Source organism: Cornus florida, unplaced genomic scaffold, assembly GCF_030987335.1.
Source record: "Cornus florida cultivar Cherokee Brave unplaced genomic scaffold, ASM3098733v1 CherokeeBrave_3.0.0_Hap2_Chr02, whole genome shotgun sequence".
In the NCBI taxonomy this organism is placed as follows: Eukaryota; Viridiplantae; Streptophyta; class Magnoliopsida; order Cornales; family Cornaceae; genus Cornus; species Cornus florida.
The window spans coordinates 333680-405768 of NW_026775572.1; the positions used below are offsets into that span (position 1 = coordinate 333680).

A 72089-nucleotide genomic window follows, 5' to 3' on the forward strand; every position below is an offset into this window, starting at 1 on the left:
ATGGTGCTTTAGAAGGGGCGGATGGTAATGTTTCGACAAATAATGTTGTTCATGGATCCTCCTCTTAAAGTTTTGTGGCTTCTGTCCATGTGGAGGAGCTTGCTCAATGTGTACCATCAGTTTCTCATGACCAAGGGCGAGTGTTGCCTTTGTCCCGATGGGATCAACTTTCTAAAGGCAGTAGGAAAGGTAAAGGTCCAATGGTGTCTCGTAAAGGTCGTTTTTTAGCCTCGTCGGACTCCTCTCATAGCCAGGGCTCCACTCATACGCGTCGCACTAGTAATCCTATGTTGGTTTAGGGGTCTTCTTTGCTTGATGGAAAAAAGCCTAAGGTCTCAGTGGATTCCTTTAAGGAATGTTTGGTTACGGATCAGTTTTCTTTTGAAGCTGCGGGAAATATTCCCCTTGGTGCGTAGACTGGTGATTCTGTTGCCTTGGATTCATTTTCATCGCAGTCTTTTGCAACGCAGCTTGCTTTGTTGTTAGTTGGTGATGTTCAACCTCGGGTTGCCACGTCCCACTGATATGTTGTTTTGTCGGGTCTTGCTTTTTGGTGCTTTTGGTTTTGTGTTTGTGTTGTTCTTCTGTGCTTGTAGATGTCGTAGGGCTTTAAAAAGATATTAATTTTGTATGCATTTTATTTATTAAAATTGAGGATAGTATGATACTTTCATAAAGATACTTAACGGGTTAACTTTGACAGTAATTTAGAGTGATTTCTCAAATAATTTGTAATTTGAACAAATCGGGTTAATTTAAATATTTTATTTGTTTTCAAAGGTTAAACAATAACTTGGTGCAGTGGTTTTTTTTTTTTTTTGGATGATAAAGCGAATACACACACTTTTTTACTCACGCCATGCCAGGGCTCGAACCCCTCCCCTTTTCTTTGAAAATGGAGAGGTTATACCATTGGGCCAAAAACCTTTTTGGTATTTGCGGTGGTTTTCTTACACGCAATATCGCTATAAAATCCAGGGATGTTGCATGCTACTAGGGTTTGAAAAAGAGAAAGAAAAAGCCGAAGTAGATGGAGATAGATAGAAGTTCAATGAAGGTTAATATTAATAGGTTTTGTGTTGTTCATTTGAGCGTTTTTGTGCTGGTTCTCACTACGCTCTGTGAGTTAGGGCTTTGTAGAGAGGAGGGTTTCATAAGGATGAAAACTCTGGGTGTGGGCGGGGTTCACGATTGCAGGGGCAGCCAGAACAGTTTCGAGATCGAAAGCATCGCTCGCTTTGCTGTCCAAGAACACAACAACAAAGAGGTTTTCATCGATTCCTAGTTTGTGGTTTAAACTAGGGATCCCCTTTGTATAGTATTTTTAAATATAATCTATTTCTTGACAAATATAGATTTTATTTTGAAGTTTCTATTTTTTCCCTTTGCGATTCTCAAATTTTAATCTCTTGTGATTAATTTCAAATTTTAGTCTTTTCTATTCGTTTACATTGTCGTCACATGCTATCTTTTTCGATTCCTAGTTTTTTTTTTTTTTTTTTTGTTTAAATTAGGGGGTTTCCCTCTCTATACACACGCATATTTTCCAATAAAATTTATCTCTTAATAAATACTACTTCTTCAATCTCTGGTTCAGTTCAGAACCGGGATATATAGATATGTTAGGTTCTCCTAATTATCATTTTTATTTGTCTTTTGCTTTAAATTTCTACTTTCCCCTTTGTAATTCTCAAGATTAATCTGTAATGATTAATCATTTTATTGTTCTGTGTCCGTTTGCATTTCTCTTTTTCTACAGAATGGCCTTCTTGAGTTTGCGAGAGTGGTGAAAGCTAAAGAACAGGTGATTGCTGGTAAGATGTACCATCTTACACTGGAGGCTATTGATGCTGGTAAAAGAAAGGTTTATGAAGCAAAAGTTTGGGTGAAGCCATGGATGAACTTTAAACAGTTGCAAGAATTCAAGTGGGCTCATGATGCCCCTTCATTCACTCCTTCAGACCTTGGCGGCAAACGAGGTAGTGGACTCTATCTAAATACTGCTTAAATGCTAGTAGTAAATTGGTAAATATATACCGCAAGATATGATATTGAAGTTTCTTTGATAATTTGCATCTTTAATGCATTCCTCCATGTAAATGATTTGCCTAATTGTTTCTTTTCCTAATTTTTATGGGTAAAGTACTTGTATAGGACGTAATAATGTAATATACGTGCATCATGGATATAGGCCAACATAACATGCCTTCCTTTTTTCTGATAAGTAACATGCCTTCCTTTTGGTAAGTACTAACTACTAAGATGGCATTCTAGAAAGAGACGTATTTTTGGTTCCCTTTCAGTTACTTGCTTGTTTGATAGTAGTAATGCAATAATATATTTAAAATATGTGTGCATGTGGGCATGCTTTGTCACATTTTTTTTTTTTTTTCCAGCTTTAAAAAAGAAGCAAATTGGACATTTGGATTTTATCGCACTCGTCTTATGAGTTATATCCTAAATTTGCGGACTGAAAAGTTTTACATTTAGATGCATACTCGGAAGTGATAATCATAGCCAAAGCCAAATGGAGGGTTTAGTTGTCCCCTATGAAATTTCTCAATATCTTAGTGATACGGGTTTGGCTCATCTTTATTACACTCAATTTAAGCATGAAAAAATTACTAGTACAGCCTCACTGTATTTCCATAAGAAAAATAGCTTGAACACAATTCATGGTGGAACATATTTACTATAGTCACTATAATAAGTTCTATGGAGGAAGAGAAGGTGACAGTGATAACATGTAATAAACAAATCTCGAGGCGAGAATAAAGTACCAACTACCATTTGTGGGTCATTTTAGCCACCAATCCTATTCTCCATCCCATAGGGCCAACATCGCCAATCTATGTGAGAGGTCATGATGGTTAGCCTTGCTCAAGGCTTATAAAAGGCTTTTGAACCTTGCTCTTAGCTTATGTAGTGTACAAGCTTTGTCTACGTGCCAAATGAATCATCCTTACCAACCTATGGGCCAACATTGACGATTCGTGTGATGATTGTTTTGGGTGGGGTGGGGGAGGGGGGGCTGTGGGGTTTCTTTTATAGTAACTATATTAATATGAGTGACCCAGATAAACAGTAGAATCCGATAGGTGGAAGCCTAAGCAAACTCGAGAGAGAGAAGATAGCAGTGTAGTAGTGACAAGACACAGAATTTCTGGAGAAAACTTGTCTTTTTCCCTTCGGAAGACTTCCTTTATATAATAATATTGACTATTCTACACAAGGGATGCTTACAACAATCATATCCCAAGATTTTGGGTATCCACAAATAATATTCCTAACTACAAGCAATACGTAAGTCACCTAAATTGGAATGTAATCCCTAATTAGAAGCAATCTTACAACTCATAAAATCATCCAATTTTGGTATGCAGATCACCACTCTGATACCTTTGATACCCCCCTCTCAAATTGATGCTAGTGAATCCACAAGCATCAATTTGTCAACTAAGAACTGGTGAATAGTCTTAGTCAAGGATTTAGTGAAAATATCTGCAGTTTGGAAATATGTTGACACATGAGGAAAAGTACCGTGTGTCAACCTATTAATTTTGGTATGCAATTTGGAAATATGTTGACACAGGTTTGTAGTCTTGGTAGTGATCTAACTCTTCCCATTTACCACGTAGAGTGTGGTAATATGTAGCAAGAGTTTGGTCCTCCTGCTTGAATCTTGAAATCTGCTGTTGGAGTTCATACAGTTTTGCAAAATTACCAACCGAGGAATACGTCTCTTCCACAGCCGTCGATAGCTCTTTAGCTGTTTTCACAAACAGAAACCCTTTGCTGATCTGTGGCTGCATTGATTGCAACAACCACGTCATAACTAGTGCAGTATTTGCACTCCACTCTTTGAGCTCAGGATCGCTCTTGGAGGGATACGTGATAGCCCCTTCGATAATATGGTCGATCATCTTACGACCAGTGATATGCATACGAGCAGATTGAGCCCACTCCATATAGTTCGTCTCATCCAGCCTAATACTCGTAATACAAAGGTCTAGATGGTGATCACTACTATCTCCTAATACTGAAGTCAGAGTAGGAGAAGACCCAGCTTCTTTTGAAGTCACCTTTGAGCCATACATTTTATCAAACAATTTATGGGTATACAATCCTCAGAAACAAAAGCAGCAACAAAATACGTAGAGAACCACCTCTCTAATACACAAATTTAAACTAGAAAGATTACCGTCTTTTGAGATGCATAAAAAAGCGACCACACAAACCCTAGAAAGCAACAAAGTAGGCCATACCAGAATCGCGAATGCCAAAGAAAAAGCCACTGTTGCAGATTCCCGAGTAAGGGGGCGCTACCCCTTGCGAACCCCAGCCAACTCACCACGGAGTTGGATCCGCGGTATGTGTTGATGTGATTAATACTATTTCCTTGCAAACAAATTCCATCTTGGAATCTCTTCAAAACCCTTCACACCCACTAGGGTTTACACAAACTTGCCTTAGGGTTTCAACTACACACCTAGAGCTTTACAAACCATGCTATGATATCATGTTGACTCTAAGATATAATCTGATCAAGAGTAAGTGATAAAGAAGAAAAAGAAAAAGAGAAGAAAGCGGATGAGATAAAAAAGAGAGAGAGAATACTTTCATTCTTCCACCACATTCTATTTATAATAAGAAGTTTCAAAAATTACACATAAGCCTCAACATTATATAAGTAATAACAAATAAGCCCCTGACAACAAACTCACCAATCATGTGATCATTGGCTCCGAAATTCAGAATCCAAGTAGGTTTTCCCGCTTTAACATGAAAAGCAGAAGGAGTACCTGTCGCTATAGTAGTTGTAGGAGTAGAAGTGCCAGCCTTGGTAGATAAAGCTCCGAACTGCTCCTCAAGCTGATCAATCTGGGACTGTAATTGACTGAAGTCTTGAAAAGATGGTCTGGGAGGAGTTGAAGCAGGAGAAACAATATGTGGAGTAGCATACCCACCAATAGTATCGGCTACTGCGGCAGTGCGACTACGGCCAGAAGGACGATTGCGAGAAAATTTATGTTTTAGCTTGGGATGAAGCTTAAAGCAACGATTCTTTACATGACCCGTGACTCCACGATATTGACAAATAAACTTTCCCTTCGAAAGTCTAGAATTAGTAGCAAGAGCCATCTGATCAACTAGAGTCTCTGTTAAAGCCATTGGCTGAGAGATCTGACATCTATGCTTATCATGGTCGACAGTACCTTTTTTATGCCTTTTGAGGATCGTTTTCCATTTTTGAAACAAATTTGGAATTCTTTTATTTATTTTTATTATTATTATTTTTTATCTGGATTTTGGAGCCTTTCATGGTTTTTTTTTTTTGTTTTGTTGAAATCCCTTCTAAAGGGTGTCGTTTGGGCCTCAGAGGAGTTTGTTTGATGGTCGTGTGTTGATTTCTTGCATTTGGGTTGAGTTTTTGGCCAAACAGAGGTTCAGCTGAGGTTTTTTTTTTTCCAGTTTTTGGTGAGTTTGGTGCTGAAATATTCTGTGAAAACTTGTTTGGCTTCTTGGGCTGCAGGCTATTGCTACTGTTTTTGGTAAATTTGGTGCTGAAATCTACTGTTAAACCTTGTTTGCTTCTTTGGCTGCTGATATCTTGTCCTTGGGTTGCTGTGGTGCTATAAAATCTGAAATTAAACCTGTTTGTTTGGTTTGTGCATTGATTCTGGACTTATTATCTGTTCAGCTACTATTTTATATTGATTAATTGGTATCCATGGCTGAGACTAAGCCACAAACCATTAAGGATGATGACGTGCCTAAGTCGATTACCTCACAAAAATTGAATGGAGTTAATAATCTTTCTTGGGCTCATGCAGTTCAAGTCTTTTTGCGTGGCCGAAGGATTTTGAAATACTTGACTGAAAATCCTCCATTTGACACGAAGGAAATTGAAGTTTGGGCGTGTGAGGATACTGTTGTTATGGGATGGCTTTGGCACAGTATGGAACCAGAGATTGCTAGTACAGTTGCATTTTGTGATTCTTCTAAGAAGATTTGGGACTCTATTACGGAGTCATTTTTGCACCAGAGTAATATTTCTTGAGTTTATAAGTTGTATGAGAAGATTTTTGCTACCAGGTAGTCGAGGAAACCACTGTTAGAATACTACAGTATCCTGAACAATTTGTGGGACCAGTTATTGCAACATCGATCGTTTACTACTAATTTGGAACAACAGAAGAGGCACTGGGAGGAGTTTATGATTGCTTCATTGTTATCCGGTTTAGACATAGATCTTCGTGGCTTCAAAGATCAAATTTTCGCTAGTGAGAAGTTACCTACAACTGCTAATGCTTATTCTCGTCCTGTCTATGGGAAAGACACGAGGGGTAAGTTGAAAGGGAGAGCGATCAAGATATAAAAGAGAGAAAGGAGACTGATTATTCAAAACAGCATCAAAAGACTCAAAACTGCATCAACCCAAAACTGTTTTGGAACCTGCATATTGAATAACAAGGTATGCGCAACATCCAACAAATGGTGGTGCTTTTGTTCAGTAACACCATTTTGTTGAGAGATGTGAGCACAACTAGTCTGATGAAGTATACCATGATCATCACAAAAGGAATCCATGATAGATTGTGTATATTCTAAGGCATTGTCAGATCGAAGAATTTTAATGCGTTTACCAAATTGAGTAAAAATTTCATTATAAAATTTAACTATAATATGATGTAATTCAGATATCTCTTTCATTAAAAATAACCATGTCATTCGTGAATAGTCATCAGCAAATCTAACAAAATTACTAAATCCATTTAAACTAGTGGTTCGAGAAGGACCTCAAATGTTCGTATGGACTACATCAAAAGACTCAATTTAACGACCATGACTACGACTAGGAAAAGAACTACGGTGATGTTTGCCCAACTGACAAGCTTCACACTCTAAGACAGACGCATGACTCAATGTAGGAATAGCTAATCGTAAACGATGGGTGACCCAAATGAAAATGCCATTGAAGAGGCGAGATCGTAGCACTCAAAGCTGATGACAAGGTAGAAGGAGGTTCACCAGAATCTAGATAATATAGTCCCTCCTTCTCATGCCTCGAACCAATCATCTTCTTCGTCCTGGGGTCCTGTAAAAATCAAGAGTTAGGGAGAAAAAATTATAGAGCAGTCCAATGCCTTAGTCAATTGACTTATAAAAAGCAGATTAAAAGGAAAATTAGGAACATAAAGACTGGAAGATAACGACAACGACTTGGTAGGGTGAAGGACACCTTTCCCATAGACAGGACGAGAATAAGAAGATGTGCCTTAGTCAATTGACTTATAAAAAGCAGATTAAAAGGAAAATTAGGAACATAAAGACTGGAAGATAACGACAACGACTTGGTAGGGTGAAGGACACCTTTCCCATAGACAGGACGAGAATAAGAAGATAACGACAATTGACTTATTCTTTGTTTTTCAATCCTTTTATGCTGAAATTCAAAATCAGTTTGATACAAAATTACTTGTTCTTAGAACTGATAATGCCCTTGAATATAAACTTAAATGTTTTTCAAAATTTTCTGGGGTTGAGGAGCATTATCCATCAAACATATTGTGTTGATACCCCGCAACAAAATGGAGTTTCTGAACGGAAGAATGGCCCACTCCTAGCTATCGCTCGTTCCTTCATAATTCAAATGCATGTTCCAAAACATTTTTGGACAGATGCAGTTCTGGTTGCTGCTTATCTTGTAAACCGCATGCCTTTTAGGATCCTTTAAGGAAAATCACCCTTCCAAATGATGTTTTCTGACAAAAACCCTTTTTTCCATTTCTCCAAAGGTGTTTGGGTGTGTCTGTTTTGTTCATAATCTAAGTCCGGGACAAGACAAACTTGATCCTCATGCTCACAAATGTATTTTCTTAGGTTATTCTTGTGCTCAAAAGGGATATAAATGTTACAGTCCAACTCTTCATAAACAATTTGTGTGTGCAGATGTAATTTTCTTTGAGGATGTTCCTTATTATTCCCAGGAAGGTAGTCGTCTGGAGGACTTTGTTCTTCAAGAGTTTGTTCTTCCAACTCCAGTTTTTTATTACATCCCACCAGCTCTTTGTGTCTATGCTCGTCACCGAAAAAGAGTAGTTAATTATGTTCCAACGACTGAAGTATTAAATCCAGCCTTGCCACTTCCACCGGTCGCTTCAACGCTTGGAGATTCTTCCATCTCTACGGACTCTAATCTTGATCAACTTATTGCTATTTAGAAAGGTAAACGGTTTTGTACCAATCACCCTATCTCCAATTTTGTATCGTATAATAAATTGTCCTCCTCCTTTCAAGCTTTTTCTTTGTCATTCTCCTCTATTGCTCTTCCTAAGTCCTATAGGGAGGCACTTTCTCATCCAGGGTAGAGGAAAACTGTGGAAGAAGTAATAAACACTTTAAAATTGAATCATACTTAGGACCTTGTTCCTAAGCCTGCTGATCCTCATGTTGTTGGTTGTCGTTGGGTTTTTACTGTTAACATAAGCCTGATGGTACTGTCGACTGTTTCAAAGCTCGACTTGTTGCTAAAGGTTATACTTAGACTTATCGCCTTGATTATACTGAGATGTTCTCTCTTGTGGCCAACCTAAATTTTGTTCGTGTGATAATCTCTCTTGTGGCTACCACTTCATCAACTTGATGTTAAAAATGCCTTTATGTATAGTGACGTTACTGAGACAGTCTATATGACTTAACCACCTGGGTTTGAGTATAAGAGGGAGTGTGTGTGTCATCTCAAGAAGTCTATCTATGGCCTCAAACAGTCCCCTCGTGCATGGTTTGATAAGTTCAGTAAAGCAGTGGTAGCTCATGGTATGACCAGAAGCCAAGTTGACCACTCTTTTTTTTTTTAAGAAAACGAAACGTGGTATTGTGATTCTTGTGGTGTATGTAGATGATATCGTTATCACTGGCAGTGACAAAGATGGGATACAAGTTTTAATCCATCACTTGAGTTATAGCTTCCTTACTAAGGATTTGGGCAAACTTCGGTATTTTCTTGGAATTGATGTGGCTCGGTCAAAGCAAGACATTAATCTTTCTCAGTGGAAGTATACTCTTAATCTCTTACAAGATACTGGATATCTTGGTTTGAAACCTGTAGCTACACCCATGGAGACTAATCTAAAACTTAGGTGGATGATGGTGACCCACTCGATGATCCAGAGATGTATCGGAGACTTGTAGGTAAACTTATTTACCTCACAATCACTCGTCTAGACATCTCCTATGCAGTCAGTGTTGTGAGCCAGTTCATGACTAGTCCTCGAGTACCTCACATGGTGGCAACTGTACGCATCTTAAAGTATCTCAAGGGTGCTCCGGGATGTGGTATGCTTTATCGATCTTCTGGACATCTTCAGCTTGAGGGATACACAGATGCAGATTGGGCCAGTTCTCCTTCTGATCGACGGTCCACCACAGGTTATTGCACCATCATAAGAGGAAATCTAGTAACTTGGAGAGTAAGAAACAGTCAGTTGTGGCTCGTTCCAGTGCTGAAGCAGAGTATCGTGTCATGGCACACAGTGCCTGTGAGCTTACTTGGTTGAAAACTCTTTTACAGGAACTTGGGATTTCAGTCCAGTACCCAATTCCTCTCCATTGTGAATTAGGCAGCTATTCATATTGCTAGCAATCCAGTCTACCATAAGAGGACTAAATACATTGAAGTAGATTGCCATTTCATTCGATCTAAAGTTTAGTCGAATAAGATTGTTACACCTTTTGTTTCTTCCCAAGAACTCTATTGAGATTGTTACACATTGAAGTAGACAACTGGCTGACATCTTCACTAAGGCGCTTCCCAATAACTCTATTGATTCCATATATAGCAAGCTGGGAGTTCTTGACATTTACTCTCAGCTTGAGGGGGAGTGTTGTACAGTATTGTATGAGCTGTCAAGTTGTACAGTATTGTATGAGTTATCACACGTGTACAGTTAGTATTGTATAAGTTGTCACCTACCCCTCGTTACCATATATAGAATTACCATGTATAGGGTTTATTTGTTCTCCACTCACCTACTCCCATAGCTTTTCCTATATAAACACCATTATATTATTGTATTACTCAATAACGTATGTGTTTTCATATTTCTCTTTCTCTCTCTCTCTCTTATAACACCATAAATTGAGAGGCCTATTCGTTAACTTGACGTTAAAAATGCCTTCCTATATGGCGTTCTTTATGAAACAATTTACATGAAGCAACCACCAGGTTTAATGACAAGGATTCTTCTAATCATGTTTGTCGTCTTCACAAATCCATTTATGGGTTGAGAGACAAGCACCAAGAACATGGTTTGATGGCTTTAGTGCTGCACTATTTGAGCTCGGATTTGTTCAAATTAAAACTAATGCGTCTATGTTTCTCAACTATGTAGATCATGATATCACTATTCTTCTTGTCTACGTGGACGATATCCTCATTACTGGTTCCAATAATGCTTTCATCTCAAAACTACATGAGAACTTTAAGAACCTTGAGATTAAAGACTTTGGTTCATTACACGGGATTGAAGTTTATCGTGATTCTCGTGGCATCCAAATGAGTCAAACAAAATATGCTCTCAGCCTTCTAAAGAAAGCCAATTTCCTTATAGCTAAACCATGACTATTGTTGGAGGTAGCGGAAGCACGCGAACATAAAGATCCAATGAAAGCCAACAAAGCAATCACACACAAACACAAGATATACATGGTTCAGCCAAAACCGGCCTACGTCCATGGATGAGAAGAGATTCCACTATGATTCGTAAAGATATTACAACAATAGAGTACCAACACCACCACTCCACGAATTTATTTCCTCGTTACCAGCATCACCGGTGTTTTTCCTACTCTACCAACTCGCATGCTACCTCTACTCATCAACTCCCTCATGCGACTACATCTCTTTCAATCTCATAAGTCTCAACCCAAAGCCTATGTATTTATTTATAGAGTTTCAAACCCAATTCCTTGTTGGACAAGGATTACAATTTCTTATTGGCCAAAACTTGCCAAACAGAATACAACTCTAAAATAGAAACATAATTAGAATAGGAATTTGTGTCTCCAACAATCTCCACCTTGATTCAAATTCTATTCAACCAATCATCGCTTCCACGGCATTGATCAGGACAATTCTTTTGCAACTTCAATCTTGATGATACTCTTGCAAATCTCCGATTGTCCACATTATATGTTGCTCGATAAATCAAACCTCCAAGGCTCCACCTTGACTAGAACTCCGTAGCATGTAACCAAGCCGATTGACTCCACAAGCCCGCTGCAGCACATGTTGAGACTTCTTGTATATTCTGAATCTCCTTCACTTTTTGCTCTGATACCAATTTGTTGGGCAGCGGAAGCGCACGAAAAAGAAAGATTCAAAGAAAGCCAACAAAGCAATCACACACAAACACAAGATATACATGGTTCAGCCAAAACCGGCCTACATCCATGGATGAGAAGAGATTCCACTATGATTCGTAGAGATATTACAACAATAGAGTACCAACACCACCACTCCACGAGTCTATTTTCTCGCTACCAACGTCACCGGTGTTTTTCCTACTCTACCAACCCGCATACTACCTCTACCCATCAACTCCCTCATGAGACTACATCTCTCTCAATCTCATAAGTCTCAACCCAAAGCCGATGTATCTATTTATAGAGTTCCAAACCCAATTCCTTGTTGGACAAGGATTACAATTTCTTATAGGCCAATACTTGCCAAACAAGAAATTACCAAACAGAATACAATTCTAAAATAGAAACATAATTAGAATAGGAATTTGAGGACACAAATTCCAACAACTATCACCCGTTGTTGCTGGTTCCAAATTAACCTTATATGATGCCGGTGGCCTTGTTAATGCCACGTCCTATCGTTGTCTCGTTGGTGCACTGCAATACCTCAACATCACATGCCCAGATCTTACATATGATATGAATCAGGTCTGCCAATTCATGCATCAGCCACGTGAGTCTCACTTAGTTGCCGTCAAAAGGATTCTTCGGTGCATCTAGAACACTCCTCATTTTGGCATGCATCTTGTTAAATATCGTGATGAACCTCTATAGGGATTTTCTGACGCTTATTGGGCTGGTTCTCTGGATGATCGATGTTCTACTACTGGCTTGTGCATTTACTTTGGTCCTAACCTCATCACTTGGGCCACTAAGAAGCAAACCACCGTTTCTAGATCAAGTGCTGAATTAGAATACAGGGCTTAGCACACACAACATCTGATATCCAATGACTTACATACATTCTTCGAGAGTTAAAAATCCCATTACACCATCCTCCAATCCTTCTCTGTGACAATATCAGTGCTACATACTTGGCCTCCAACCCAGTTCTTCATGCCAGAACAAAACTTATCGATATTGACTATCACTTCTTAAGGGAACATGTATTACGTGGCTCTCTAAAAATCGTGTTTGTTCCAAGTGTTGACCAAATAGCAGATTTCATCACCAAAGCTTTATCAGTACCCCGGTTTCAACTTCTAAGAGACAAGTTGTTGGTTCATCCTTGCTCCACCATCATCTTGAAGGGGAGTGTTAAGAGATTAGCTAATGATATATTGGATCAATCAGAAAATGAGATCAAATGGTTATCTAATCTTTGTAACAAACCTATAACAAACAAATAAGTTTGTTGAAAGAATCTCTCTATCTCTTTCTTATTGTTGTAACAACAAACAATTAAGTTTGTTTAAAGAATCTCTCCATCTCTCTTATTGTTGTAACTATAAATATACCATATGACACTATCATTTCAGTGTGTTGAAAATTTCCCAAATTATTATCTTATTTTCTCATCTGATCTCGGTTTTTACTGTGAGGCTTTTTGGGATAAGACCCAAGAACAAAATCGTGCCTACTCAGACCCAAAGTTGACAATATCATACCATGTGGTGGAGTGGGCTGTTACATTTCCTATTAAGGTAATGTTTATATAAAAGCAGTAACCAGAGTATAGACATTCACGAATGATGCCAATAGCAAAGTGTTAAACATGAGATACTGTTAGTATATATGATAGCCACGATTTATGGAATGACCTACCATATTAGCAGATATTTGATAGTCACGAATCATGGCATAGAATATGCTATGATTTGATTTAATTTCCTTTCTTGTAATATGAGCATGTACTCTTTTATCTATAAATACTAGAGCTGTGAATGAGTGATTTATCTCATTCAAGCCTTTACAATATTAAAGTGTTAAAAGATGGGATCTTGTGATTCGAGATCAGAGGGCCTGAGGTAACCCTTACATTATTTTTTCCTTTAGCCAAGCTTGAGCTGCCCTGTATAACTTGCACCTTTAGCACTTTGTCATATGCATGTGTAGGTGGGTACCCCCAGCTGGGTGCCACGATTGACATCATAGAATGGTGCTATTGCCAACTGGGGCTCCTGGAGTTTTCTCTTGTGTTTTATGTTTTACTACCATATAAAATCAGATGGTGTAGTCACAAAATTGCTCCTAATTTAAGCAGTGCACTAGAATTCCTGTTCTTCACTCTTCCCTTTCTATTCCTATTTACTCTCTCTCTCTCTCTCTCTCACACACACACACACACACAATACACAATGGTGGGAGCCTCGACTAGCCCTTTATATTATCCGTCTATCCAAAGGTGAGACAAATTTCTCTCTACTTTTTAGATGCTGCGAGTAGGTAGCTTTCCATACGCTCATTGCAGGTCCTCATTGACTCTTTTGACTCCTAAATTATCCAGACTATTGTTGACAGCATCTTTCATCTAAAAAAAAAAAAAAGAAGTAAAACAAATGCACGACAAATATATTGGCTGAACAAACAATTGTCTTTTTTAGTCCAATTGATTTCTTCCTTATCATGCATCATCCATGTGTGAGTTTATTTCTGTTGTGGCGATTCTTCTTTTGGGAGTACAAAATTGGAGGAATTTTTTTATATGCAAGACAAAAACACAACTGTTTTGTCCTAATTTTGACTTGAATAATTATCCATCCTCTTTGGAATTCAGAGGAAATTTCACTCAAACTAACCCCTGGTAGTCTTGAGGAGTTAATTTCTCTAAAAGAGAACATCATCAATTATTTTTCTTCGGACGCTACACTAGGAAATTCCAGACTAGTAGGAGGGAGGGAGGGACGGAGTTGTTCTCGTCTGTTCATTCAATATTCTGACCAATTCAAGTGGGCAGTTGAATTTACTATTAAGCTCCAGTGTTAATAGGAGGGATGGATGGACAGAGTTTGTCCTTTCGATGTACTATATAGCATAAGGTAAGAATGCCACAGGCTAAAGCGCCAGTGTTACTAACCACATCATGTTTACTAAAATCATCATTATGCAACTTTTTAGTGTATCTTATTTACTTAATAGAGGCAAATCTTTTAGCAACAGAACAACTCTCCTTTTCAACATAAATTTCACTGTCTTCGCATTAGGGTTCTGGATACCTGAATCCGGATACAATGAATGTGTTTAACATTCAGATTTATGCACGGCTGTTCGTGCAGGAGTTTAGGTTCTGACGGTGGTTGGGAATGGGGTTGTCCTACTGTCCAATGCCAAAGTTCCTATTTATCATGTAATTTCCTTGTCACATAAATAATCCTACTCTGGTCAAATATATAACAAATACGAAAAGGAAAATAGATAATTTATGTGGTTTAATTCTTACTTTGAAAGAGAAAAAGGTATTTTTTTTTTTTTGATAAGTAAATTGTATTAAAAGCGTTCAAAAGGGGAACGCGTCCCAAACTATACAAAGACAAAACGGAGCCTATAAACTCAAAGAGCTCATAAAATCAACAATATCCTCAAGAGAGGAGTAGTCTCTCCCCTAACCCCAACAAAACAAATTACAAATGATAGAAAATTTTAACACCCCAATGGAGGATTCCTTTCCCTCAAAAGATCTTCCATTACGCTCTCTCCAAAGGCTCCACCAAATACAAAAAGGGATCACCCTCCAAAAAACTCTAGCCTGAGCCCCCACCCATTGGCCCCTCCACAATCTAACAACTCCCAAGATGACCGAGGCATGACCCAATGAATACCAAACAGGCCAAACATCAAACTCCAACAATCATGAGCCACAGGACAGTGCAACAAAAGATGATCCACCGACTCCCCATTAATCTTGCAAAGACAACACCTATTAACAATGATATGCCTTCGCTTCCTCATTTTGTCCAAAGTCAAAATCTTACTCCAAGCTGCAGTCCACACAAAAAAGGCCACCCTAAGAGGCTCCTTAGACCTCCACACCGTCTTCCATGGGAATGAGGTACCATGAAAACCAGAAAGGCGCACAAAAAAGGACCGGACCTGGAACATCCCCTGAGAAGAAGGCACCCAAATCAAGGAATCTGCCCCAGACCCCTCCACCTCCTGTCCGTAAAGGAGAGCCAAAAACCCAGTGACATCATCCAGCTCCCAATCCTGAAAAGCTCGCCGGAAACGCACATCCCAAGACAACTTTCCACTATCAAGGCGATAGTAGTTAGCAACCATAGCATGTTTGTCAACAGCAATCCTGAAAAGCCTGGGAAACAATAGGGCCAAAGGCCTATCATCACACCATGGATCCTCCCAAAACTGGACAGTTCTTCCATCCCGAACTCTGAATCTAATATGTTTGGAAAAGGCATCCCACCCCTTACCAATGGCCCTCCACATCCCCACTCCGCTAACAGACCTAACTGGTCTAACTGACCACCCTCCTCTCTCCTCCCCAAAGTGACATGAGATAACCCTTCTCCATAATCTATGTCTTTCCTTACCAAATCTCCAAAGCCACTTACCAAGAAGAGCACAATTGAAAAGGGCCAATCTCTTAATTCCAAGCCCTCCCAACCAAATAGGCCTGCAAACCTGTTCCCATTTGACAAGATGATACTTGAACTCTTCTCCGCAACCCCCCCAATGGAAATTACATTGGAGCATTTCTAGTCTTCCAACAATAGAGGCTGGAATACGAAAAAGCGAAAGAAAGTACGTTGGAAGGCTTGACAAAGTGCTCTTCACTAACGTAACTTTACCGCCCTTTGACAGATATTGTTTTTTCCAACCCGCTAATCTTCTCTCGACCCGCTCAATCACCGGGTTCCAACTTCCCACCCTCCTAGCCGAGTCCCCCAGCGGCAAACCCAAGTACGAGATGGGAAAGTGTTGTGTCCCACACTCTAGTACACTTTGTCTCTTCTTCCTTCTTTGTTTTGTTTTTTTGTTTCCTTTTTCTTTGAGTTAAAGCTTTTACCATCACTTATTACAATGGTTGAAGTTCAGCTCTCAAAGTTGAGCAGGTTCAAATCTTGAGTCACTTTGTGCATTGAATGCTGTGATATTGTGGCTCGAATTTGGTGCTGGGTCGCGGTGCGAGGAAAAATTTTGACCCATTTTTTGCTCATGGGTCGTGGACCCTAATTATTATCTTGTAGCTCGATGTATAAGGGCGCTTAGGGTTTGGAGTGGAGTAAGAGAGAGACTCTAAAATTCGTATAGAAACAGAGTGAGGGGCTGAAAACTTGTAATCTCCAATTTTACACGTAGTGAATACTTTCGCCAGATCCCAACCGTGGACGTAGGTTGTTGCCGAACCACATATAAATCTTTGTGTTCTTTGTGTGTCGTGTTTACTTTTCTATCGTGATTCTTGATTCAACTTGGGTTCGTTGCATTTGTCATAACAAACTGGTATCAGAGCTTTCGGTTCGAAACAGGGATGTCGCCCGAGTTTCTGGAAATCGAGAAGTTTAACGGCAGAAACGATTTCAACCTGTGGCGGGTTAGGATGCAAGCTTTGTTGGTTCAACAAAGGTTATCCAAGGCGTTGAAGGGGAAGGATGCACTGTCAGAAAAGATCAAGGACAAAGATGAGGTTATAGAGAACGCACACAGTATGATTTTATTGTGCTTGAGTAACGAGGTTCAGCGAGAAGTTGCTGGAGAGACTACGACGGATGGGCTGTGGCAAAAGTTAGAGTCCCGATGTATGACGAAATCTCTTGCGATTCACTTGTATCTAAAGAAGCGGATGTTCACTCTTCAGATGCACGAAGGTTCGTCTCTGAAATACCATCTTGACTAGGTAAATAGTATCATCATGGACTTGAATAATATTGATGTCAAGATAGAGGATGAAGATTAGGCTATTATTCTGTTGTGTTCTTTACCACCCTCGTATGAGAACTTTGTCGATACAATGATATATGGCATAACTGCTTTGTCCAAGGCAGCTCTAAATTCTAAGGAGTTGCAGAAAAGGGCGTTTTTGGGCAATACAAAAAGTTCGGCAGAGGGGTTATTTGTTAGAGGGAGAACCAATCAGAAGGGAGACAGCAAAGGTCGTTCAAAGTCTAAGAACAAAACGAAGGTGTTAAGATGCTTCATTTGTCACAAGGAAGGGCGCACTTCAAAAAGGATTGTCCGGAGCGTAAGAAGGGAAAGGTAAAATCCTCTGAAGTTGAAAGTGTGGCTGTTGCAGAGGGTAATGATTCAAATGGTGGTAATGTTCTCACAATTTCAGTCGGCAGCTCTTGCGATGAGTGGATTCTTGATTTAGGTTGCTCGTTTCATGCTTGTCCAAACATGGACTGGTTTATCTCTTATCGATTTATTGATGGAAGGGAAGTTCTGATGGGGAATGATGCGGCGTGCAAGGTTGTAGGTATCGGTATAGTTCGAATCAAGATGTATGACGGCATAGTGAGGACACTGACTGATGTCAGGCATGTACCAGAACTAAGAAAGAATTTGATTTCCCTGGGTACGCTAGATTCCATGGATGTACTTATAAGGTTGGAGGTGGAGTCATTCGGGTTTCCAAGGGTGCTATTGGGGTGATGAAGGGACTGAAGAAGCATGGTTTATATGCTCTGCAGGGTAGCACAATTACGGGTTCAATTGTTGTATCATCCTCGAATTCAGATTCAGATACTACCAGATTGTGGCATATGCGGCTTGGGCATATGAGTGAGAGGGTGATGGATGTTCTGAGTAAGCAAGGTTTGCTTGGTGGTAAAAAAACTGGAAAGCTGGATTTCTGTGAGCATTGCATCTTTGGGAAGCAGTGTAGAGTGAAGTTCAGTACAGGAATTCATAAGACCAAGGGTACGGTGGATTATATTCATTCTGATCTTTGGGGTCTCTCTCAGGTTACTTCACATGGTGGTGGTAGATATATGATGACTAAAGTCATTCCTACACTCAAGTTCAAACACTGTTTGGACTTGATTGGTACTTACAGTTGCTGAGGCCCTTAGGGGCATGTGGAGGCAGCGGAAGGAGTAGCTGGAGATTGTGGACTTGGCGTAATTTGAGCCAAGGTGGAGATTTGTGATATTGTGGCCCGAATTTGGTGCAGGGTCGCGTTACGACCCGCTTATGATCCGACGATTCGTTGGATGAGCTTTATGTGGGCCAAGCCCACCAGACCCTTGGGGGTTTTGGGGCTTGGCCCTGAGGAAAATTTTTGACCCATTTTTTGCTCATGAGTCGTGGACCCTAATTATTTTATTGTAGTCCAATATAGAAGGGCACTTAAGGTTTGGAGTGAAGTAAGAAAGAGACTCTAAAATTCGTACAGAAACATAGTGGGGTTCAAAACTTATAATATTCAATTTTACACATAGTGAAAACTTTCGCCGGATCCCAACCGTGGACATAGGCTGTTGCTGAACCACGTATAAAATTATAAATCTTTGTGTTCTTTGTATGGTGTGTTTACTTTTCTGTTGTGATTCTTGATTCAACTTGGATTCATTGCGTTTGTCATAACAAATGCTTTGTATCTGGTCCATCCCTTCTAGCACCCTTGATTATTGGAGGCCACATTGGTTAAATGACCCTTGTGACCTTTAGTTATAGCTTTTAGTGTTTTCATGTGTAATGTTAGTGATAGAAACCCAAAGAGGATGGTGATATTTCATTGTTTCAAAAGATGTGGATGGATGATTGGATTCTTATCATGTGGTTCACACCATTGCCATGATTCTATCGGCTTCTTGTTGATGATGCTTATTTCTAGGGCCTATTAGTTGCGATTTTATTAGAATCCAGACTAATTAATCCTAATCCTACTCTCCGAACTTTGAGAAATATAAATGCAGAGACGATGTATGCGCTTCAGAATATGGCATTCTTAACGTAACTCCCTGTTGATTCAAACTCCATATCCCAGTTGATTTCCAGGGTTCATGGTCTCCCCTCACTCTCAAAGATGCTTTTGTAGTTTCAAATCCTTGGCCTAATGCAAATGATCCTTCTTTTTTTTTTTTTTTTTTTCCCGGAAATTCAAGTTAATAATCGAGAGCCATTCAAGTGCAATATAGGAGGGAATGATCCTTGGTCTGATGCAAATGATTCTTATTGTTTGTAGCGTGTAGTCTCATTTTATCTTTAGGAGTACATGTGGTGTTATCCTTATTGTATATGGTGTTATCCTTATTGTATATAGTGTGTAGTCTTATTTTATCTTTAGGAGTACTTGTGTAGTTATCCTTATTGTATATAGCGTGTAGTCTCATTTTCTCTTTAGGAGTACATGTGTAGTGATTAACCAGGCCTGTGCCGTAAATCAGATGGACATGGATCAGGATGGCAACCAGTGCCAACTCATGATCCAGTGGTTCAAGATGCAGCATATCATGCTGTGAAGACCATCCAGCAGAGGTCGAACTTGTTGTCCCCATATGAACTGCTAGAGATTATTCTAGCTAAGGCCAAGGTTGGCAATATACTATCATATTTATTTAATTTCTCCTATATACATGATTAATTAGTTTTAACTGTAAGTCTTTGAAGTTTCAATTGAAGAAATTCATGTGACATTTAACAAAGTTCCTACCAATTAAATGAAGGTGCATGAAGATTCTGCCGTACTTGATCTGCTTCTGAAGGTTAGGAGAGGAAGTAAAGAAGAGAATCTTAAGGTAATAGTAAATAAGAATATTGAAGGAATGTTCTATCTGGATCATATGGAACAAGATCATGCCTTAATGTGCTAAACTTCCTATTATGTTGTAAATGTCCGTATAAATCCGCCTATCATGTTAACAAGTTTGGATTGATGCTGTTTAGCTTATTACTCTGGTACAGAATTAGAAATAACTTGAATTTGGCTTCTCGCCTTTGGTTGTAAATTTGTGAACTGGTACCTATGATATAGATATGAATTTTCTATTTTATTTCTGGGGATCTGTGAATTGATACAAGCAGGCCCTGCTCTATGGATACAATAATTATAGGATTCATCATCACCACCACATTCGTCTTCTTCTTTGTGCTTTAATAATCTCTTCCATGCACTGCTTTTATTATGACGATACACATGGTACCATTCTTGTTTTCTTGTAAGAAACATTTTAATGTACAGAAGTTATATGGATATTTCTCTCTATTTCGCTTTCTGGAACTTCAGATTTCAGAATACAACTGGGAAATAGATTCATATGGCAAACAGAGTACTTACATGTTGTTAATACAACTTAAGTACTGCATATGTGAGATAAGCAAGTATTCACAAATACGCACACTGGCACACGTTTCACAATTGCGGGCTTGAACCTTCTATCTCCTCTTTGAGGGAGCAGATTTTATACCATTGGAGTAATGACCCGTTGGAACAACAATTGGTGGAGATTGTGAAGGCTATAGTTTGTTTGTTGGTTGAATTCGTTTTATTCTTATAGTTATATGTGAAGTTGGAAGTGAAACTATAGTTTGTTGGTTGAATTCGTTTTATTCTTATAATTATACGTGGAGTTGGTACTTGTTCTATGTTTTTATAGCAAATCAACTGTTAACTGTAGTTTTAGTGGGTGGGGGACTGGATTATTGAGTCTTGCCGGTGACCCACATGTATTTTTATTTCAAACTTTGTAAGCGATTTATGGACAAAAGAGAGAAAGAAAATTAGATATATTATCATGTAACAAAAGAGAGAATAATTTTAGAACGTATTTTTGAACAATAAATTTATGACCCGAAAGTTCAGAACTCGACCCATTTTGTTGGATTCTTGAAACTCGTGGTCTTCAAGAAGAGCACGGGATGATTGGATGACGAGTGATTTACTAGGTCGGATAGAGAGAGAAAGGGTTCGCCCAGAGATAGAGCGACGATGCAAGAGAATAACCTCAATTAAGTGTTTAATCTTAAACGGATGTGTTAATTGAATTATATTTGAATATCATTGAAAATGGTAATCGTCACTTAAATTGGGATAAAATTGTAAGTGATAAGGACATCACTTATCGCTTAAAAACATATTTAACATTGAGGAGCGCACATAAAGTGTGGGAGTGAACTGACAGTGAACTGACTTGAGGGCTGTGTTTATGTAGGTGATTTTGGATAGGTGAATACATTACATATGGGTACCATATTAAGCCTGTTATCAACTCAAAAATTAAGGATCATGTAAAGTCTGACGACGAATGTGGCCAGCTTGACGGGTTGGGTATTTCTTGCCAGCCAGCCCTACTCCCACTTTATGAAGTTTGTTTGATATCAAGAAATGATGGTTTGTTTTTATGAATAAGGTGAATGTTTCTAGTTGAGTGTTAAGTAAAGTGAGAGCAAACACATTCTCTAATTTGGACAGGATAGGATGGCATAGAACTTCTTTTTTTATTTTTATTTTTTATTTTTTTATCAGGATCGAAAAGAACGGTAAGAAGGGTAATTTCATGTAGATCTACTAATACACACCATGTTGTTTAAATCCCCTCTTAAATCTTCGAATCATATGATCATACAATCTGAAAATTTTTAATCGTTCGGATATCATAAAAAATCAGGGCAATTTCATTTAATATTTAATCGTTCCAATCTTACAATTTGAATTATATGTTTAGATTATATGAGATTGTTCGGTAATAATAGTGATCTCTTACTTTTCGTGGTGCAAAAAAATTGATCCGCACTTTCTATAGTAACCATTATATTTAATCAAGCTGTTACTATAGATATCCTTTCATTTTAATACAAAATCGTTATTCCTATTTTTAGTTTTCAGATTTAATATTTACTAATTTCACTCATTACAACAATAAAAGATAATTAACAAAAAAATAAAAAAAATAAATAGAAATTTCTTTACCTACGAAAATCACTACAGTGTTTGGGTAATTTCCAGAAAAACAAAATCGTATACCCCGCATAAGGTCACAAAGTATTTCCCATCACTTTCCTTTTAATCAAATTTAACTTTAATAATAATAATAATAATAATAATAAAATAAATAAATAAACGAACGATAAGTTCAAGGAGGCTGAATCAGAGGAGAACATTCAGGAAGGGGCTTTAAGAAAATAATACGAATTTAAAGTAGGTGCATGAAGCTATGGCAATGGATGGTTGTTTTTAAGCTATTCTTTATTCAAAATGGTCATGTGGTTCAACAGAATAATTTGTTGAAAACTCGGGAAAAAAAAACTCGCGCTTATTATTTTGAATCTGAGTCAAGGTTTGAGTCTCTTCTGATCGATTTGGTGGGATTTTACATCCATGTCCATGCTGGTTACTTTATTTTGATAAAGGGTGCAATTTGAATATTGATGGATATGGTTACTTTATTTTGATAAAGGGTGCAATTTGAATATTGATGGATATCATATCAATTTATGTTGTTACATAGTTGTCTTTTGACTTGTATATATGTTTTTTTTTTTATTCTTGGAATTCATTGATAGCCTTTTTTTTCTTTTTTAATTTGTTCTTTAATCTTCCTTGCTGCCAAAAAAAATTTCTTTTTTAAGAACGAAATCCTAAACTACTACTGTTTTTTTTTTTTTTTTGATAATTATCTTTTATTATTGTAATTAGTGGTATTGGTAAATATTAAATTTAGAAATTAAAAATAGGGATACTGGTTTTATATTAAAAGAAAGGGTATAGGTGGGGTTTCTATAGTGACCGTTAGATTAAATCTAACGGTCACTATATATTTATCAAAAAAAAAAAAAAATTTAATGGTCACTATAGAAAGTGCAAATAATTTTTTTTGCTCCACAGGGAACAAGAGATCAATACTCCAAACAAGCGTGTGCTCAATAGTCAGTGGTCTACATCAATTTGTTGTTATAACGTATATAACTACAAACCCTTAAACATACGTTCATTTATTTATTTTTTCCAAAACAAGTGTACTCGATAGTCAGCGGTCTACATCAATTATGTTGTTATAACATGTATAACAACATAATTTTTAGTGGGGTATTTTTGGTTTTTAAAATATCTATTTTCTTTTTAAATTTCCTAAATATGAGTATTTATGTAATTTTTCATCGTCCCTTAACGGCAGTTAGTCATCCATCCGTTAGAGGGGGTAATTTGTAACTTTTGAGGGTTCTCAAAATAATTATAATTAAAAAATAAAAATAAATAATAGTAAAAGGGAGTAGTGTGCAACTTTTTATAAATATAGGGGCTTTAATGCAATTTTACATGTACACATATGTCATTGATTAAAGATAAGAGTTGGTGTCATAAGAAAATTTGTGTTGGACCGGGAGGGGGGGTGAATTGGTCAATTTCAAATCCTTCTTCAACACAACAATGATCACAGTTGACATCAAATACAAAGAACACAAGGTTTACAAAGAAAATCCTCTCAATAAGGAAAAACCTTAGTTTTTGGCCTAAGCCAATATAGGCTCCACTAGTTGTATGCAAATAGTTACATACTCAACTGTCTCACACTCTACACATACAAGTTAAAACACTGGTTTTCACAACCTCTACACACACACTAGCTCAACTCAGTGCTCACAAGCACTCCCTATGTCCTAAGCACCTTTGTTTGGACTTGCAAGCTCTCACCGGTCACCAAATACAATAAGAAGTATGAATATCAACAATATTCAAGCCTACACAAAATATAAGAGTAGTTGCGTAACGACCTAAAGCCGGGGATCTGGATCGCTAACTGAATCCTTACCCGAACTTGAGGTCACACAAGGGTACTATGGTCATTTCACATCATTATAATAGTTCTAGAGTCTATAAGGGTATAACAATCATTTACTCTAGTAAAATAATAGTTTAGAACCCAACAGGGTAAAATAGTCATTTAGTACGTTCATTATACCTTTTAAACTCATCAGGGATAAAACTGTCATTTTCTATGGTCATTCTATGTTTTGGTTGAAGTCTGGGGGTAAATAAGTAATTATATTAAAATTTGGGTTCAATGTGCAAATGCAAAACCAACTAATTGGTTACATTGAACCATCTAACCAGTTAGATGACTTACCCAAATAAACATGCATTCTGTCCAACCAACTGATCGGTTAGATAGTTCATCTAAAACGGTTACATGTTCATCTAACCAGTTACTTAAATCCATCTAACTGGTTACTTGGCTTGGGCAGTGAACTTGCAGATCTGGAAATTTCCCCCCTTAGACCAATTAACCGGTTAGATGGATTCATCTAACTGGTTACTTGGCTTATGACAAAAAAAATAAAAAAATAAAAAAATAAATAAAAATAAAAAAAATAAAAAATTATTCCAAATTTCATAAAACATTTGAGATGCCTCATAGGTCCATGAGATTAATCAAAACTCATCTCTAACCCCTTTTCCAACATCGAGCAACATGCTAAACAACCCATATATGAAATCAAACACCTAACTACATCAAATTAATATTATCCATATATCTCAAAATGATGAAATTGTATCCAAAAGAATAAGATTACAAGCAAGGCCTCCGTGGCCACAAATACAACAATTTCACTTGAAACCGACAAAAGAATAAGGTCATTACATATTAGTCAATTTTCCCAAAAGAATGTCTTTACAAAAGATACAAGAATGGTCGTCAAACTACGTCTAAACTTGCGGGAGTGCACATCTACAACATCCTTGCCATGTTCTGAAAATGTTAAAATATAGGGTGAGTAAGAGATAGCCTAAAGTACACCTATTTTAGTCCCGTGAATCACACTTAAAGTAAGGAATAACAAGAGAAATGATCATACAATGGGGAAAGAGACAATTATACAACATAAGTTTAAACTTCATACTTTACAAATGATGAAATGAGATGCAATGAAATGAACTCTCCTTATTTCCGAAACCATTTCCGTCACAACACAACCCACACCGAAAATGTTAACACAACCCGACCCTAGGAAACTCCTAGGCATCACGAATAGAATTGGCTTTCTATCCCTGACCTAGGGCGTCTCCCTAGCGTCATTTGAGGCCTAGGTAGCTCAACTACACACGTCCAAATTTCATCTCGTGCCCCATTCTAGATTGGTTAACCCCAGACCACATGGCAATTCCAAGGCGTCCGTTTTCACAAAACCTTTTAAAAAACCTTTCAAGTTTTCAAATCAACTTTACAAATCTTTGGAAACCATTTCAAATATCATTTTCAACCCATGAACCCAACCAATGTCCATGATATGCATGCTATATAATCAATCACTTGCATTTATCAAGGAAATCAACATATAGCATCATCATAATAGTATGTTTTTACTCAAATAAACCAAATCATCACATTTACAGCATGAATCATGTAAGGCAACAACCATCTTAAGAAGATCAACTTGTAAAGAATAACACCTTAACACATAATCATGCTTTCAACAAATATATATAAGAGGAACTCACAAATATCAAAGACATTGTAGTTTAGACTTCCCTGCCTCAAAAGATGAAATCCAAGCTCAAGATCCAAACACGAAATCCCAACAAAATGTTGCAAGACCAGTGTCAAAACGTTCCCCTTGCCAAGCTCTATAACTTCTCTAACTATGGCTCCTCCCAAATCCTACTCATGGATGCAAGATCTTAGAGAAAATGTGAGTAGAAGAAAAGAAAAGAAGATGGATAAGAAAGAAAGAATGGGTGATGTGTGGTCCAAAAATGGGTCATTGACCCCTTATCCAAAATTGGTTTCCCATAACTTGTCCAATTACCAAAATAACTTCTCTTTTTATCACAAACTACATACACATGCCATCAAAATATCTCCCACCACTAACCAACCACACACATATATAACAACCATCCATACTCCAATAAATAAAAAAAATGCAATAAAATCACCAAGTCCATATGGCGCGTAAAACGATGTATGAAAAAATAAATAAAATAAAATATCGAAAAAATCCGGGACATTACAATCTCCCCAACTTAAAAGAATTTCGTCCTCGAAATCAAGCCATACATGAGGAAGAAAATAAGTCTAGATACTTGGAACGAACCTCTTGCTCCAGTTCCCAAGTAGCCTCCTCAATACCGTGAATACACCATAAAATAGTTACTAACGGAATCGTCTTGTCCCTTTCTCTTGTGTGTCAAGAAACTGAATTAGCCTCTCCTCGTAGGTCACATCCTCGTTAACCTCAACGTCAACCCAACTCAAAACGTATGACAGATCCGACTCGTACTTCCAAAACATAGATACGTGAAAGACATTATGGACTTGGTCCATGTGTGGTGGCAATGTCAATGAAAACGTGATCTCATACCTCAAAAGATAATGGTCGTTTCCGTTTGTCTGCAAAACTCTTCTGTCAGCTTTGAGCCGTGAGTAATCTCTGTCTAATAAGCTTGACTTTTTCTGTAGTCTCATGCACAATGTCTAGTCCTAAGATGGCTGCTTCGCCTACCTCAGTCTAACAAACTAGTGACCTACAAGGTCTGCCATATAACGCCTCAAATGGATCCATCTTAATGCTTGCCTGATAACTATTGTTGTAGGCAAACTCTACGAATGGTAAGTGGTCCTCCCAACTACCTCCAAAAACAAGAATGCAGGGCCGAAGCATATTTTCCAAAATCTGAATGGTATGCTCCGACTGGCCTTCCGTCTGCGAATGAAACACCGTGCTGAAATGCAATTGTGTAGCAAGTGCTACCTGAAATTCCTCCCAAGAATTGGAAGTAAACCGAGAATCTCTGTCTGAAACAATGGTAACTAGAACACCATGCAATCTCACAATTTTTCTCACATACAACCGGCTAAGAGCCTCAACATCATCCAACATACTCATAGGCAATAAATGGGCCGACTTGGTCAATCTGTCAACTATGACCCAAACCGCGTTGGAAGTCCTGTCACAAAGTCCATAATAACATGCTCCCACTTCCATTATGCTACCTCTAATGGCTGAAGTAAACCTGCAGGCCTTTGGTGCTCGGCTTTCACTCCCTAACAAGTAAGGCATCTAGCCATGAACAATGCCACATCCTTCTTCATCCTTTTCCACCAATATCGTTGCCTCAAGTTGTGATACATTTTTGTACTACCGGGATGTACCACAAAACGAGAAGTATGAAACTCCCGTAAAATGTCCTCATGACAAGGCGTGGGAACAACTTTCAATCCCTTAAACCTTAAGGCTTCATCCGAATGCAAGGTCCAACCTTCAACTGTCTCACCACCTAAAATCCATGACCGGACAACATCAAGCTCTTCATCTTGCTTTTACGCCTCAATAACTTTACTAACAAGTGTTGGTTGAGCCACGAGACTGAACAATGTGGTGGGCTCGCCACTATCACTAAAATACAACCCCATTGCCATCCTCCATCATCTATGGCAAAACAAGTCAAATCACTACGAGACTTTCTACTCAAGGCATCCGCCATAACGTTCGCCTTTCCAGGATGATACTACCTCCATAAACTCTACCCATCGCCTTTGTCTCAAATTCAAATCTTTTTAGATGAAAAGATATTTGAGACTCTTGTGATCCGAGAAAACTTCAAATTTTTCGCCATACAAGTAATGCCTCCAACTCTTTAACCAAACATGAAAGCATTCATCCATCCCTCTAACCAAACATAGCATAAGCATTCTTGTTTATTTGTTTATTTATTTACGGAAAGTTTTGTGTAAGTGTTCATCTTTTGAGATTGAGGACACCCGCGAGCCTAGACATTCATATATTGTGTTTTGCATCATCCATACTTATCCTAAGAGTTTTCGCATCAGCCTCTCCGGATTTTGCCTCTTCAAAAATGTCACTTCAGTTTTTCTAAGAGTCACATTAGCAATTCCAAGAACCACGTCAGCAGCTTTCGCTCTTCGGAAACAAGCTCTCCAGATTTTTGGTCTCCAAAAAAAAAAATTAATTTTTTTTTTGACTTTTTTATAATGGCTATATTTCTAACCGCTATATTCCTAACGGTTATATATGTAACGACTATATTTCGTGTACTAGAATTTTGATTATGTAATGGTTTTTTAGTATTTTATGTAATGGTTTTTTAATATTAAAAATGATGAAATTTTTTCTCAACGGTAATATTTTTCAATCAAATAATATCTTTGCAAATTATTGAAAAAGTTAGAATTGATATTATAACCTTAAACAATAATACATTATCCATTATGGACTAAAAAATAAAAAATAAAAAAATAAAAAAATTTAAACAAAACAATTAAAAATAACTCAAACAATACAATATCCTAAAGAATAAGAAAATAAATAGATTAAGGATTACAAATGCACTGTTTGTGGTAGAATTTTAAAATTTAAAGCAAAAAAAGTTATAAAAATTAATTGTTAAGGGAAAAAAAAAAAAAAAAAAAAAAAAAAACAAAAAACAAAAGGTTTTTTAATTTATTTTTGGCCCTAATCATTTTTTTTTTTTTTTTTTTTTTTTTGGCACAAACAATGCCTAAACAATATATTTTTTATTTAATGAATTTTATTTTTTTTTTTTAAAAAAAAGAGCTCAAAATAACCCATTTTTGAATTTTTGTCTGAAAAACCTTACAACCAAACAAGCACTGTTAATTGACCGTTGCTAGCTGATTTCAAAACAAAAGAAAAGATCCCCAAAAATGACGCTATTTTGGTAGCGAACAAGACCAAAAAAAAAAAATTAGAGCGATCGGGCTTGGGCTCACGATATACTTGCGAGCCCTTGTTGGCCAGCCCATTTTCTGCTAGGCTGGTGGGTTGATACTGGGCCGTTTGGCTTGCGGAAAGGGCCTTCCCCAGGCCCGGTGTGTATGCTCTAATGTTAATACAATTTTTGTGGTATACGCTGTAGGTGTGGATGCTCTAATTTGATACAATTGTTGTGGTACTCGCTTACAACGTTAACATCTAAACTTACATTGTTTGCGAAACACCAATATGTAGTTTTCCCAAAAAAACAATCTAAAGGACAAATTGGTGTCAGAAAGGTTTCAAGGTCTTGTATTAGGGGTCTGGATGTATCAAGTTATCCATTGAAAATTTATATCATTCTAACAAGTAATATATAACGAGTATACTCACACGGAATACTTGCAGTGAATTGTTTAATTGAATGATTTTTTATTAGCTATTTATAGCAAATATAACTAAGTAAATGATTCAATTTCCTTATTTGTTACATAATTGACCAATTAAAAGAGTAGGTCTAACAATTCACTGCAACTATTCAGTACAAGAATCATTTTCTATATATAATTACTCTTTATTATTTAGTTATTGCATAAATTTTTAAAAGCGCCAGAATTGGAGATAAACAAATTCACCCCCTCCTAAGTCTATTGTGATCTAACAATCCTGATTCGCTACATTCTTAACTGTGATTGACTGGAGCCTCAGTTGAGACCTCTTTAATTATACTCACTCCTGGGTTTATTGATAAAATCCTTAAAGTGGTATTGAAGCTTGATAACTTATACTTCACTTTAACAATAGCATTACTCAAATGTATATTAGTAGATTAATCAGGTCTGGTAATGAAGTGAAACGTTATAGTTACCAATGAAGCAAGCATTAATTAGATATGTTAGACAAACAAAATTAATTTAAATTTCTGTATTCATGCATGCATTTGGATTATTATCAAAATTTAATGGCTTGAATGCAATTACTAATTGATCCACATGTTCATCTCCATTATGAATATTGCAGTAGCTGCTCTGATGATCTAATTGTAACCCACTTCCACTATAAAAGCAGGCACATGTTGCATAAAATATGAGATTTATTACTTTCCTGAGACAAGCCAGTAATAGTGATCAATCTCCCTTTGTTAGGTAGCTAATTCCTTTCCTTGCTAGTATAATTGTGTACTATAGATACAAGCAGGGTATCTATATAGTTTCAAACTAATATATATTGTTGTCCAATAGAGCGCTGCCGCAGTGCTCCAAGTGCCCAACAGACATGAAAACTTCAGCTGCCCCATGCAGGCAAAACTGAGGAACCAACAACCATAACAAATTTATGTGCATGCGTTGAGAATGCCACAAGCATTTTCAACACATGCACAAGCCAAACCAAGCTAAGCTTGTGCATGTGTTGGAAATGCTTTGGCCCAAAGCAAAGAAAAAAAAAAATCCCTTCTTATTCTATAATATGCAGAAGAAAGAAATACATCTAATGATCTACACATTGAAAGCGCGCAACGTGTGTGCCACTTGTTCATAACAATAATTAAAAACTAGTTTCAAATTCAGGAGTCCCAACTGCCGCTTCATACTTGATCTTGGGTGATGAATCAAGGACTGATCAAACAGAGACCTCAATTTTGACATTATTCTGTACAAAGTAATCATAGACTTGAACCCACAAAGTGACTACTCTCAAACCTACGTTTCCATTCTTGTCAAACTTTAACTTCTACAACTGCAACAAGAACTAGGTAACAATCTTTATGCACGTGTTGTGTGTAATTAAGTACATTATTCCTTTCCTTAATCCTATGTGCTTACTGAGGTCAGATAAGAAATCGTGTTCATTAATTAATCAAGAAGGAGCGTTCCTGCAAATATTTGATTTATCAACATGTTCAGATTTGAATTATAATGTTTACAAAGAGCAGTGGATCTTTTTGCCATTGTTATAGATAACGCATGACGAAGCATAAAAATTGCTAACAGGGCAGGCCATTCAAGCCCTGCCCAGGAGACTCCTGAGAATTGACAGTAAACCGAATGGCCAAAACTTGACCTAACCAAGAGACGCCTAATATTGCTTCACGAAGACTCCAATTGAACCCCAATTTTTCGGTTAGAAAAGAATTCCATCAACTTGATTGGAGGATTGACAAAATAACAAAGAAGAAATTGCAAATATAAGCAAAGATCCTTAATCAATGGAAAACTGGAAAGTAACCAATATCAATTTCTTGCAGAGACCTACTACGATTTTATTTTATTTTTTCTTCTTTTTGAGTTTGAAAATACGCCATAGACAATGGAATAAGAACACTATCGGAATATGGAAAACATGGGAATATATACCAAATTTTGAAGCATAAACATAATGATAAACAAAGAGCAAATGCTAACCCAGCCTCTTTCTACATTTTTTTTTTTTTTTTGATAAGTCAGCCTCTTTCTACTTTTATGCTCCAAACACTACCAAAATCTTAGCATGCAATGGTCTCTATCGTTCACAACTCAGAATTGAACTCCAGCATTTTCAGTCCATAGTTATGCTATAATAAATATTTTATCAGCCTTCACAACTCAAAACAAAAAGACCTTTCAGCAATTTCAATGAACAAACTTGCCACAGGATTTACAAGAGACAGCAACACATTTTACAGTCCATACCTTTGATTTTTAAGAACGGGGGGACTTTTCCAAGCCTATTTTGAGAGGTAGAGTTCTGTTGTATGAAAACCCTTTTTTGCACCCACCCACAACAACTGTTTCAGCTTTGGAAGACAAGAAACCAAGGGTCAAGACAAACTGTGAAAACCTGCTAGTGTTCTGTTGATTTGAAGCAAAACACTTTCCATTTGCCTCTTCATGAGGATCGTGTCAGAAATCATAAGCAAACATTTCAACTAGTTATTGACGTAAATCATGATGGCAGGTAGCTGAAGGGCCCGAAAGAAAGTCACTCATGGAATAAGTTATACCAATGGCTGCCCTTTTTATCAATGGCATCATCATTAAATTTTAATAATTATTCATATCTGCTTATTTATCAAAGTTCAAGAAGCATAGCTAGATTAACCAAAGGATAACAAGTTAGACTTCAATTGAAAAGCAATACAGTACATAAATCCAGTGCTGGGAGGACTAGACTAGATATATATCTAATCTTTTGCATTGTTTTACACCAAGGGACTGTTATCAGACTTGAATCCAGGTTCTCTAGCATGTCAACTCAAACAGCACCAAACAATAGCCTCTTAGCTAAAATGAAATTTAGCAAATAAAAACAGTCATGATTTGTACAAAGGGTGTCCCTATTGCCATAAAAGGGTGCACAACGCAAAACATTTTGCTGGTTGAGAGGTTATAGGGATGAAACTTTTAACCTAACCGCTCCTCAAGGCATGAAATTTTTAACTTAACCGCTCCCCAAACTAAGCTCAATCTACACTCAAATTTTTTAGCTTGGGTTGGGAAGATTTAGTTTATCAGGTTAAAATCGGTTGACAACAAGGAATAACCTGCCTCTGATTCACAAAATACTTCGAAAACATTTCAAAAAAGTGATTGTTTTAATTGTTTACAAACCTACTTTTATGATTCAACTTTTGCAACTAACCCATCAACTAATACTCAACCTATCATGGAGAAATTAGAAGTGGTGTCCATTAGTTTTAAAAATTGGATGAAAAAGGCTTAGGTGGTACGGACGCAACGCAAACTAGTAGAAGCACCTGTAAGAAAAGGAAGATTACTTTGAATAAAACATAAGAGATAGATAAGCTGACCAAAACGAACATGGGAATAAAGTAAGTAGAAAGACTTTAAAAAATTAAAATATAATAGGAGACATTGTTTATAATGGAAAATAGAATTTATATGGTCGACTTGATTTATAAGGAACAAAGGAAAAGATGATGATGATGATGATGATGATATACTTAAAATTTGCAATGTGCCTCTTAGCAGTCAGATCACCATTAGTGGTGATGTGAAATTACGAAATGACCATGTTTAAACTAAAAAAAATAACAAAACACCAAAAAGGGTATAATGGTCCTATTTATCAAATAAATCACGCAAGCAATGCAATGACTTGCTCCCATTATTTTTTTATAGCAATCTGATGTCAAGGGGATTAATTTCTGAAAGTTGAACTATCTTTTTTCTTATTTTAACAGTTATTCATGTATGTAGTCTATAGTCTACACACACACAAACACAAATTCGAGTTAGGCTAGGTTGACTTCAAGTTAGAATTTTCTAAACCAGACAACCATTTTTTTTTTTGATTAGTGACAACCATTTAAAAAAATAAAAATAAAAAATAAAAAACTGCCTATATTAAAAGAAAATCAGGTTAGGTTAAAAGTTAACCAGTCCAAGTTACAACCCCAATGCCAAAACAGTTTTAGCATTTATCCAGAGAAATTATTAGATGGTCCTGGACCATTGACACTTGGTGGACTAATTCAATTCAAACTCTCTGATTGAGAAAATGGCCCCACAAGAGTGTATTACTATAGTACAAAGAAATCTCAAGGCTAGTAAGTCCATCGGTCCACACAGTTGTCCATGTACCAGTAGAAGATACTTTCCTGTTTGGTTGAGCAGTGAGCTTGGAGAGTAGAGTCGAGGTTCTCACAAGCTACAGGGCAAATCCTCTGGTCCCACTTCGGCTCGGTAGCCATTCGCATCGCAGAAAACAACAATCTGGATTGAACTGGTCCACCAAGTGTCAAATGGTCCAAGACCATCTAACAATTTCTCATTTATCAAAGCACTGTATGAATGTGGCAGTAATTGGTATAACTATCCACAGTAGCACATGCTTTGGAATAGTCAGTGTTGCTTTGGCAATAGCATCAAAATCACACATGTTAAATTATGTACAATAAAATAGTTTGCTTACAATTGATGAATATTAATAAATAAATACATTAATTAATCGTGAACTTAATAATAATTTTTTGATGGATGTTGACCATGGCATGACAAAGGGAGATCCAATCCTCTCAAATCAGTTATCTACTCTTCATGATTAGTGAACACAACTCAAACACAGGCCAAAACCAACCATCCTTCCAATGATGAGGCATAGAGCTGGCTCCATGGCCACCTCATCTGATCCACATTTTACAATTCCAAGGACTCCATTTATTACTATGAATGGAAGTATGCATTAATAAATATAGAAAAATAATAGAGTTCCATAAATAAAATGGAAGAAAGAAAGGGTGTTCAAGTCCGAAAGCAAACTTTTTGTTAGGATTGTGTTAAATTTCTATTCTAATTAGGTTTATATTTTAGAGTTATACTCTATTAGGTAATTTCTTGGTTGGCAAGTATGGGACTCTAAGGAATTGTAATCCTTGTGCAACAAGGAATTTGGGTTTGAACTCTATAAATAGACACATAGGTTATGGTTGAGACTTATGATATTGAGAGAGATGTAGTCTAGGAGTTGATGGGTAGAGATAGTTTATGGGATGGTAGAGTAGGAAAAATACCGGTGGCACTGGCGGCGAGGAGATAGGCTCGTGGAGTGATAGATGGTGAAAAGACATGTACGCGGTGTTGGTATTTTTCTGTTGTAACATCTCTACGAAAATCATAGTGGAATCTCTTTTCATCCGTGGATATAGACCAGTTTTGGTCAAACCACGTTATATCTTGTGTTTGTGAGTGATTGCTTTGTTAGCTTTCACTGGATCTCGGTGTTCATGTGTTTTCACTGACCCAACACTTTCATGTGAATAAACCCAATAATTAGGTTTTTATCCGATCACCCATCTTATTTACCCAAAATGACTAGACCAACACTAGCTAAAACCCTTTTCCATCCCCTGAGAAAAATTTATGGTATTATGACAACCAATCATCATCCTTTCCTTAATCCCATGGCATTAGAACTAAGGCTCATAAAGTGGTTATTGGGATATTATATTTCAGGATTTGGATATATTGGTGAATCTATTAGTAGTGCATTCCAATATGTGGCATGGAAAGAAATGAAAGGAAAATAGAAAAGAAAGGAATGGAGAGGCCAGTGTTAACCTTTCCTGGTATTTAGATAACCAAGAATGGAAAAGAAAGGAAATGACAGTGGTTCTTTTCATTGTGTAAGGTAAAATAAAATAGCGAGGTGAAGACAAAACATAATTTCACTTGTTCTGAAGAAAAGGGGTGAAACGTATCATTTCCTTCCAAATCCTCCCATTTTAGATAGGATGGTCAAAGGTTGGGCCATCCCTCCTCCTTCCCTTCTTTCCCCCCTCAATTTTTAAAGCAAACACTGGTAAGCTCTCCCTCCTTTCTTTTCCTTTGTAAGGGATATAATGTTATTGCTAAAAGATTCACAAAGATCAAAAGGAACAGCATGGAAATGGTAAATATTAAGTAAATTCAAAAGCAAATAATTGGAAGTCTTCATATAAATTTATGGTTTGTTAAATAATAAAAATGTGGAAGGTGAATAACACACTAACAATTGATTCAAAATATTCACCCAAACGACCACTCCAGAGAGAGCGAGAACCAAGACGAGTAGGAATCAGAACATATATGCAAAAAATGCATAAATACCTAGCATCTGTACAGTTTTTGAATAAATTTAAGGGCAAGAAATTTTTTTTTGAATTTTCTGGATCTTTTTGTTTGCAAAGCATATTTTGGATTGTGCTCATTAGGCAAATTTGAGTCAAGGATATGTTTTTGTGGGTGTCTGGTAACAGAAATGCTAAAACAACTAACATGATACAAATATCAAGATTCAAAATTCTTTATTTTCTTACATTGTATAAATAAGCAAATACATGGATTGCATTGAAGGAAAATAGTTTTGAATTTTAAAACACAACTTTTTATGCCTGTTTGGAGATGCCATCAACAACAATGACATAATTATTCCATTTGATTATCATATTGCTTTCAACTTAAAGTATTAGTGTATTACTGGCTCACTAGCAATATCTATTATAGTGATATGCCAATTTATGCAGAAAGGAAAAATTAAAATAATATCATTCAGAAAACCATATTATATGACAAACCATACATCTCCAAAACCTGTTTTTTCCTGCAGGTCTTGTATCATATATCTAAAAATTAGGAAAACAATGATATACTGGGACATTCTAATTTATAGCATTAAAGTAAATCATTTTCATATAATAAACCCAGCAAAAAACAAGCATATCACATTTTTCTTTCTTTGGAGGTGCAGTTTATTTTTCCTTTATAGCCAAAGATCGAGGTTTTACTTGCAAAAAGTTAAAAAGATAATGGTTTTTGTTGCAGTCTCAGGTCTCTCCTTATCTAATTCAACATTCAGTATAACATAAATAAAATTCAGGTAAAGAGTAATTTAACCAGAAGCAAGTTACCAATACCATCCTGGGTGTGTCTTCGTCTGAGTCCTCAAGTTTCCATAATTTTCCTCTTGGCATGAAAGATGTCCTAACCGACTATCAACCTTGCAAAATCAAAAATTTAATCACACACACATTTTTTTGGAAATTAAATAATTGCACAATATTTTTAAACAATCTAGATAAATGAAGAATCGAGAATTTAAACCATAACAAATATTATTTTCAAGATGTCACTAAATTCCAGAGTTTTCTTCTTTGATGATATTTTCCCTCTTTCTGGTAGCTTGTAGTATGGGTGCAGGTTAAAAAAAATTGTTCCGAGGATCAAATTAACACTTTATCAACTAATTCATTCAAACCACAAAAGGCATTTCATCAAATAGGGTATAAAGCCTTTGGTGGCTCAATTCTTCATGTTCTTTTTTAAATTTGTTGTATAGTTTGTCCTTGTATAGTCAATCTTGGAGATCTTGTATTTCATGACTTGTACCACCAATTTTTGGTGCTGTACCATGAATTTTACTAATAAAAAACAACTTGAAAGGAAAAAAAAAAAAAAATATGCCTTCCAGGACAACTGCAGAGATATGGATAGTAAAATGGGCAACAATAGTTCAGATAATTTCCACTCAATTGAAATAGAAGGGAAAACAAAAGGAAGGAAAAACTTTCCATCCAATAATGACATGAAAAAATATATATTATTGAAAAAATTTGCAGCTATTTCGTAGACCTAATATCAGTTTGGTTAATAAATAACCAAAAATACATTTCACACATAATGAAAAATAAAAAATAATCAAAAAGCTGTACAAAGTGTAAAGACCCTAAAAGAAAAGCAGAACAGAGTGTGAGGACCCTAAAACAGTTTTTAAAAAATAAAGAAATGGACCTGTTCAAAATAATAAATTGTCAATAGTTGTGACAGATCTCGTTTAATCCTCAATCTCAACCGAACAGTATGTGAGTCTAAAAGCTTCCACCAATCAACAAAAGATGCAATCAGCAGAGTTCAATCAACAAAAGATTCCCATTCATAACCGCAATATAGAAAAAGCCAGCACATATAACACTCACTGTTATATAAAAATTAGACACTCTTCCACTCAATAATCTAGAACCATTATTTCTCTAAATCCAGAAATCCATAAAAAATATCAACATTTGATCTCATACCAACTCCAACCATTCAGTCTCCTATTTAGTCTTATGATTAGATGGTACCTGGAAAAATGCCAAAGAAAAAAACAAGTTGTAGAAACTAAACCCTCGGTGAGTATAAACAAATAATAGTAGAAACCAGACCATCAGTAAGTATAAAACAAATAATAGAGAAAAAATGAGTAATAACTTCAGTTGTAACTATAGAGTAAATAATAGAGAAAGAATGACTAATAACTTCAGTTGTGATTCCAATACCATTTAAATTAAGAAGGAAAGATAAACTGCAGTACAGAGCATGAACAAGGTAACAGTATTTTATAAGATATCATGCCAATGCAACAGGGTTCAAGTGCAGCAATTGTTAGTGCAATGCCTTCAGAAAACAGCCAAAAAGTGAAGATATTCCTTTCTGATCAACTAATAAAAGATTCCAAACCAACCCCAGAACTTCATTGCCCAAAGAACAATGAAATAAGGTAACAACAGAAATATATACAGATAGCTTAGAGATGACTGAATTAGAAATGAACCAAAGTACCAAATCGTGCTCTGGAAGTGTTTAGCAGCCATTAGCACCCTCTATTGAGCTTCTAAATCCACCACTCCTTTAACAGGAAAAAAAAACTTGAGCATATAAAGCTCTGACAAGCTTTTCTGCTCCCCTACATCGATGTGATTCATTATCATTAGAGGAAATAAAGCTTAAAACACGTAAGTAAAGAACTTTAACCAGGAAAAAATAAAAAAATAATCAACAAATAAGACAAAGCAAAGTGAGAACTTTTATTTTAAGAAAATAATTCAGCATGAATATTTAAAATTCCATTTCATTCTAAACAGTAAAAAAGAAAAAGAAAAGTTCAGCTACATCTACTCCAAAAAGGTCTTCAAGCCCCTTCAGTTGAAATCCCTTAGCCTTCTTTTTAACACATCCATTGACTTCTTACGAGAATTTGTCTTTGTATTTCTGTTTGAAAGGCTTCCAAAAAGGCCATCAGGGGAATCCTTGAACTTCTCACAGATAGTAGCCACCTTTTTATAGTCCAAAGTATTGTAGTTTTTCTCCCTTATCACAGGATTCATGAAATTCTCAGGCTGACTGCTTAACAGAAGGTTTATCAATTGTCTTACTTCTATAAAGCAGCCTCGAAAACTCCCTTCCTTGTATATCTCACTTAATCCAGTACTATGAAACCTCTCATCTGAAAAAGACTCTAACGTCTTCAAATCATGATTGATGCCCATAACTGCATTAGCATTGAACCTTTTTACATTATCACTAAGAAAAGTTGCAACAATAGAGTTGGAAATATGCTCAAGAGCACCGCTCCCAACCTTATACAAGGCATCCAGGGGTAAAATTTGCTGAGCTGTGGACATAAGAGTGTCAAGGTAAATAACCACCTCATTTACATACTCATTTCCATTCTGCAATGAATCATCTGAAGTCCAATTTACATTTTCTGGAAGGGACATAAACTCATCTAACTTGGAGTTCACCAAACTTAGTAGAGCAAGATAAGCTGCATCCCTTGAAGTTTTAAGAACTACCTTGGCTGTTAAACTAGCTTGAGGCCTCTCAACTGATCGAATTGGGATTCCACATTGTTGGGCGGCATGTTGAAGAAAAAAATCACAAGCTCTTTCAAGAACAGCTACATTTGCAGCAATCTGCATTGCCTGAGACACACCAGTGGTACCACTATAAATTGTGTTAAGTATTACTTCATTTAATACATCAATCAAGAGTTTGTCCAAATACTTCTTCACAAAATCGAAAAAGTTCATTTGGCCTCCATAAGACAAGTAATTGACTGAGTCCTTGATGAATGATCTAACAATGCGGCAGCAATCAGGTACCATGGAAGAGAATGGCGCAATATAAGGAAATGCCGGCATTATATCTGAGGTCTGAAGATGAAATGACAAGACATTTGTCTGGTAGTCCAACTCCTTTTTTATTACCATTTGTTCACACGTGTCCTTGGCAAGGACATCAGTAATTTGTTGCCGACATTCTGCCAGAAGAAGCTCATGGTATTTTTCACGACTACTGTTGAGAGTCTCAAGAATAGGGCCCACTTCATAACCATATTGCCTAAGGGTTGCCCCAAGAAGAGTCACATAATCCTTGACCAGGAGAAGATGGCTAGCAGTATCCATGTGGGAAAATTGCTCCTCCATCACCGATGTAACTTTAGCTACAGCTGTTTCCCACATTGTCTCAACCTGATTAGCCAACAATAGTCCACCAGCAGTCCTTAGGACTCGATCCTCCACTATAAAATAACCTGCAATTTGAGCCAGAAACGTCTGATGGGATTCAAGAAATGGTTGTGCCGAAGAGATTTGCAAGTCCGAACTTAGTTGCAATAACCGATTTTTGTAGTAGTATTCACGAAACTGATCTTGAATGCCAAGGCAAGTGTGGATGTGATATGCCCGATAAAGAGGCGTAAGATCAAACTTCAGAACAGATTCTTCATCAATTTCTTCAACATCTAAAGCATAAGTAAAATCTCCTAAACCAGAACAACTCTGTTCCTCCGCTTTCCTCTGACGAGCTAGCATATCCTCATCCCTCTGACGGGCAGACGCAGCATGCCCTATTGCCGTTTGTCCAATATCCTTTGCAATGCTCCTTATGTGAACCAACCATTCATTAACTTGACTAGTAACCTTCTTCTCGATATGTGATTTTATTATCGGTATTCTCTTCTCCATCAGCATCCTAAGTGCCCTCACAGGAATATTCTGCAGATAGTTTTTCTCTATCAGATCAACAGTTTTCAGAGCAGGGTAAAACCGGCCATCGGAAATGTGATTGTTACACTTTACACAGAGATCCAATACTTGAACACAGTTCCTCGACATTTTAATGGCTTCAGTAACATTCTTCTTGATCGAATAAGATTCAAGGAGTTCCTCAACTTTGAATAGAAGAGAACTTCCAACCTCTTGCAACCTAAAATTATCACTTGAGAGCTCACCTTTCAGCTCTTCAGCATCAACCAGGACGCCACGGAGCTCATCAACAGCATGAATAAATTCCTCATAGTGGAGTTTGCAAAGATCCTCAATTTCAACTTCCTTCTTCTTCACAACAGTTTTAAGCTGCTGGAGAAGGGCCTCAGGGCGTCCCGTTTCAAAAGCATGCCTGACCATTGGCCCCAAATCCTCCCCATTCCTGATCAAAGTAACAAGGACCAAGTCCTCGCCTGCATCACCATTATCTGTTACAGTTCTCCTCTTGGGTTTTGCATTCATGGTCCCAACCAAACCTGAACAATGGGAAATCATGTTACTTCATAATATTAAAGAATAAATTTGGAAACACCAGTATCTTTTATATTGTCTAATCCTAAGCCAAAAGTGAAAATGTGGAGTGTAATTGGGGAAAAAAACCTTCAAATTCCAAATGGATTTGTTTAACCATTAAGGTATAACAAATATTAGTCAACAGCAAGCAAGGGTATGAATGAGTTCCTCAAAACAATAGTAAAATAATAATGAGAAAACATTGAGAATCCACTAGAGAAGGAAGTTGGGGGGGAGGGATTCATTTTGGAAAGATGTTTTAAGAAAGTTAAGCTTTTCAAAAGAAAGGGGGAAAAAATATGTAATATATGAAATTTAACCAAGTTAGCTATATTTAAATGTCATCTACAGATTTGAAGTTTTGGCAGAGGAACTGAATGTCAAATTATGAAAAAGTAGAAAGAAAGAGAAATGGAAATTAGTAACCCTTGATTGAGATGAGATTAGAAAAGAAATTAAAAAAGAGGGCTTGATTAATTGGGTGGCGATCACTGAGTGCAGCAAAGAAATCATTTCAAAGAGGAAGGACATTAATATCATTCATATACGCAAATAAAATGAGGGGTTTGATGAGAAATATGAGAAAGAAGATGGGAAATCAGAAGATCAAAGCAAACAGTGTACGAATCCTATACAGATGTGGATATTGCAAGAAACAAAGAAGTGAAAAGATTATTGACATTTGGATTGTGAGATAGGCTCACCTCACGTACGGTGCACTAACAGATACCAGAAGAGTTTGCACGAAAGAGAGAGAGACAGACACAGAAAGAGAAATCGTAAACTTTGTCGAAATCCAGGGACTGACTATTCCGAAGAATCTCTTCTCTCGTTTTTCTTCAGCGAGGAAATTCTTCAAAAATCTCTGCCCTCACTTTCTTGGGTTTTCTCTTTCTTTCCTTTCTTCTGCCGCTGTTTGTTTAACTATTATCATTATTACTCCCTCTCTCCCTCTGCTAACAATCAATCAATCTTTTTCGATGTAATTTATGTTATATTGTATATTTATTTCTCTTTAATTAATTACTCCTCCATATTATTAATATTATTATTATTATTATTATTATCGGGGGTGTGCGGGCAAACCGAGGCCAGGCCAGGGTGTGCGGTTCAAGCCAAGCCCATACCCACAATAATAAAAGTAAGTAAAGCCAAACACGTACGCCACAAATACAAACATTCTCCTGACTTGGCTATGCCAATTTCTTTCAACCCATCTTTTTTATTAGTATTACTTAATTAATTGATCAAATTTGCCTTCGAAGATCACTATATTCCAGGGTTTTAGTAAGACCACTTAATTTGTAGAATGATGCATTTTTGTTTGTTTGTTTCTTTTCAGTACGAGTAACAATGGGGTTTGCTATCTAAAACTTTTTACTCTCATCCAACTAGCTAATAGAGTTGATTAATAATAATAATAAATAAATAATAAAATTAATCAAAAGTTTATTGATCGTGATGATCTGGTCAATAAACCCTTAATTTATGTGTATCTCAAGCAAACTCAACTGGATTTGAAATTGAAAACCTCGCCAATTCCAATTCATTTGCTCTGCAGTATGCTCCCTGTATGCTGTCCACTCCCTCCTCTCCTCTCTCTCTAGGGCTGGGGGTCATCCCAATCATCCTCTTAACTAAGTTCCCGGCAAAATTTTGAAACCCAGAGCGAGAGAGAGAGTGTGTGCTCATGATTGATTGGAATGGAAGAGGCTAGGCAGTTACGCCTGTAATCCATTCGTCCTCGACATCCACTCACTCCCATTATAAATTTAGAACCAAGTACAACTTTGAACCTAATATCTTTACCCAAGCTATCTTCATTAGACAGACTCGTAGAGCGGGGAGAACTCCTTTTTTTGCAACAATCAATACACCACCTACTACTACTACTGGTAAATTGGTAATCAAGATATGAACATCTTTTCAGTACAAAACTTGCCTAGTCTACACTTGATTTTTCATAAATCGTCTCTCACCACATTGGAATTTCATGATCAACAAGAAACCATATACAGAAATTTGGGCTACTTACTAATACTCTAATCAGAATCCATGTGGAGAATTCAACACGCACTCCCTATTATGTAAAAAGTTAAAACACATTAAAGTGGAAGGACTGACTGAAGGTCTATGCTTCTGCATTGTCACCAAAGATTAGAAGTACTACATAAAAATATAATTCATCCATATGCAAACATTCGTTAAATAAAGGTAAACTGAATTTAGTGCATGAAGATGGTGCTGAAGTTGTAAGAGCCACACAGATTTTCGCTATTTACAAAACTGGATCTGCAGATGCATATTGTTTTTACTTCTCCATCAATCCTTGACCCTTCTCCCATATCCTCAAGTAGTAACTAGATGAGGACCAGTTCCCTTTAGCGGAAGCATGCATGAATAAGTGACATACTTAACACTGTCTAAAAGCACAACAACAAAAATCCGAGAGAGGGACTTTGGTCCCATCATCCCATCACCATCGCTGTCACCAGCCTCCCTCGGATCAACAAGCACTGATACAACCATTGAAGAGAGAGAATCATTTCCCTGAAAGTTGTCTTTCTCTGAATTCCTTCCCACGTGTTCTTTAGTAATATTGACCGATCCAGGAAGTGGAATTGGAAGACCATGGAGAATCCTCCTATTCCTCCCTTTATTCAGTTGCGTTGAATTCCGATGGAGATCCATAGAAATATTCCTAACTGAGGTCGCTGGAATTATGGCTCCCGGAGCAGACGCTGGTGAGACATCAAACTGGAAAACTTCAGTGCACATGCCAGATCGTAACATTGGACCTGCATAAAAGAAGGCAAACAAGCATAACGTATGTAAGTGCTGCTCAATTGTACTGAATCCATCACAACCATTGCCACCAAAAGTCAAATATCTTAGTTCAACAAGTACCATATTGCATACTTGGAAAGAAATTGCACAGTACTGAAAATTGATAATTAATTACTGTAGAAAAAAATTCACCATCAACCCAGCCTTCAGATATATGCTACATAGTATACAACATTGAAGTTCCTTTGATAAACACAGCAGAAATGCCACATTCTGTTGTTATTTTAGGTCACGATTCTTTATTGACATTATAAATAAGTGAGAATTCACGGATCTAAAACCTGACTCTGAAATAACATCAACCTAGAATTAAAATGTCATTGTACAAAAACAACGAAAAAAGGGTTTCCAAAGTACTTTTAAGTTCAAGGTATAGCTTCATCTACGTACATGTGAAACAGTAATATGTTGTTCTCTTCAGAAAGAATGGCGCAGAGAAACTTTGACAATGAATTCTTAATTTAGGACTGCTACAGTCGGGAGTTTGACCAAGTCACTAATTACCAAATAGACACATAAATCCTACTATAAGCACAATTTTTTATCAGGTGCACAACTTCTCAGCTATACGTGACATCCAAGCAAGTCACCTTACCCTAACACACATGGTTGACAGGGCATATTCTTCCATTCTCACATAAGAGGCCACTTGGGTGGGAGACGGATGTGTATCAAAACTAAAGGTCCCACAGCTACTTGAGTGTTCAACAGATTAAAACTTTTGTACTAATTTCCTACTAATTTGGACCAGGTAAATGGCTATAATACTTAACCCGAAAAATGTGTCTATAAAAGTCCCTTCTGCACCACCCTCAACAACTAAGGAACCCACACTAAAAACCCAAAATTATTTGGAGCCTGCATGCTACTATACTAGTGATTTTTCTCTGCTAATATCATGGAATTCAAATTGATTTGCCTTTCAATTGAGTCAAGAGATGATCATTTTGTTTCTGTAATAGATAACGATAAAATTAATTTTATTGTTGAAGAACACAAAAAAAGAAAAAAAAATTATTAAATGAATATCCACCACATATGTATGTTATGTATACATATCTTTATTTTTATTTATTTACTAAATGACTCATAGTAGAGGCAGTTATGATGATATACGAAGGTGACAACACAAATATATAAAAAAAATATGTTACAATGACAAACTTAACTGGCCAAAATATTTATAACTAATAAAGACACATATAAGTTGTGCACCGGGGTTTCAACTTTCAAGTAACATAGAGGTTCATGTGAAGGAAATTCAAGTTTTGCAAGCCCCGTATAAGTGCTTTTAAGTAGAAGAAACGGGCGATTTTCATCCACAAAATAATTAATCTTATATGAGTTAGAGAATCTTCCAACAAATCCCCCAAGCAGCATCACATGATACTCGGCCTGATCCCTACTCTTGCTGGGGCATAACATAGAAACATGGCTGGTAGAAAAGCTGTGGTGAAGGTGTCAGGATAAATATAGATTTTCTACTATTTCCAATGATACATTTGGAAAGTGGTAAGAGTGTAGTGCAACTGAGGTGGTAGCAAATTTGATTCTTAACGACACTACACCATGAATATCGAGAAATGAAAATAACACTCTAGAAGTGATTTAGCTCAATTTTATGGCGCTGCAAGGACACAAAACCAAAAATATGTGTGTTGGTAAAAGTAGAAAAGACATTATGACCTACTATTTTAACAAAGGATATGGCCCTAGATTGAGCTAAATAGAAAAAAGGGTGAATGACTTGAACCCAAAGTGGTACTTGATTACTAACATATCAACTGCACACAATTATCCCACTAAGAAAATCTAAATAAGAGAGAATGCTAAGATAGAGCATAGTGTTGGGCTTTAAAAGAGAAATAAAAATAATGCTAAGATGGATGGTTGGATAGACTAGAAGAGTTAAGTTCACTAATGAAAGTGAAAGAAAAATTAGGAGTGGCACCCATCAACGAGAAAAAAAGAGATAGTAGACTTAGATGGTTTGGTCACATACAACAGAGACCTATGGATGCACCAGCAAGAAGAGGAAGATTAGTTTCATAGAAAACAAGGGATAGGGAGAGCGAACCAAAGAAACATGGGATGCAGATGCAGTTATTAGAAACGACTTTAAAGAGTTAAACATAGTAGGTGAAATGGCATGTAATTGAAAAGAATGAAGACAGAGAATTCATGCAGCCAACATCATGGCGGTGGTGGTGGTGACAATGATGAAAAATCAAAAAATAAATGGAAAGAAGTACATAACTGACAATGTGATAGGTCAATCATTACCAGCAAGGCCTTCACGGAACCACTGCTGCAATTTACCATCCGCAGATTTTGACTTCAAATTGTCCTTTTCTGCAGCACCAGAAGCAATAGCCCTTTGACGCTCTGTTGGATTTCTGTATAGGCGGGGATGTCTTCCACTATTCCTTCCAGAGAGAGGGATAGCTGGAGACAAATTCCTTGGAACTGCCAAACCAGTCTCTCTGCTCTTCGTCTCGGGAGTTTCACGAGATGCCATGGCTTTCTCACTCGCCAGAACAGAATGAATAATCAAGTTGCCATCAATTTTCACAAGCTTATCATTTCTCGGGACATACAAAGAAGCAATAAGAGGCTCACTTGCATTGTGCATGTGACCAAATTCATCTGAACCAGACAAAGGGTGTGATCCTCGTCCTTTTGGCTCAATATTTGACTCGGCTCCTCCAATGTGGCTTCCACCACGGTGGATAGTATTAGTTAAATCTTTTCCAGCACCAAATTTCCCATTAGATAAACCTATTCCTATGTTCTGGTCAGTTCCATTCAGATGGGCATTAACCGTCAAAACCCTCCCGGGGTGCTGGTCATTAAATTTATTACCAATATGATTTCTTTCACCGGTAACATCATCCCTCATTCCTCCATATTTAACATTTACCATTGGAACTAGCCCACCAAAAAGCATGATAAAAAACAACAAACCTAGAAAACTCACACTTGCGACCTTCTTGGTTTTGCCCTCAGTGGTCCTTTTAGTCTCGGCCTTCCTAGCCTTGGGTGCTTGGGCAGGTTGCTGCGGTTTCAATCTAGGAATTGGAACCAAAGGAACCTGAGACCCTTGTGATTTGACGACATAAGGAGGACAGGGCATCCATGGATAACCCATGGGCGGAGGGTGAGGGTACATGCCTGGATGCGGCACTGTGGGAGGAGGGCACATGGCACCACCACTCAATTGTTGCCGCAAACTCGCATTTTCAGCCATTATATATGAAATCTTGGAATTCAAATCTTGAATTGTGGAATGCATTGTTCTCACCTTATCCTCAAGCTCCTCAACATAATGCTTCTTTCTCTGCCTAGAGAGTTGTGCGCTTTCCCTGTTCCTCATCAACCTCGCCTTCTTCTTCTCCTCCTCTTCGTTTGTCGTATCATCGAAACCACACAAGGGTGGAGGATTGGCATTGTCTACACCATTCGACCTCCTATACTTACTCGTCCTTGGTACAGAATTCACATCTTCATTCTCTTTCTTTCTTTTTAACAAGAAATTGTTGCCCAACTCCTCCAATTTAATCTTCTGATCCTCAGCACCGTCACCATCGAGAGAATTATTTGCGCAATCGAGAGAAGAAGGTAGAGATCGAGAAGAGTTACCCGAGTCAGGTGACGGATAATTATGAGTATCCAAAACAGCAGAACCGCAATTGCCAGAACCCTGAGACGATGCAGGCCCAGAAATTTGGTCGTTGCGAATTTCAGAGTCGGGTGAGGGGTAATCCAAAACCCTAGCAGCGGCGGCGGCATTCAAGCACTTATTGTCGGATTCATGCGAAGATTCGAGATTGAATCCACCGGATTCAGGCGATGGAACGTTCAAGAACCTAGAAACATCGGAGCAGTGATCCTGAGAAAATCCTGACGACGGAGAATTAGAAAGATTGAAGGTGGGATCCGCAGAAACTGGATGGCCAGGATTGAGGGTAGCGGACTGATTATTGGAAACCCTAGGAAAGGCGTCGCTGGGAAGGGTGGAGATATCGGGGGAGGCGGACGGTTCAACTGAAGAGGGTAAAGTGGTTAGAAAGTCTTGGTAAAGATGATCATCGAAGGTGAAGTCAAGGTCGTAATCGATGTCGAAGTCTTGGAGGAAGTGATCGTCGGGTAAAATGAGGTCTTCGGAGAAAATGGTTGGATCGAGAGGTGGAATTGGTAGCGCGTTGAAGTCGGAGGTAGTGGTGTGGTTTGGAGAGATCGTACCGGCGACCAACGGCGGGTCTGCCATTGTGATGCTAGGGTTTTTCTGAGACTGCTCTGGTCAGAGAGAAAATTTCCTAGTAGTATAATAATATGAAGAGGAGACGAGTCAATACGATTACGGGAGAGAGAATACGAGGCTTTTTATCTCGGATTCGTTCTACTGGTTGTAATGTAACTAATAGTCAGTCCTCCAAATTCACGCTTCAATAGAGAGCGTGTATCACACCCACCCCATTCGGCATACGTATTCTACGAAATGTAGGGTGCGTGTCAATCGATTCGAGGCAATGATGTGCGCGTGTAGGTAATGCAATGAAACTGGGTGTATATATTATTTCAACTGCTTTGGACACGTTGGTAGTGTTAATGCGTTGACGCCGCGTGTATACTTGTGAAACTTCTTGCGCCTTTTCTTTTTGAGTTTCCTTCACGCCTGAGCGTGCCCAGTCCCCCAACTCCTAATCCGTGTTATTAGTTAACGGTATTAATATTATCGTCATTACTCCAAACTTAAGTTTCTTTCTTGTTTTTTGAAATGGGAAAATTTAATAAATGACTAGTTTAGAGTCCATAATTACAAATACACGTAAGCGATTAAAAAAATACTTATAAGAATTACTAAACAAAACTAATTATAAATACAATAATTTATATTGCATTTGACGAATATTTATACATTTAGGACCAAATTTCCTAAACCAAAAAAACTAATTATTAACTAGGATTTTTTATTTAGATAATTTGGTCCTAAATGTATAAATATTCGTCAAATATAGTACAAATTATCATATTTGTAATTAGTTTTGTTTAGTAATTTTCATACGTAATTCTTTTACCATATACATTGTATTTGTAATTATAGACTCTAAACTAGTCATTTATTGAATTTTCCCTTTTTACTTTATGTAATGTTTTGATTGTTATCTTAGCAATAGGAGAGAGTCTATATTTTTTTCTTCCCTTGGATATTCATTTATATATATATATATATATAAAGAGATGATGGCGTTAAGGTAAAAAAAATAATAAAAAATAAATAAAATAAAATAAAATTATTTTACTATTTAAACATGTCTAAAATATTTTTATTAGCAATTGGATCTTTTTATTTTCAAAATAGTTAGTATATTTTTAATAATGATAAAATTTTATTCAAATTGTTTTAATAAATAAAAATATAATATATTTTAGAATTAATTACATATATCTCCATTATGATTTGTCATAATTATAAGAATCTATTCTATGATTTTAAAAATTAGTCAAACCGTCCTTAAAAATAGAATGTTATTAAACAGACCTCCTTTTTAAGGGTCAATAACTGAATTTGTTAATGTGATACATACCATAATATTAAATTACCAAAATACCTTCGTCCCTTTCAAAAGCAACATTCCGGGTTAGCTGTAATTTATATCCATTTGATATGGGTGCGCTGAACGACTTGGGGTTCTCCCATGAACCTTGATTGTGTACTCAGTAATGAGAGTGTATCACCTCTAGTGCCATCTATTAAACCCATTTGATTCCCACATCTCTGTATAGAACATATACATATATCTTGTTAAAGATGACATCCAAAGCCCACCATGTCGCAAAGTAGATACTGATATTGATCTTTTTCACTGCTTCAGAATGCGTCTCCTATTGGGTCGACTGTGATCCATCGGTCTTCTGAGTTCTGCTAACTTCCAAATTCAAAAAATATGTTGGCTCGAGGAAGATCTCAGACAACGAATTGCTAGAATTGACAACCAGAAAAGAGCTCGATTGCCTTTGCTTCCAAATTCCCATCACAATCGCAAGCAAATGGATTGAGGAAATTTGGTACGGTGATGGCACATTTGTGTGGCAGAGCTTCGATTTTTTGACCAATTAAATCCGACAAAACTAGCGATTGATTATTTGACTATTCCCCCAACAGTCCGACACCTAGTCAGTCCAGCAAAACCCACCAGTGAATCCTTTCACTGTTCATGGAATATAACATAGGTGGTGGTGGTGGTAACGATGGCTCCCACGGTGGTTGGTGGCGTGGGGTTAATTATATGCTTTACAAAGTAATTAATGACATTTATTATATATTCTGATTTATTAATCTTCATATAATATTGATAATATTGTGTTGGTTACATCGGAGTACGTAGTTCATTAGTTATAATAGGATAAATTTATGTGTACATGCGGTAATAGGCATGTGCATATGAGATATGAATTTATCTGTATTCATAATTGATGATACGGTCTCTACAATCCAACACGAATACACAACTTCTAACAGGCATGGAAGCCAAGAAGTCAGATAAGCTACAGTTATGAAGCGATATGGATATGGATAAGTTCTTCAGATCTATATTGTACTGAAATAAGGAGATTAATTCCCTTATCAAATTCTATAATCTATTCTATAAAAAGGGTAATCAGCCAATTCAAAAGGTACGCAAACATTATCCCTAACAGAGTCCATTGATCTTTTTGGTCTTGTACTAACTTGATTGTCGGAGACTCTTAGGCCGGTACCGTACCGGTGCCTTTTTCGACGACACTTTCTCTTCTCTGCAGGTAACGACTTCGTTCTGAGTCGTGACCGAATCTTGCATCATCAGCTGGTGCCGTCTATGGGAACGCGAATATTAGTTTCCTGAAAAACAATGGTTCAGTTGCGATCCGGAGTCCAATCAGAGAAGGAAGCCAGCACCCTTCGCGCCTTGACAGCAAAAGTCAATCACAGGATGGTGGTAGCAGCCACCATCAACAGCGTCAAGGCGCAAATCAATCACAGCATAGTGATGGTAACCAGCATCAAGGCGCAAATCAATCACAACATGGAGATGACAGTAGCTGTCAACCACATGACGATGAGAACCAGTCGCGTCACAACGATGGTCATCAATCGCATCATGATGATAATCAACCTCATCACAGGAATGACAGACCTCACGTTAGTCAGTCTCGCACGAGAGAAGATCAGTCCGAGCATGTATCCCGTCAAGGGAACGCCTCTAGGCGGGTTCTAAACGATGGGAAGATTGTCGCGTTAGAACAACAGGTTCAGAACCTTACTCAAGGTATGAATCAGTTGGTCCAGCAAAACACAGCAATCATGCAACACTTGGCCATCCCTGTAGTATCCTCTAAAGGTAACGATGACAGCGACAGAGTAGACTATAGTCAAGCGGGAGGTCGACAGAGAGACTTGCGCACTTCCACACCTCGTTCCAGAGATATGTCTGATGTCGGAGAACACACTGAAGCAACTTACGTCAATCAGCAGATCCAGGATCTCAAATCGAAAGTGGAAGGAATGGCCCAAGCCCTAAAAGGAAAAGGTTCCGCCACAATTGATGACCTAGTTCAAAAGACGAATTTACCTTTTAGTCCTCATATCATGGCCCTCCCATTACCAATAAAATTCAAGATGCCTCATCTTGATAGTTTTGATGGAACGCGCGACCCCCTCGACCACTTAGAAACTTTCAAGTCCCTCGTGAACTTGCAGGCCATTCCAGATGAGATCATGTGCAGGGCTTTCCCCACGACACTCAAAGGGTCAGCCCGGGTTTGGTTTAATAAATTAAAGCCAGGATCTATTAACGACTTTGATGAACTCAGTAAGTAGTTCATAAGGCATTTTATTGCAGGGAGGAGACATCGAAAACCAGCTACTTATCTGTTGAATGTTAAGCAAGACAAAGGGGAGTCGTTGCGTGATTATATTAGTCGGTTTAATACAGAGATGTTGCAGGTCGACGAGGTGGATGATAAAGTTGCTCTTATAGCCTTTATGGGAGGTCTACAATCCTCCAAGTTCCTATTTTCCTTGTCAAAAGACCCACCAAATAGCATGGCAGAATTATTGATAAAGGCCCAGAAACATATGAATACTGAAAATGCCATGAATTCAAGAAAGGGCAAAGGAGTCGACGACAAGAAAAGAGATAAGAAAAGGCCAGCTGCTAGCTCCAAAGACGAGAGAGACACTAAGTTCAGAAAGCCTACCAATGACAGGCCCCCTAAAGCACCCGGGGGCAAGAAAGCTACACTAACTTTACTCCTTTGAACACCCTGATCAGCCAAATCTTCCTGCAGATCCAAGATGACCACTCCTTGAAATGGCCCCCCAAGTTGAAGTCAAATCCAACGAGAAGATCTAGGGACAAGTATTGCCGGTTCCATAGAGACCATGGGCATAATACCGATAATTGCTTCGACTTGAAGAACCAGATAGAAAGCCTAATTCGACGGTGTAATGACCCGGATTTTTAGGATAAATTTTTTCCGTTGTCTTTTCCCTTCTGAGTTTGGTTTCTTGTGGATTAGTGTCGTCTCGAGTGCTCTGGAGTAATTTTCGAGACTCTTTTCTGTGGATTGACAACTTCTTTTGAGGACCGAGTCAATTCCGTATTTTTCGTTTTTCGACACTTTTCACTTTTTGTCTTTTCCCTATTTTGTCTTTTTCCCTAATTCGTCTTTTCCTCGTTTGTCACTTCGTTTGCGTAACCACACTTCTTGTGTTCGGAGTTGGTTTCTGACTTCACGTATCTTCATTCCCAATGATTTCTATGAGATACGTATCTTTACTTTCATGAGAAAGTACTATGGTTGCTCCCGGTGTCCATAGGGGCATAAATGCAAAGTTCTTTGAAACTTTTTCTTTTCTTGGGGTGTTTTTCATAAATATCTTTTGAAGATATTTTATTTCAGGGGTATCTAAGAAAATATCTTTTGGAAGATATTTTCATTCTGGGGCAGTTTCGCAGTTTTCACTTTTTGGAGGGGTCATTGTGCAATTAATGAAAGTTACTACTCAATGCCTTGTTTTGAGCCTGAATTCTCGTATGGGATTCATTTTCACCTATGAAGCACGGACACGGATACGGAACACGGGTACGACACGACACGGATACGGCGACACGACAAATTTCAAAAAAATAGGATACGGACACGGCGGGGATACGCCTATAAAATTATATATATATGTATATATATATATATATATATATATTCAAAATATAATTACTAGAATCTTATACAGATAAATAAAATAACAACAAAGAACAGAATCAATTTCAATAATTTCATCTCTGTTATAAGAAAAATATGGACAAGGCAAAACAAAAAATAAATGAAAAATAAAGTTGATCCAAATTCCAAACGAAGATGTGCAGAAGAGACATAGCTATAATGAACTAAATATGTATATGAATAAACATATATACTTTCAGTCTTTCACAAAGTTTTGTTCATGTAACTTAAATATATATATATATATATATATATATATATATATATATATATATATCTTGTTCATGAAGAGAGATAATTAAAGAAGAGGAGAGACTGAGAGGAGTGAGAGAAAGTAAATTTTGTCTCATAGAAGTGTCGGACCGTATGTCCGAGCCTCGGACACGCGTGTCCAATAAAAAATAATATTTGAACACTTTACAGAAGTGTCGGACACATGTCCGAGCCTCGGGCACGGGTGTCGGTGTCCGAAAAGTATCCGACACTGGTACGGGCCCCCTGAGAGGAGTGTCCGTGCTTCATAGATTTTCACATTTCGTCGAGTCATGGACTCTTAGAATTTCCTCCTGAACGATGTTTTCCAGTTTCAGGATATTTGGCCCCGGTTTGCGCCAAACTTGTTTTGGGCATAACTCTCTGTTTGGGACTCAGTTTTCGACGCCGTTTCTTCCGTTGTTCATATTTTCTCATTTGGAATCTTTTTCATTCACAGAGTTTTGCTGTTTAAGCGTGTCTGCTCAAATTTTACTTTTCCGAACCCGACGGGACCCATTCGGGGCACTTTTTGAGTTTTTCTATAAATATGGGGTTTTTAGTGAAAAAAATCAGATTTCACTCTCTCTCTCCCCTCTCTTGGTCGGATCTCATGGCAGCCATGACTGCCATCTTCTCTCTCTTCTTTTGAGCTTCCTCCCCTCACTAAAAAGTGGTGATGCCTTTATGTTTATTGTTCCCCTCGGCGAAGCCTTCGATTCCAACCGATTGGAATCTCGTTTTGGCCATTTCTTGAGTTCGGGTTTGAAGTCAAATTGTGTTTTTGATGAGGCTTCCTTGGGATTCATGTTCGTGGTGTTGTCCCCGACAAAACCTAGGAGTTTCGTCGGATTCGGAGCCGATTTATTTTGGTGGGCATTTGAAATTTCATCTCAAATGGAGGTAAGGAATGTTTTAGGATTTTATATGTGTTGTATTGTGTGTTTTCCATGTTTATACAACCTATATGCATGCCTTGTATCAAATTTAGGAAATTTGAAATATTTAATTCTTTGTATAAGATTTAATTTTCATGATGATGAGAAATTTGGATTTGAATTGTGGCATGGTAGAAACTCTTGTTTTAATATGTTAGTTAACATATATTAAATTGGGATTAATTAAATAAGAATTGCTCTTTTTAATTAATAATTACCATTTGTGAAAGATTAAAGTTCATGGCCGTACCTTACATGAAATTGAGTTGTAATATACTTTTAAATTAAGTCATAGCATGTTCTTTAACATACTTTAATTTGAGAGCATTTGGTTGAGTTTGGAAATCTAGAGACTTTAATTAAGAGAATTAATTAAAATCTATATTTGTGGTTTTGTGGGCCTAATTAAGTTTTTGTGTGAATATATGTAATGACCATGATATGTCTTTTATCATATATTAAATTGAGGCCATTTGGAAATAATTTGAAATCTAGAGAGTTTAATTATTTTGATGTAATTAAATTATATCTGGTTTATCCATGGATCTAATCATGTTTTAGAAGTTATTTCTATTTTAAGAGCATGGATTTAGACTTGTGATGTATTCACTTGATTGTGTTATATGCATTGAAGAGCATTGTTATGATACCCCTCGGATCCGAGACACGGGTTGATCAGGCCCAGGCCCAAACCCGAGGGAATATCAAACGATTAATATTTTATAATGAACACGGAATACAAAATAAATTAAGAAATGAAATTAAAGCTAGAAGGAACTAAAAATAGAATCCGCAAAATATTATAATTATTAAAATCCATCAACCCAAACTCTAAAACTCCATCAGTTTACAACTTGGGAATCCATCTCTAGTGGACCCCTATTAAACATCAAAACGGAAGATAGAACAACTGTAATAAACGTCCAGAAATAAAACTATAGAGAGAGCCCTACATCGTCGGAAGAGTGAATAGAGACCTCTGCTCAGCACGAACACGTTTAAGCCTGGAACTGTCGTGTACCTAAAAAATAGAAGTGGGTCAGGCCCACGCGCAAGTTCTATACTACTATAATCCAAACAGAGGCCTGATACGCATGTACATCTTAAACAATTCAACAATAACTAATAATCCGTAAATATATATATAGTCACACTAAAAGACTCTCACTGGACTACAGGCCGGTCTCAACCTGAATAGAGGTAACATGCTAAAACGCACACGAAGTGGGCATATGTACCTATACCTAAACAGGGTACACCTCCAACCATCGTAGCCAGCTACACATTCCGATGCATATACGCTCCCTAGCCATTGGTCCTGAGGCTCAAGCTCATACAGAGACACCATAACAGTACATATATAAAATCCATCCAAAATCCCTGGTATTGCCGCTCAACAAGTAGTTGCCATGATAATACAAATCCACGGGACTTAACTTTTAGTTAATCCCATCCTTATTCCAAGTAGGTGGGTAATGGTATTGTTTTAAAAACCAAACCCATCCTTAGTATGCCACCGTCCCATACCGGTGCCTACTTTCCAATCCTCCAGTAGTCAATAATACCAATAAATCAAGTATATATCAACTAAATTCCAACATCCAACATTCAATGTTAGCAGTGATAAAATAAGCATTGATAAACAGGGTCGCAACAACAACATATACATGCCCAATTTAAGTTGTTCCCTTTAGTCTGATATAAAGACAGAATTAATTAAAACTTCCATTTAACACCTTACAAATGACATACAGATATGTAGGGTATGTATCACAAAATGCTAACCTCCACAGTTGATACTAACTATGATAATGTAAGCATCAAAACAATATTCACAGTATGTATGTAGACATGCTCAAATTATAGTGTTCCACAAAACCGATCTAGTGTTAAACTCAAATCCTCCTAATATTTAAGTTCCAACAGTTGCTATTACAGAAGTTAAGATAGCTATCATCTAGACCCATCCTTCCAATAATTTATACTAGCAGTGGTAAGGAAAAACGTGAACCACAGAATCACAATACATCCACAAACATGCTTAGTCTAGGTTGAACAAGCATACAACACTACTGTAACTACCAGGCATAGCAAAACAGATATCATTTTAGTTTAGTTTAATCTTCATTAATCCTGAAATCATTTAAGAGTGCAAAGAGTATGAAGCCTAAGGGAAAGAGTAAGGATAGAATCTTGCCTCAGAAACTTTTGTTCAAAGTTTCAACGTCGTCTTCTTAAAAAATCCCGGCGAGTTCCAAAACCCGGTTACTGTTCACGGGTACAAAACACTATTCCCGAACTCAAAATCTGATCTTCACCGTTTAGATTGTGCGACACTAAGTCATGAACTTATCCTCCAAATTTCAGCTCGATCGGACCACGGACAAAGCGGGATCGGATGTTTGATAAAATCTGGGCAGAATGGAAAAAAAAACCTGTGCGACCCAGTTACTGTTCACGAGTACGAATCACTATTCCCGAGGTCAAACTCTGATCTTCACCGTTCAGATTGTGCGGCACTAAGTCGTGAACCTCTCCTCCAAAATTCAACTTGATCGGACCACGGACGAAGCGGGATCGGATGTTTGATGAAATCTGGGCAGAATGGAAAAACCTGTGCAACCCAGTTACTGTTCACGAGTACGAATCACTGTTCCCGAGGTCAAAATCTGATCTCGACCGTTCAGATTGTGCGTCACTGAGTTGTGAACCTCTCCTCCAAAATTCAGCTCGATCAAACCACGGACGAAGCAGAATCGGAGTTTTGATCAAACCTTGGCAGAATGTGAAAAACTGCGTTTTTCCTTCTCCACTTCCACAAAACGTGTGCTTTGTTTAAAAAACCCTACGCAGACGTCTACCTTATACTTATAGAGTTTTCCTAAACCCTAGGTTCATTTAAGTCCAACTCACAATCCTAACCGGCCCATCCAATTAACGTAGAAACCTACGACGGCTATAATATAAAACCCTAATTTATACTGTAATTAAAACCCTAGTTAGATATATTTACCTAATTACCCTATTCACCATTAAATACTTAACAAATAATCTAATTGAACAAAATAATAATTAGTAAACCCAATTAAACCAAATAAGACACACATAAAATAAGACACACATAGAATAATTAAACTAATTACACTTAAACCATTAATGTCAATTAAATAATTAAAACACTAATAAGTAATTTCAATCAAATAACTAAAAATAAATATCATTTAAATAAATTAAATCACCACAAAAGAAAACAATTAAGCACCTAATAAAAAAAATAATGACACATAATTAAATAAAATGCACTTAAATAATAAATTAAATACCATTAAATACTAGGAATATCCTTTTTAAAATTAGGGGTATTACATTCTTCCCCCCTAACAAAAGGAATTCCGTCCTCGGAATTCACTCTTACCTTCTTCCAATATTTCAGGAAACCGTGAGCGAATGACATCCTCTCGTTCCCAAGTGGACTCAGACTCATTGTGATGACTCCACTGAACACGAACCAAAGGAATAACCTTATTACGAAGAATCTGATCTCGTCGGTCGACAATACGACACGGTGGCTCTAAATAAGTTGCATCCGGCTGCAACGCAATCTCCCCAACATCGATATGCTGATACCGATCCTCATCTCGAAGAAATTTCCGCAACATGAAAACATAAAACACGTTGTGGACACGATCCAAAGTATCTGGAAGTGCCAACCGATAAGCAATAGCTCCAATGCGATCCGTAATCATGAATGGACCAACAAATCGCGGTGACAACTTCCCTTTCTTCCCAAAGCGCATAACACCCTTCATAGGAGACACTTTGAGTAGAACCTGATCCCCAACCTGAAACTCCAAAGCCCGAGTACGACGATCAGCATAGCTCTTTTGCCTACTTTAGGCAGTACGCATGCGATCTCGAATAAGAGCAATCTTTTCAGAGGTATCCTTGATGAACTCAGGACCTAAGAATCGATTCTCTCCAACCTCCATCCAACAAACAAGTGACCGACACGGTCGACCGTACAATGCCTCAAATGGTGCCATACCAATAGTCTTCTGGAAACTATTGTTATAAGCAAACTCCACAAATGGCAAATATTCCTCCCAGTGGCCCTTGAAATCCAGAACACACGACCGAAGCATATCTTCCATAATCTGATTCACCCTCTCAGTCAGTCCGTCAGTCTGAGGATGATAAGCAGTACTAAGGTGTAACTCCGTACCTAAAGCCTGCTGAAAACTCTTCCAAAATCCAGATACAAAGCTCGAATCCCTGTCCGATATAATAGACAATGGAATGCCATGTAGCTTCACAATCTCTGAAATGTAAAGCCTCGCCAACTGCTCCGAAGTGTAGTCGGTGCAAATAGGCAAGAAATGAGCTAACTTGGTCAACCTATCCACAATGACCCGTATGGAATTATGCCCCTTGAAAGAATTTGGCAACCCTTCCACAAAATCCATAGATATGCTCTCCCATTTCCACTTCGAACTTGGTAGTGGCTGTAGAGCTCCTGGCGGCCTCTGATGATCAATCTTAACCATCTGACAAGTACTATATTGAGAAACAAAAACAGCAATGTCCCTCTTCATACCTGCCCACCAAAACTGCGGCTTTATATCTTGATACATCTTATCGCCTCCTGGATGAACAGAGAACTCAGAGTGATGAGTCTCAGTTATCACATCCTTCCTCAAATTATCAGCAGAAGGTACCACTAACCGTCCCTTGTACCTTAAACCTCCATCAGCCCCAACATAGTAGAATGAAACCTCTCCGAAAGCTATCTCTGCGACCTTGTTGACACACTGCTGATCGGTGAGTTGTGCTTGTAAAACCCTGCGAATGATGGAAGGTGTAACCACCATGCAAGCCATAAAAGCATCCGATAACTCATCCACACTCTTTAAAGCATTCCATTCAGTAGTAAATAGAGCAGAAAGACTACCAACAGGTCGGCGACTGAGTGCATCCGCCACTACATTCGCTTTCCCTGGATGGTACCGTATAGAAAAATGATAGTCTTTTACAAACTCCAACCACCTGCGCTGTCTCATATTTAGCTCCCGCTGAGTGAACAAGTACTGCAGACTCTTGTGATCACTGAATAATCTGAAGGACTCACCCAACAGATAATGCCTCCAAATACGCAAGGCAAAGACCACTGCTGCCAACTCCAAATCATGTGTTGGATAATTAAGCTCATGAGGCTTAAGTTTCCGAGATCCATAAGAAATCGGTCGCTCCTCCTGCATCAATACACATCCAAGACCCTGTAACGAAGCATCCGTGTAAACAAGATACTCTATCCCGCTCTGCGGAGTAGCCAGAACCGGTGCAGAAGTCAGCTTCCTTTTCAGCTCATCAAAAGCTCGATGACAGTGTTCATCCCACACAAACTGTACACCCTTCTTGGTCAGATGAGTGAGTGGTCCTGCTATCTTGGAGAACCCCTGGATGAATCTCCTGTAATATCCTGCCAGACCGAGAAAACTCCGAATCTCAGTAGGTGATGTAGGCTGTCCCCACTCAACCATAGCTGAAACCTTGGCCGGATCCATTGCTATCCCCTTTTTTGACACCACGTGACCCAGAAATTTCACCTCCCGCTGCCAAAATTCACACTTCTCGAACTTGGCATATAACTGGTGCTCACGAAGCGTCTGTAAGATTATGCGTAGATGTCTAGCATGATCGTCCTCCGACCGAGAATAGATCAAGATGTCATCAATAAAGACAATAACAAACTGATCCAAATAAGCCCGGAAGACTCTATTCATTAAGTCCATGAATACTGCAGGTGCATTAGTCGTCCCAAACGGCATAACTCGAAACTCATAAGAACCATATCGCGTGAGAAATGCTGTCTTAGGAACATCCTGCTCCCTGAGCCTCAACTGATGATACCCAGAACGCAGATCAATCTTGGAGAAATATGTGGCTCCCCTTAACTGATCAAACAAGTCATCAATCCTGGGCAAAGGATACTTGTTACGAATCGTAACCTTGTTCAACTCCCTGTAATCTATACATAGACGAAGCGAACCATCCTTCTTCTTTACAAACAGAACCGGTGTAATACCCTTAATTTTCAAAAAGATAGTCTCGGTATTTTGTACTTAATTGTTTTCTTTTCATTAATTGTTTTATTTAATGTTTTAATTGGTTTAATTATAATTCATTGATAGTTTGACCTGGTTGTTGACTTTGTTTAATTTTATTTTCTTACGTGTGTTATTTAATTTTTAATTATTTGTTAAATGTTTTACTTAGTTTTATTTGGTTAATTGGTATAAAGTTTAAGTGGTAATTAAAGTAAAATGGTTAATTTGTTGTGTTAAAAAAAAAAAAAAACAACCGTGTCTGTTGTATCGTTCCATTAGGTATACACAGTAGCCGTCATGGTATAAACTTGAAACTTCTGTATGGGCCGAGCAAATCTGATTAAGGTTGAGGGAACTTATGATTTGTGTGGCCTATAAATACTCACTTAGGGGTCTGCCTAGGGTTTTAAGAAGAGGATTACAACATCGTAAGTCTGAGGCAGTTTTAGAGACGGCAGGAAAACAGAGAGCAAACAGAGGAGAGTTTTGCCGGAAAATATAAACGAACGTCGGTGGGAGGCAAGTTCTATACCTAACTCTCTCCCTTAGACTTGTGTTCTTTACATCTCTAATACCATTCTAGGAGTAAATAAACGTTAGAAGTAATCTGGTTTGCATGTTCTGAATTGTTCTAAATCGGATGGTTGCATGAACTGTTGTTTTCTATTCTGTTTCTTCTTTGTGTAATTCTTGTTCTATTTGAAGTTAATTATTGTAGGATGTTTTAAAACTCTCTGAAACACTATAATCAAATTTTAAAATAGCCGAAACCTGGACAGTAATGGACAGAAGTATTGAAAACCGCCGGAGATCACATAGGTAAACGGAGAAGAGAGAACAGAGGAAGCTGGAGGTGGAGGCGGCTCCACACAAGGGTGGAGCCGGCTCCAAGGGGTTGTGGAGGCGGCTCCACACAAGGGGGAGGCGGCTCCACCCCCCTTCTGTTGTATGTTGTGCGAGTTTTTGCTTCTGGGTTTTTTTCTGATGATTTTTGATGTTTACAGAGGCTGTAATTGAGATACTAAATGTACCTAGGGTCTTGTTAAAGCTTCAGAGGGTGTGGGAATGAGCAATAAACCACTTGGGGTTTATAGGCTGCACAATAATTAGTTTATAACAAAGCTGCAAATTGTTAAGAGATACGATGGTTCAGGTTGTTCTATCAGTTCTGTCTGTAAAACGATTATATATATCTGATCATGTAGCAGTGGAAGAAGTTGAGTATGTTAAAATATATATATGCATGTTATTTATGCTTGTTGTGGACTTCTTGATGATTCAATTTTAGTATTTATTGTATAAATTGTTGAACTGTTGTTAGAAGCTTGTTAGTGTATCTATGGCTATCAAGCTTGCTGATATAATACTGGATGTGTATATTTAACATGATCTGTCACTTATATGGATTCTGAGAATAATTGGATAATTGAGTATACGACTATGTTATCAATTGCTGGACTGTGGTAGTGTAGGGGAAAAATTAGCTTATTAAAATACTCAACTTTAATATGCTAATTCTGGAACAGTTGAGAAGTAAATTTAATATTTTTATTCTCAATGGTTAAATTTATGGATTGGATGATATTTACATGCATGATCTGTATTATCATTTACTGAACGGATGGATGGTATGTACCGGTATGGGACGGTGACATACTAGGGGGATTAGTTTGAAATCACTAAGTCCTACCTACTCTGGGATTAAGGAAAGGGATTGACTAAAAGTTAAATCCTATGGATTTGTAGTGTCAAGGCAACATATAGTTGAGCAGCACTGCTACGGATTCTGGATGGATTTTATATATATTGTTATGGTACCTCGATATGAGCTTGAGTCGCAGGATCGACGGTTAGGAAGCGTATATGCATTGGGATGCATAGCTGGATACGATGGTTAGAGGTGTACCCTGTTTAGGTATAGGTACATATGCCCACTTCGTGTGCGTTTTAGCATGTTACCTCTATTCAGGTTGAGACCGGCCTGTAGTCCAGTGAGAGTCATTTAGTATGATTATATATATATACATACGGACTATTAGTTATTGTTGAGTTGGTTAGAATGTACATGCGTATCGAGTCTCTGCTTAGATTGTAGTAGGATAGAACTTGCGCGTGGGCCTGACCCACTTCTATTTTTCAGGTACACGACAGTTCCAGGCTTAGATGTGTTCGTGCTGAGCAGAGGTCTCTATTCACTCTTCCGACGATGTAGGGCTCTCTCTATAGTTTTATTTCTGGATATTTATTACAGATGTTTTATCTTCCGTTTGGATGTTTAATATGGGTCCACTAAAGATGGATTCCCGAGTTGTAAATTGATGGAGTTTTGGAGTTTGGGGTTTGATGGATTTTAATAATTATAATACTTTGCGGATTCTATTTTTAGTTCCTTTCAGCTTTAATTTCACTTCTTAATTCATTTTGTATTCTGTGTTCATTATAATATATTAATTATTTGATATTCCCTCGGGCTCAGGCCTGGGCCTGATCAACCCGTGTCTCGGATCCGAGGGGTATCACAACCGGTGCTCCCCAAGGTGATGTACTCCTACGAATAAAACCCTGGCTGAGTAACTGCTGAATCTGATCCCTCAGCTCTCTTATCTCTACCGGTGCCATCCTATAGGGTGCCCTAGCAATAGGCGCAGTGCCTGGAGCTAAGTCTATCACAAAATCGATCTCGCGACTAGGTGGCAACCCTGGAATCTCCTGAAATACATTCGGGAAATCCTGTACAATCGGTTTGTTATCCAATGACACAGTAATCCCCTCCTCATTTTCCTTCTCCACATGGAACAAATAGGTGCTACCGCCCCCTTTAGAACGTGGCATAGCTACTACATACATATCCTGATCAGGTATGGTAAAAATAATAGATCTATCAAAACAAACAACTTGGGCATGGTAGTGAGACAACCAAACCATCCCAAGTATCACATCATAAGTGTGCATGTCTAGGACCAATAGATTGGCTAGAAATCTGAGTCTGCCAATATCTAGTGTCACAGGCCCATCACTCTCATGTATAATAGCTGTATCACCCAATGGTGTAGAAATACCCTGAGGTCTAGTGCATACCCTCGTCCTCATCCCAGACAAAGCAACAAAAGTCCTAACTACAAATGAGTGTGTAGCACCCGTATCAAATAAAACACGTCCATGCAAACCATGAATAAGAAACTTACCCTCAATAGTCTGAGGTGCCTGAACATCCTGTGGCATGGGGTTATACACCCTACCATAGTGCAACTGCTGTTATGCCTGTCCCTGAGTCTGCGGCGGTGCCGGTAAAGCCAGATGTGTCTGTCCCTGAATCCGTGGAACCTGTGGAGCTGGTAGAGGCACTGGCGCCCTCTGTCCCTGCTGCACATACTGTCTCTGTCCCTGTCATTGTCCTACTTTAGGACACTGACTGGTGATATGACCATACTCTCCACAAGTGTAACAACTACCCTAGAAAGTACCAAATGGCCTCCTCTGTCGGTTAGCCTATGGCTAACCCTGTCTTGCCTATGGTCCCCCATTCTGTTGCCTCTGAATAGGTGCCCCATTCCGGTGAGCATCTGAACCACCTTTGTGCTTCTTCCAAGGCTGTTGTCCTTGGAACTTGCCTTTGTCATTCTGCCGGAGACCATTGCCATTCCCCTTTTCAACTGACTGACTAGTAGAGTCTTTATCTCCCCGCTTCTCACCACGAGCCTGTCTGATGTCCACAGTCAACTGATACTGTTGTAGAGCGGCGTCTACTACCTGAGCATAGGTAATATAGGCTGGACTACCTATAATAGCTCTCTTGATAGACCACATCAGTTCCTTGACAAAACTGACGACGGCCGTTCCAATACGCCAAACTGAATGTAGTGAATGTGTGGTTCAAGAAAAGCCTTTTATGTCAAATTTAAATTTATAAAAACCACTACCAACACCACTACTAACGTAGCAAGAGTGAGTAGGGATCGTCCCAAGGGATTATACGTGTTAGAATTTCGACTTCGACTCTAGCATACCAAATGATTGCAAAAGAGAATTGGGTTGGTTGATTACTTCTAGAAAAGAATTAATTAAAATGCAATAAGATAAAGAGTAAGTAAGAAGGAAAGGTCTTGGGGTGTAGAGATCACCACCAAACAATACTATTCCAAACCATAATCAAGTGACTAATGAGGGAAATGAATGTGTTGTAACAATGTTATGTGTGTAAAAGACATTCAATTGGTAAGGGTGACTCAACAAGTGCAAATTGTCTCAATCAACATGTGTGAGGCCACAATACATCTATTGGTAGAGGAATATATTGTCTAGACATCATGTGAAGAGAACAAAATATCAAATCAAGTCATTGAACCTTTCATTAAGCTCATAGTCCAAGCAATCCATAAGGATGACTTAGTTAAACATGCATTATCTAAACATCATGTGAGAGGTACAAAATATCTATTGGGAGAGGAATAAATTGTCTAAACACATGTGAAAGATACAACATATCATAACTAGTCATTAATCCTTCATTAAGCTCACAATCCACATACAACACAATATTAGAGGAATATGAAATTTGGACTCACAAGCATGGAACATCAAACATCAAGAGTAAATTGTCCTCCCATCTAACATTACACTACCACTACACTAAATCTACACTACTAGTATGAAAATAAAGCTATTTAGAATAGGGGAGAGGCATAAACTATCAAGAATAGGCATAAACCATCAAATGAACCAAAATAGCATTCATTAAGCATATCATCTTGATAATCTCTAGATCTGTAGCATCAATACACATAGACATGCATCAAAAACACTAAATCTAGAGATAAGCACATGAATATCCTACTCTAGCATACATAGACATATGGATAGAATAGAATAGTCAATTGGAAGCATTAAACCATACAAACCATGAAACAATCAAGATTTATATATACATGAATATCAAGATGTATCATACAACACTAATCCCTCAATAATACACAAGATTAGAGTATAGAAAGCATGCTTGGGGCTAACTCTAGCCCTAAGAGGATGTCTAGCCACTCATGGTAGTGATGATCCAACCCTCAAGGGCTAACTCCATGGCTGCTCCTTGTTGGTGAAGATCTCCTCCAATGGTGCTCTAGCTTCCCTCCTTCCTCCTCTCCAAAAATAGCCTCCAAGATGATTTTCAATGTGTGACAAAAGACTCTAGACACCTTTTCCAAAAAGTGTATCATATTCCTTATATAGGTAGGTCAAATACACCCTATGATGAGTTGTGGTCGTGCAAGGCATATTCTCCAATGATTGGATGAAGGACGGAATAAATGAGCTGGACTTTAACTTTTTCTCGCTGGAGGAAGTTCGATCGATCGAACCTTAACTTGGATCGATCGAAGATGGGTTCGATCGATCGAACTGCATCTTGGATTGATCGAAGTGGTCTGACTCCTCCGGATAAGGACAAGGCTGAGATATTTCGAAGATATTTATGGGAAAAAAGACAAAAGTGGTTGGTAGGCGTACAGCTGTGGATAAGATCAATCATTTGAATAGGACAAAATAGGGTTCGATCGATCGAAGGTGATGTTCGATCGATCGAAGGTGATGTTCGATCGATCGAACTTGGAATTTCAGCAAAGGCCAAGGTTGGATCTATCGAGAAGTACTGTGATCGATCATATATGTTCGATCGATCGAACTCTAAGTTGGATCGATCGAACTTTTCAGCTGCACAACTTTGATTCCTTTTTGCTCCTTTCTTTCTCCACTTTGCTCCCTCTTTTGGTTTATCTCAGGATTGCTTCAATTAAGCTCTTATTTGGCTGAGTTAGCTCAATTTTGGGATTAGTGCCTGAAAATATAAATAACACGTAATAAGTCTAAAACGGCAAAGTAAGATAGATAAAGGTACTAGAATGCTTAAGCTTAACGGGTTTAAATGCGCACTTTTTAGCGCTCATCAAAAACTGTTGCGCTTCTTCTCCTCTGTATCCACCTCCTCCAGTGCAAAGAGAGACAAGCGTGTGAACTGCTGCTCATACTCCGCCACTGTCATGTTTCCCTGCTGCAGACTTAGAAACTCGGTCTTCATAGCTGCCCTGACTGCATAGGGAAAATATTTCTCATCAAAGCGAGCATTGAACTCATCATAAGACAATGTCATCCTCTCCTCTGAGGTGGTAACTGACTCCCACCACTGTAGTGCATCCCCAACTAGCTTGAAAGTGGCAAGCATCTGCTTCTGAACCTCCGTGCACTGAACCAAACGAAGATGACGCTCAATGTCCTGTTTCCACTGGTGAGCTGCTCTCGCATCGGTTGAGCCTGAGAACACAGGTGGACTTCCCTTTGTGAAAGAGCTCCTAGCCTTTCCCCAAGAATCCGTCTGAACCACTGGTGCTGGTACAGGTGCCGGCTGTACCTGAGGCTGATTCCGAAGTGCAGCTGTTACCCCAGCCTCTATAGCCCGAGCAACGAGGTCATTGAGGTGAGGAGGAATCTCTGGATCTCTGACCTGGTCCAGAGTCTGTTGAACATTCTCCTGTTCCTCCTGAAACTGATCCATGTCATCATGAAACCCAAGCCTTTGCTGCTCTTCCTCCATTTGCTGACGCCGTAGGAGATATTATTGCCTACGTGCCGTTCTTCTTTCCTTCCTAGTTCCTTGCATATTCTGTTTATTTCTAGCGTTAACCATCTGTTAACACGAAAAGACAGACGTCAGTACCCTTTCTATACGAACCATAAGGAATACAATGAATCCTAACTTAAGCTCTATTCAAGAGAAAACGCTACGCGGAAGACTTAATACGAAAACATCCTAGAGACACTTGAACCTGGAGTGCTCTGATACCAACTGTGATACCCCTCGGATCCGAGACACGGGTTGATCAGGCCCAGGCCCAAACCCGAGGGAATATCAAACAATTAATATTTTCTAATGAACACGGAAAACAAAATAAATTAAGAAATGAAATTAAAGCTGGAAGGAACTAAAAATAGAATCCGCAAAATATTATAATTATTAAAATCCATCAACCCAAACTCTAAAACTCCATCAGTTTACAACTTGGGAATCCATCTCTAGTGGACCCCTATTAAACATCCAAACGGAAGATAGGACAACTGTAATAAACGTCCAGAAATAAAACTATAGAGAGAGCCCTACATCGTCGGAAGAGTAAATAGAGACCTCTGCTCAGCGCGAATACGTCTAAGCCTGGAACTGTCGTGTACCTGAAAAATAGAAGTGGGTCAGGCCCACGCGCAAGTTCTATACTACTACAATCCAAACAGAGGCCCGATACGCATGTACATCCTAAACAATTCAACAATAACTAATAGTCCGTAAATATATATATAGTCACACTAAAGGACTCTCGCTGGACTACAGGCCGGTCTCAACCTGAATAAAGGTAACATGCTAAAATACACACGAAGTGGGCATATGTACCTATACCTAAACAGGGTACACCTCCAACCATCGTAGCCAGCTACACATCCCGATGTATATATGCTCCCTAGCCATTGGTCCTGAGGCTCAAGCTCATACCGAGGCACCATAACAGTACATATATAAAATCCATCCAAAATCCCTGGTATTGCCGCTTAACAAGTAGTTGCCATGACAATACAAATCCACGGGACTTAACTTTAAGTTAATCCCATCTTTATTCCAAGTAGGTGGGTAATGGTATTGTTTTAAAAACCAAACCCATCCTTAGTATGCCACCGTCCCATACCGGTGCCTACTTTCCAATCCTCCAGTAGTCAATAATAACAATAAATCAAGTATATATCAACTAAATTCCAACATCCAACATTCAATGTTAGCAGTGATAAAATAAGCATTGATAAACAGGGTCATAACAACAACATATACATGCCCAATTTAAGTTGTTCCCTTTAGTCTGATATAAAGACAGAATTAATTAAAACTTCCATTTAACACCTTACAAATGACATACAGATATGTAGGGTATGTATCACAAAATCCTAACCTCCACAGTTGATACTAACTGTGATAATGTAAGCATCAAAACAATATTCACAGTATGTATGTAGACATGCTCAAATTATAGTGTTCCACAAAACCGATCTAGTGTTAAACTCAAATCCTCCTAGTATTTAAATTCCAACAGTTGCTATTACAGAAGTTAAGATAGCTATCATCTAGACCCATCCTTCCAATAATTTATACTAGCAGTGGTAAGGAAAAACGTGAACCACAGAACCACAATGCATCCACAAACATGCTTAGTCTAGGTTGAACAAGCATACAACACTACTGTAACTACCAGTTTCATAGCAAAACAGATATCATTTTAGTTTGGTTTAATCTTCATTAATCCTGAAATCATTTAAGAGTGCAAAGAGTATGAAGCCTAAGGGAAAGAGTAAGGAAAGAATCTTGCCTCAGAAACTTTTGTTCAAAGTTTCAACGTCGTCTTCTTAAAAAATCCCGGCGAGTTACAAAACCCAGTTATTGTTCATGGGTACGAAACACTATTCCCGAACTCAAAATCTGATCTTCACCGTTCAGATTGTGCGATACTGAGTCATGAACCTATCCTCTAAATTTCAGCTCGATCGGACCACGGACGAAGTGGGATCGGTTGTTTGATGAAATCTAGGCAGAATGGAAAAAAAACCTGTGCGACCCAGTTACTGTTCACGAGTACGAATCACTGTTCCCGAGGTCAAACTCTGATCTCCACCGTTCAGATTGTGCATCACTGAGTTGTGAACCTATCCTCTAAAATTCAGCTCGATCGGACCACAGACGAAGCAGGATCGGATGTTTGATGAAATCTGGGCAGAATGGAAAAACCTGTGCGACCCAGTTACTGTTCACGAGTACGAATCACTGTTCCCGAGGTCAAATTCTGATCTACACCGTTCAGATTGTGCGTCACTGAGTCATGAACCTCTCTTCCAAAATTCAGCTCGATCGGACCACGGACGAAACAGGATCGGAGCTTTGATCAAACCTTGGCAGAATGTGAAAAACTGCGTTTTTCCTTCTCCACTTCCACAAAATGTGTGCTTTGTTTAAAAAAACCCTACACAGACGTCTACCTTATACTTATAGAGTTTTCCTAAACCCTAGGTTCATTTAAGTCCAACTCACAATCCTAACCGGCCCATCCAATTAACGTAGAAACCTACGACGGCTATAATATAAAACCCTAATTTATACTGTAATTAAAACCCTAGTTAGATGTATTTACCTAATTACCTTATTCACCATTAAATACTTAACAATTAATCTAATTGAACAAAATAATAATTAGTAAACCCAATTAAACCAAATAAGACACACATAAAATAAGACACACATAGAATAATTAAACTAATTACACTTAAACCATTAATGCCAATTAAATAATTAAAACACTAACAAGTAATTTCAATCAAATAATTAAAAATAAATATCATTTAAATAAATTAAATCACCACAAAAGAAAACAATTAAGCACCTAATAAAAAAATAATAATGACACATAATCAAAAAAAATGCACTTAAATAATAAATTAAATACTATTAAATAACAGGAATATCCTTTTTAAAATTAGGGGTATTACAATTATTGTTAAATTTATATTCATGAAAGTATGTTTCTAATATGAATATATTGTTGGCTTGTGATTTCATAGCATTATGGATATGAAATGTTTATTATGCACAATTGAGAGTTATATTGCTAACTTGTTACTATGTAGTAGTAATATGTATAAGTTGTGAACTTATTTAGCTTATTTTGGAATCTTGGGACATTGTTGAGTTGAGATGGCTAGGGTTTGGCTATAGTACGGGGACGTGAGTCCTCTAAGTCATTGAGATAGTGCACACTTAGGGTGGTTTTCCTTGCGGGTTAGTGCCCAGAATAACCATTGAGGTCTCGGCAGAATTCTGAGCGTGATGTCCAAGTCTTCCACCATTTGTTTTCGCATTCAATTCCAAGTTGACAATCATGTTTACCTTGTTGACTTGTGGTTTTGGCTATTGGCGATTTTGATGTTGTTAAGTACATCCATACTAAATTGCTATATTTAGTTGATTTCACATTTTTAGATTTCTAGTTGATAACCTAGAGAGTCTATGTCTTGATGTGTGGGATTAGATATTCTAATTATGCTAAATTGTTATATTTAGTTGATGTTGCATTTTAGACTTCAAGTTGATAACCTTGAGAATCTATATGTTGTTGCTTTGTGTAAGCATACTCCTATGTTGTTGCTTTGTGTAAGCATGATCCTATATTGTTGTTTTGTGTAAGTATGATCTTATGTTGTTGCTTTGTGTAAGTATGACCCTATGTTGCTAAAATTGCATGAATGAGGTGATTGATGCTAGAAATGATCTTAGATAGCTAGGATGTTCCTTGAGTCTCACCTTTGACACAGACGTTGGGTGGAATGAACCACAATAATTAAATCATGCAAACTTGTAAAACGTAGGTCGATGCATGCTCATTTCCTACGAGTAGTTTTATGTTACTCACCCTTACGATACTGGGGCATATTTCAGGTACAAGAATCAAAGTTGAGGTCTTCATTATGCTTGGATGGTTTGTGGACTTGGAGACTTCCATTTTTGTGAAGGTTGGCTTAGAATGCCAATTGTAGCCTTGTATGTCAACATGTGTACATTTGATTCCTTATATGTAAAGTGTACATGACTACATTTTTTACGATGTATTTGACATGTATGAGATGAGGCCGGAGGCCAATGACATGTAATTTGTATCCTATGTAATTTTTGACTTCATGGAATATTATGAAAGTATTGAAAAATATTGAGTTTTTGCTTCACCATGCTTGCATTGGGTGTGGGAATTCCATTTTGATTCTTCCATTAACATTCATTCACTATGTATGAAGTGTGGCCAAGGGCCAAATGGCATTTTAAAACCATCTCATGATTTTAAATTCCAAATTTTCGTTCCAAACTTCGTTTTTTGGCATTTTGGCCGTTGGGGAGTCATTTTTTGTATCGGCCATATTTTTGGGTCATGGACCATTGTAGCACATCTTACTAGGTAAGTTACGTTTGCGTGCATGGTCGTTTCCGGGCAAAGCTTCTTCTTTGGTGAAATGAGCCTCCTACGGACTCATTTTACACTTTTGTTGCATAATCTGACCTAAGGGTATTTTGGAAAAAAAATTTGGGAAATAAATTCTGTTCTTTACATGGTCATTTAGAAAATGTGATTTTAGGGGGGGGTTTCTTTTTCGTGTTTTTCCAGAAAATGTCGTCTTGGTATCGAAAATCAATCCCGAAGTTCAGATTCTGTTTTTCCATTTAGCAGCTTTTTGGACCCTCTGGACCAGTTTTATTGGGAGGGCATTTTGGGCATTTCACAGTGCATATTTTTCAATTTTTCTAATTATGTATGTAGAAAACTCGATTTTGAGGGGGGTTTCTTCTTTGAGTTTTTCTAGAAAATGTCATCTTGGCCCTTAAATTTCCATTTTTCCCGGAAAAACCCCTGCTGCCAGGTTTTTGGGTTGCACCTTTACTGCCCCTTCACATCTAAACGTTTAGATAGGGTTTCGTAACCGGTTACATGAGTGTGGACAGCGTTTTTGTCACTGTTTTTGGCCTTCTAACCGGTTAGATAGGCCATCTAACCGGTTAGATGTTCTTGGGTTGGTACTTTTTGACCGTTTTGCCCTTTCTTCTTCCGTTAGCCATATCTTCTTCATTCGGACTCTGAATCAAGCGAATTTTGAGTCAAGTTCATTAATTTTTCATTGTCTTTCCAATGGTGTGCTCGGTGGCACCCACTTTTAAGCTGGAAATGACGTTTTTGCCCCTAGGTTCATTCTTGTTCATTTTTGAAACGTTGTTTCCGCATTTGTTTCCTTTGGGTTCCGTGACCTCGTTGAGGGTCACATTGGCGTCTTAGAATCATGTTGTGTCTCTAGAGACCGTTATTTTGTCTTTTGCTTCCGCATTTCGGATCCGTTATC

The 72089-nt window shown here is 37.8% G+C and overlaps 3 protein-coding genes across 4 annotated transcripts; 1 reads left to right on the forward strand and 2 right to left on the reverse strand.

Annotated features, from left to right (window-relative positions):
- Positions 1–944: 944 nt before the first annotated feature.
- On the forward strand, positions 945–20195 carry LOC132290020 (cysteine proteinase inhibitor 6-like). Its single transcript, XM_059790039.1, has 4 exons — positions 945–1267; positions 1760–1979; positions 19590–19735; positions 19869–20195. The coding sequence occupies exons 1-4, from the start codon at positions 1031–1033 to the stop codon at positions 20013–20015; spliced, it is 750 nt and encodes a 249-aa protein (XP_059646022.1). The 5' UTR covers positions 945–1030; the 3' UTR covers positions 20016–20195.
- A 17975-nt stretch (positions 20196–38170) lies between these two features.
- Positions 38171–41703, reverse strand: LOC132290036 (exocyst complex component SEC15A). Of its 2 annotated transcripts, none has more exons than XM_059790041.1 (2): positions 41434–41703; positions 38171–40692 (listed from the first exon to the last, which is right to left on the reverse strand). In XM_059790041.1, exon 2 carries the CDS (start codon positions 40676–40678, stop codon positions 38309–38311), a length of 2370 nt encoding a protein of 789 aa, XP_059646024.1. In that variant the 5' UTR covers positions 40679–40692; positions 41434–41703; the 3' UTR covers positions 38171–38308. The 2 variants fall into 2 exon arrangements, with proteins under 2 accessions (XP_059646024.1, XP_059646023.1); XM_059790040.1 differs by lacking the exon at positions 41434–41703 and adding an exon at positions 40817–41417.
- Positions 41704–42787: 1084 nt separating this feature from the next.
- LOC132290059 (bZIP transcription factor 17) lies at positions 42788–47946 on the reverse strand. Its single transcript, XM_059790042.1, has 2 exons — positions 45860–47946; positions 42788–43527 (listed from the first exon to the last, which is right to left on the reverse strand). Exons 1-2 carry the CDS (start codon positions 47841–47843, stop codon positions 43079–43081), a joined length of 2433 nt encoding a protein of 810 aa, XP_059646025.1. The 5' UTR covers positions 47844–47946; the 3' UTR covers positions 42788–43078.
- Between the last annotated feature and the right edge of the window lie 24143 nt (positions 47947–72089).

Bases quoted from the DNA above. Each gene is read 5' to 3' on its own strand.
- LOC132290059 (XM_059790042.1), bottom strand. From the start codon at position 47,843: ATGGCAGACCCGCCGTTGGTCGCCGGTACGATCTCTCCAAACCACACC. The intron at 43,528-45,859 runs GTAATGATTGAC...TCTTTTATGCAG, and splicing joins GTTCCGTGAAGGCCTTGCTG to GTCCAATGTTACGATCTGGC.
- LOC132290020 (XM_059790039.1), top strand. From the start codon at position 1,031: ATGGAGATAGATAGAAGTTCAATGAAGGTTAATATTAATAGGTTTTGT. The intron at 1,268-1,759 runs GTTTTCATCGAT...CTTTTTCTACAG, and splicing joins AAGAACACAACAACAAAGAG to AATGGCCTTCTTGAGTTTGC. The intron at 1,980-19,589 runs GTAGTGGACTCT...GCCGTAAATCAG, and splicing joins AGACCTTGGCGGCAAACGAG to ATGGACATGGATCAGGATGG.
- LOC132290036 (XM_059790040.1), bottom strand. From the start codon at position 40,847: ATGGTTAAACAAATCCATTTGGAATTTGAAG. The intron at 40,693-40,816 runs GTTTTTTTCCCC...CCCATTGTTCAG, and splicing joins AATCCATTTGGAATTTGAAG to GTTTGGTTGGGACCATGAAT.